Source organism: Excalfactoria chinensis, chromosome 23, assembly GCF_039878825.1.
Source record: "Excalfactoria chinensis isolate bCotChi1 chromosome 23, bCotChi1.hap2, whole genome shotgun sequence".
Lineage (NCBI taxonomy): Eukaryota > Metazoa > Chordata > Aves > Galliformes > Phasianidae > Excalfactoria > Excalfactoria chinensis.
The window spans coordinates 3636765-3693405 of record NC_092847.1 but is presented as its reverse complement, the minus strand read 5'-3'; the positions used below and the strand labels follow the sequence as shown (position 1 = coordinate 3693405).

General features: G+C 51.6%; 4 protein-coding genes and 1 long non-coding RNA gene across 6 annotated transcripts; 1 reads left to right on the top strand and 4 right to left on the bottom strand.

Moving 5' to 3' along the window:
* Window positions 1-673: 673 nt before the first annotated feature.
* Window positions 674-11095, bottom strand: IP6K3 (inositol hexakisphosphate kinase 3). The gene is made up of 6 exons (XM_072356147.1): window positions 10711-11095; window positions 8208-8489; window positions 4983-5187; window positions 3944-4116; window positions 3187-3362; window positions 674-2213 (listed from the first exon to the last, which is right to left on the bottom strand). Exons 2-6 carry the CDS (start codon window positions 8389-8391, stop codon window positions 1749-1751), a joined length of 1203 nt encoding a protein of 400 aa, XP_072212248.1. The 5' UTR covers window positions 8392-8489; window positions 10711-11095; the 3' UTR covers window positions 674-1748.
* A 3195-nt stretch (window positions 11096-14290) lies between these two features.
* On the bottom strand, window positions 14291-23932 carry LEMD2 (LEM domain nuclear envelope protein 2). The gene is made up of 9 exons (XM_072356283.1): window positions 22516-23932; window positions 22001-22041; window positions 21603-21678; window positions 20743-20819; window positions 20017-20096; window positions 18027-18172; window positions 16907-17008; window positions 16713-16815; window positions 14291-16162 (listed from the first exon to the last, which is right to left on the bottom strand). Exons 1-9 carry the CDS (start codon window positions 23879-23881, stop codon window positions 16012-16014), a joined length of 2142 nt encoding a protein of 713 aa, XP_072212384.1. The 5' UTR covers window positions 23882-23932; the 3' UTR covers window positions 14291-16011.
* A 3010-nt stretch (window positions 23933-26942) lies between these two features.
* Window positions 26943-36628, bottom strand: MLN (motilin). 2 transcript variants are annotated; one of them, XM_072356222.1, is made up of 7 exons: window positions 36397-36628; window positions 35274-35696; window positions 33669-33739; window positions 30584-30706; window positions 29233-29346; window positions 27720-27828; window positions 26943-26974 (listed from the first exon to the last, which is right to left on the bottom strand). In XM_072356222.1, exons 3-7 carry the CDS (start codon window positions 33699-33701, stop codon window positions 26967-26969), a joined length of 387 nt encoding a protein of 128 aa, XP_072212323.1. In that variant the 5' UTR covers window positions 33702-33739; window positions 35274-35696; window positions 36397-36628; the 3' UTR covers window positions 26943-26966. The 2 variants fall into 2 exon arrangements, with proteins under 2 accessions (XP_072212323.1, XP_072212324.1); XM_072356223.1 differs by lacking the exons at window positions 33669-33739; window positions 35274-35696; window positions 36397-36628 and adding an exon at window positions 32618-32817.
* A 516-nt stretch (window positions 36629-37144) lies between these two features.
* Window positions 37145-42765, bottom strand: LOC140262064 (uncharacterized). The gene is made up of 3 exons (XR_011905804.1): window positions 42642-42765; window positions 38642-40613; window positions 37145-37837 (listed from the first exon to the last, which is right to left on the bottom strand). It is a non-coding gene; the product is annotated as an uncharacterized lncRNA (long non-coding RNA).
* Window positions 42552-46533, top strand: LOC140262063 (green-sensitive opsin). The gene is made up of 5 exons (XM_072356163.1): window positions 42552-42912; window positions 44562-44730; window positions 45707-45872; window positions 45999-46238; window positions 46402-46533. Exons 1-5 carry the CDS (start codon window positions 42552-42554, stop codon window positions 46531-46533), a joined length of 1068 nt encoding a protein of 355 aa, XP_072212264.1.
* The last annotated feature ends 10108 nt before the right edge of the window (window positions 46534-56641 follow it).

Sequence of the window (56641 nt, the reverse complement as noted above, 5' to 3'; positions counted from 1 at the left end):
GCCTTGCTCCAATAGCAGAGCCTTGCTCCAATATCAGAGCTTTGCTCCAGTATCAGAGCCTTGCTCCAATAGCAGAGCCTTGCTTCAATAGCAGAGCTTTGCTCCAGTATCAGAGCCTTGCTCCAGTATCAGAGCCTTGCTCCAGTATCATCAGAGCCTTGCTCCAATAGCAGAGCCTTGCTCCAATACTAGAGCCTTCCTCACCAGCCCTTTTGCAGACCCCGTTTCCTGCTCAGCAGAGCCGAGGCAGGTCCCGGTGCTGGCTGTGAGCCGTGCGGTGTGAGCCACAACCAGCACTGACCACAGTGTGCGGCCCCGAGCCAAAGCTGTGTGTGATTCAGCCCTTTCACTGCTGAAGTTTGTGGCTTTTTTAATGGCCAGTGGTGCTTGCGGGACAGAAGCATGCAATACGGTGACCAATATTCAGTAAATAATGAGATATTCCCAGCTGCGCTTCAGGCTGAGTCAAATGGGCAGCTGGGCCAGATGACTTGAATTTTCCAGCTATAAATCGCAGCAGGTCTCCAGCTGTGTGCAGTAAAACACCAGTGAAGGGCTCTCCCTTCAGAGCTGCTGTTTCAACTAGTGGGAATAATGGCTAAAACGTGCAGCCCTCCAAGAAAAGAGCATGATGTGAGGATGCTCTGGGGCTGAAAGGAGATGGACGAGAGGTGAGAGTTGCTTGGACAACTTTATTTGTATCCCCGCTCCCCAGTAACTGGGTTCTGTACCCGATCCTTATGTAAGGACTCCCCTCCCGAGCTTCCCACACCATGCAGGAAGGAATTGTTTGTTCCATCATAAAGTCTGTCAACAAAAGCTGTAAACATTGAATCAGGTGGGTGGCTTTTTTTTTGGTTGCAGTTTCCTCCAAAGACACACATTCTATTCGTACCAAAGAACTCTTAGGTGACCTTTAATATCCAGTCCCTGACATGTTTATTTCTCTTTAATCCGAAGCGTAAATACCTTGATGTGAATGCATCTCTGAGTGCTGTCTGACACAATCATCATGCTTCAGCCCCCGAGGAGCTTAGAAAGTTCTGGAAACATGCTCCGTTACGTCCCACAGGGGGTATTAAACCTTTGCAAGGTCCATTTTTTGGTCTGAGATCTCTGTTTGTACACCTGCAGCAGTGCAGAACCAGGAGCTCTGCAGCATCTGCCCTATCTGTGCTTTAACAAAGCACCTGCGCCTGCACTGCGTGGGGAAGCGCTTGCAAGAGCAGCTCTGTGCAGGTGGAGCGTGAATGTCAGGCTGTGCATTTTGCTTCCACTTCTGTCTCTGTGTTCGGCCTGTAGCGCTGAGCATGAGTTGAAAGTAATGCTGCAATCTGTTAAGACCTGCCAGCTCATTTTAATAGTCTCACTTAAATGCACAATATCTCCTCGGCTCGCTCGGCTTTGTGAGCGTGGCGGAGGTGAGCAGGTCCTATTTTATCATTAAGACTCTTTCAAGTAATGCTTTCTTTTGGCTTACAAATAAATCAAGGACAGCAGTAAAACAAGAAAGGAAAATAAATCTTCTGATTGATTGCAGCCAGAACGGATTCTTTCAGCTCTTTGCTTTTTACGGTTGAGTTCAGTAATGGCACGGAGCGGTTCTTGCACTTTCCTAGCAAGCTGTCCGTGCTCTCATTCCAAACCATGCACGTGATGTTCTGCAGCTGGCAGGGTCCCACGGGCCCCATGTGGTACTTCTGGGGGGTATCGATCACGAGCAAAGCCAGGCCAACCCACAGGACGTGTCATTTTCCTTCTGAAATGTTCTGAAGGATTTTGATGAGGTTCTCTAAGCCGAAAATATAGCCGTGGTCCGGCCCGTCGTAAGTGGTGTGATTGCATTTGGAGCCTTTAAAAGTGGTGTGGGCAAAGTCTATCATGCGGACATCGACTCTGGAGTGCGCCGTGGTGCAGTTTGTTCTTTGGAAGTGCCCCTGCAGGTGGTTATCCAAAGCTGCCGTGCTCTCCTTGTGCTCCAGTCCATCGTAAATGATGAGAAGTGAGCTGGAGTAGAACCTGTAAGAGCTTTGCTTCTTAATGACGGAGAGCAGAGCTTTCAGCTTCAGGATGATGGGCTCCAGGACATCCGTTCTGAGATGGTTACCGTTGCACAGGAACTGCTGCAGGGTTTGCCTGAATCCCTCGGGTGAAAGTTTCCTCCCATAATATTTGTCCTTGCAGAGAAAATGGCCAGCGTCCGCTTGGTAAACCTTGGGGAGAGAGAGCAACAATGCGGGTTCAGTGGCTGCCTTGCTGTTCGGTTTTTTCCACATGCTAATCCTAATTCAAACATTTCGGACCCAGGCTGAGAACTGGGACGTGGATCCCCTGCGATGGAGCAGTGCTGGCAATGCACTGCAGGCTCACCCACCTCCTGTCTTTCCCAGAGATTTAAACTATTCAATTGAAGCCACTGGTGCAGATTCTTTTTGCGTTCCAATAAATTACCCCTCTGTGAAACCTGCGGAGCTGTAAGTCACTGCCGTGTCATTACTGATTTATGGTGTTTTCCCTCTGGCTACGTTAGGAGTCTGCAGTGGTACAGCAATGCCCCAGCTGTGTTCCTGCTCTCCGTGCAAGCAGCAATAATGCTGTTTTCTTAAACAGAGAGACAAGAAGATGTAGACAGAAATTTGTATGTATGTGAGGCGCTGGAAATCCTGAGTAAGAACTGGAAGAGTGAATGTGGAATTAGCTCACACACCAGTTGTATTTTAAAGGATTATCTGCTCAACAGAAGGATGGCAGAGGCCGGGAAGGGACACAGCATTTGGTGCTGTTTACATTGCTGTGTGTGTTCTGTATAGTCGTCGTCGTCATAATTATCCTTCGGGCGCAGCAGAACATTGTGAAACCCGTTTGAAAACTGTGAATGGAAGAAATGTGTGCTTTCAGTTTCTGGTTGCAGTTTCTGGGAGGGAGGGCAACGATTTTAATCAAGAGGAACCATAACGTTTAGCAGGAAAGGAAGCCTTCCTGCTCGCAGCAATGGGATGAGGCGGCTCAGTGAAGGCATGCGGGGGGCGAGGGATGCCTGCTGCTTTTCCTTGTGTGCAGCAGCCACGAGCTGAGCACACAATAGCAGATGCTGCTGCTTTGTACAGGCAGATCCTCAGCTGCTCCTATGGGCAGCCACCACTTGTGTAAGTAACCCCATCTCCAGAAGGGCAGGGCTGCCCTTACCTGCATCCCACAGACGCGGACGCCCAGCGATGCAGAGGTGCTCTGCTCACACTTCTTGATGTGCCGTGCTTTCTTCTCCTCCGAGGCATCGTCCCCATGCTGCCGGGTTCCCATCTTTAAGTCCAGGATGCAGGGGTAGTTGTATTTCGACACCACGTTTTCAAGCAATAGAAACTCTGAACATGAGTTAAGGGAAACCCAATACTTTTAAATTCTAATTGAAAGAGGTCTTAAATCAGAGCAACTGCTGACGCTCTCCATAATAGCTCACAACTGTAATGAGACTTTCTGAGCCAATTTCACCAACGTGTCATTGCTATGGGCCCCTTGCTGCCGATTGCAGTTAATTTACTGTAGTACAGTCCTACCAATTAAAGCAGCAATAGCTCCTTCCTCTGGTGACACCGTAGCCCTGGGCTGTGGATCCAGCACCTTTCCTCAGCACTGTGCTTACTCCAATGGGTGTGGGGGAAGTTGTTAAACTATTACTCACATGGCTGGTGGGTAATGAAGTGTAATAGGAAAATAAAAGGCCAGGCAGCTGCTAATTCCCACATAGCTGTGTCTTTTAAAGGTATGCCAAGGGGATCTTTGACTTAAGCCTGGGTGTCCTCATATGGGAAATGCTTCTCTTTTTTCCTTCTTATTCAGGCAGTGGGGAAAGAGGGCTGGGTGCTGCTGCAGTAAGCCATACCTCGATGACGAGCTGTTATCTGCAGCCAAGGCAATGCTGGAGGAGAGAGGGGCAAAAGGATACGGTGCAGTTTGTTCTCGTTGTACTTGGAGGACATGCGGTTCAGGTGCTGTCTGTGGCAGTGCAGTCCCCAGGGGTTGGAGCTGTTTTTTTCTGTCTGGTTTCTGTTTGCATCTTCCAGAAGTGAATCTGTGCAGTACTGAAGGTCTGTCCTCAGCCGCATCTTGCCTGGGCAGCTGGGCAGAACACACAAAGGAACACGTTTGGTTTATGAGCTCCAGAAGAGAATTTTCCCTCTCCCTCCTTCCCCCTTTTTGCAGAACCTCCAACTCGATAAGGCAGATTTTCTGGGGCTCTCAGAGGAAACGTATTCATCATGTCCAACCCGCAGAGATCTTTTGTTACTCCGTAAAAGTCATTTTCAGAAAGGCAGCTATTGCTGGATGCCAATATTTTCTTTCATTATAATTTCAAAGTGTGCTTGGCTCCTATCAAAAGCTCCATTCATAGCATCAATGCCCAGGGATCTCTATCTACTGAACAGGCACAACACAGGCAATTGTCCAACAATGGGAATGCTTCCCAGTTTAGAGGGGCTGGCTTTGGGGAAGGAAGGGGGGGAGCAAGGAGGATATTAGCTCTCCTTGTGGGGTCATCTGTCAGTCTTGCCCATCCACAGTCCCTACGTGCTCACACCGAGGGCTGTGCTTTCACAGGAGCAATATTGCACCCTTCAGTCACAGCTGACCTCAGCCTTCTCTGAACCAATTTGAGATGAAAGATGTCTGTCTTTGCAGGGCCTGAGGTCAGGCCATGCTTGCAAGTGCTGTGATGCCCATCAGAGCCAGCCAGGGACAGGGACAGGATGGAATCAGTTGCTGTGTGGCTGCAGCTCTGTCTGCTTAGCAGCACTCCACAGGGAGGAGGTGAGCCACGAGGCCAGCAAGATGGATGCACCTTTTGCTCTCTGAGGATGGACTTTGCTTTAAACCAGTCGTGCCACTAAACCCATCCTGCTCACACCCTACCAGGACTGGGATGGTTCCAGGCAAGGACCAGGAGAACACCAGCAGGGAGCATCCTGCCCTTGGTGCACCCTCACCTGTCCTTGAAGGTCTTGGTGAGCTGCGTGTGGCACCTCTTGACAAGCTCGGTGCTGCTGCTGGTGCTGGCAACCCACTTGTATTTGTGCCATATGTCACTGCTGGTGTTGTCCACGCGGCCGCAGCCCTCGTGCTGTAGGTTGGGACTGGCCAGCAGGGTCAGGTTGCCAAAGCTGTCCTTCTTGAGGTGCACCGAAATGACGCCTGCAGGAAAGGAGGCAAAGCAAACCAGAACGGGGTTAACCCCTGTGATACTGTGGGTGCTATGAGTCCTCCTGGGCTCAGCTTCCTGCCTCGTACTTTAGTGGCCTCATGCTGAGCCCAGGCTGATTTGAGACCCAATAAACACCATCAGTCTGAGACCCTGGAAAATGGCCATGGGCTTTTCTAATGTTCCCTCCCCTCCTTCTGAGAAACCTGCCTGCTCCGAACACCGTGTTCCTTCGTTCTCCATTCCTTCGGGCTCTGTTATGCAGCAGCTGACCCAGCACAGACCCCCTGCCTTGGACCAAGAGCTCCTGACTTATTTATGACGGGAGATTTAGGCTGCACTTTTGAGCACGGGGCAAGGCTGGAAATGCTTTGCATTGGTTGAAAGCAAAGGGAAGGTTGGGGAGCAGGAACTTTACAAAGACAACCAGCATACCGACTGCTTCATTTCATGGCAGAGCCCACAGGAACGAGGGCAGAGGGAAGCATGTGGGCTGGCAAAGCTGCAAGTGTAGGTGATGCCCATATATTGTCATGGACGTGTCCCAAAACCAGGATGACGGCAGGGACTGGATCTGCAGGTGGAGGATCACAACCCCAGAGCGGTGATTATTCATTTCCCCCCTCTGTGCTTGGAAACACCATTGTGTATTTCAGCCCCGCGATTTTCCCTGACTCTAACGAGGATCACAGGGCACAAATGCCACTCGGCCCATCACATATTTAGCCCATCTCAGCCCATCCCTGGCATCAGGAGCGCTGCCTCCGCGTGTCAAATGACAGCGCAGGAATGGCCGTGCGGACGGCTCTGACCTTTCTGGGAAGGGCTGATAACTGCAGTGCTTCGCTCGGGGCAGCTCAGCTCCCGCAGCCTCTGTCAGGGCTGTCTGAGCCTCTCAAGGCAGCGCAGGCATTTTTAGAGCATCGCCCTTTCGCTCTCAGAGGGGATGCCAGCCAAGTGAATCATCCTTGCCCCGATGCTTTCAGGTCTGGCTGCAGCAAGGCAGGTCCAAACGGGATGGTCAGGGCTGTTGGACCAACAGAACTCAGCACTTGAAGGAGGCCCCATTCGCAGCACATGGAGCTGGGTTGGGTCCAGCTGTCCCCAGGGTATCCTCGCATGTTCTGTTACTCACTGTGGGCAGATGCATCTCTGCAGCTTACAAACAAGGCAGCTCTCTTTGCCAGAGCCAATTTGCCAAAGCAAATAAACACGCAAACCGCCTTCTGTCCATTTGAGATTATGGTAAGCAAACACAGCTGGGAGGATTTGCAGGGCCATGGCTGCTGGGTTTTGCTGTCTGAGGGAAGATTCCCTTCCATGAGATTTGGAGCACACAAAAGATGCCCGTAGGTCGTTGGCTTGCAATGTGACCCACGGTGCAATCCCATTGGGTAGGTGGGGGTCGAGGGCACATTTTTAAGCAGCCCTCCGGGTGTGAGGTTTGGATGCTGATATTTGATCAACGCTGCGCGTCACATCAGCATCACACAATGACCCCTGAGCAATCCCCCAGCCTAAGAATAGAGGTGAGGAGTGTGGATGCCTATGGGTGGGGGGGGGAGACCTCGGGGTTGTTCCCACTGATGCTCATCATCCCTATAGGAAAACTTTGGCCCTTGACAAACCTTCCACCTCTTTAATATGCCCGGCATTCAGGGCTGGGACAGCTGGAAGCAGGGAACAAAATGTGTCTCCCTGATGCCAAACTGGAGGAGAGCTGCTATTTTATGACCCCTCGTTGCAAAACACACTGGGACTCGCAATAGAAAGGAAAGAGAGAACTAAAAGGTATTGATAACCCCTGTGCTGATAAGGTGGGAGTGCTTAATGACTTTATAATAGGAATGGAGCAGGGCTCAGCTCTGACACTGAACTCCAGCCCCTGCTGAAGCAAATTGCTCGGAGGAAGCCTGGTTTTCTTTCTTAAGCATCTTTTTAATATCGCCCCATAAATCTACAGAGGCCCCCGACTTTGTGGGGAAGGGAGAGATTGGATGGGAGACCTCAGCCAACACTCGGAGCTCCTTTCTGTGCTGCTGAAGGACCAAGAGATATTTTAAGCTTTTATGTGACAGCTGAGCTTCTCCTCCACCAAACCCAGGGTCAGGAGCAGCAATAGGGAGGGAGGGAGGAAAGGAGGGAGTCTTAAAAGAAAAGGAAATGGGAGGAGCGTGCTTCTTGCACACCAAGCACTGCATTTCCACAGCTAAAGCTGAGACACAGGGTTGAGTTTTGCCTCTGCTTTTCCAGGATCGGTGCCTCCAGGAGCATCTCAGGCAGCACCTGGCTCAGGTGGAGCAGCCGTCAGAGAGATGCTCCGTCCCTCCGTGCTGTTTTGCCTTGGTATGTCATGCTGGCCCTGAGCAGCATCTCTGCCCCTCACGCCGGTGCCAGCCCTGCCCCTTCCCTTGCTCTCCTCCATTCTGATGCAAACCTTCACCTCCTCTAACACCAAAGGCCACGGGGCAAAGGCACCCCTGAGCCCTGCTCCTCCTGCCAGCCCTTTCTCCTCACACACCACTAGTTCAGAGCAGTTGTACTGCGTGGCCCCAACTGCACGGGCAGCTCCTGAGCCAGAACTAACAGCATCACCTTAGCAAAAGGTCAGCACCGAGCTGGAGCAGGCTCCCCAGCTGGGGTTAATGAAATGTTAACGGCATGGAAAAAGAGGTCTATTTGAGGGCTAGCACCCACAAAGGAATGAGAGGTATCCTGCACATGCAGCCAGCTTTGACTCGCCATTACAGAAATAGGCAGCAGGTCTGCCTGGCCTCAGCCCTTGGAGTCAGCACAGCAGCGTGGGGCAGTTTGCATTGGCCATGCTCTGTGTCACTGCTTTTCAGCCTTCCCACACCCACACGCATCAGCCAGCAAGGTCCCCAAAGCAGTGAAGGAGCCAGCCTGGCAGACCAGCTCCTGTGCACCCAGCCAGCAGCACAACCTGCTCTGCACAACACGAGGGGCTCCCAGCTCAGACCCAGCCCAACCGAGCGGTTCCCCCTCACCTCACCTTTGTACTGAGGGGTGAACTGCCTCATGGCCAGGGGCAGCGACTCGTAGAAGCTCCGCTCCTGCAGCACCAGGGGTTTGCAGACCGTGTGCTCGTCGTACTTCATCATGCTCATGTGGCCGCCCACCTGGTGCACGAAGGGCTCCAGGAGCACTGGCCTCCTGCCCTCGCTCTGCCCCACCATGCTGCGTGCTGAAGGCTGCGGGTCAGCAGCGCGGGGCCGTCGCAGTGTGGGTCATTCCCTGCTGCACTCTCGCCCCGTGCAGCTCCTCGGTGTGCTGTCTGCAAGCAGAGGATATGGGAGAGCGTGAAGGCGGGGTGGGGGGGGATGGACCACTGCAAAGCCACCGCCTGCAGTGGGCTGGGAGCAGCCTGGCCTCGTGCACACCGCGGTGCTGGCAGGGAGCCCCGGTGTGACATGTCCCCAAAAGCCCCGATTTAGACCCGTTGGGGGCAAAGGAAACAGAAGGGGATGATGAGAACAGCTATCGAATTAACACGGCAGCCTTGTGAAACCAGCCGGATCAGGGCGTTCCTTGGGCCAGCAATGCTGGGGTATTAATATGCTGTATTAATAACACCCCTGCTGTGAAACAGCCTCAAGTTTGCCTGATGAGGTGGCGCTAATGATGGTCTTAGCCTTTCCCTAAGCCAGAACATTCCCTGTGAATGAGGTTTCTTAATAAAGCCTCCACAGAACCCCTGTCCTTGCACAGCTCCCCTTCTCCCAGCGCTGCCGGGGAGCACTACCACCTTCCATAGCCGTGTTAGTAGCTGACAGTGAAGGTCCTGCACCTGGAGGAGTCGGATGCAGCATGTTGGTGGCACAGGGGGGAAGGAACGCTCCTCCCCACACAGCTCACCCCTTCAGCATCCCCGAGCTGATCTTCCCCCCTCTCTTCCCCCCTCTCTTCCCTATTCTTTCATCACCGCACACCTCGGAGAGGAATCTCTGCTCTACAATTAGCAGCACCAGCTCAGGGAACAAAGCCGACCCGCTCAGATGAGTGCTTTGCAGCCCAGGAAGAAAGCAGCACTTCATAGCCTTTCTGGAAGTGAATAAAGGCATTTAGCCTCGCGTTCAGTTGAAGCAGCTCTCAAAGAGGATTTCTCCCTTCAAAGATGAAGGTTTGCTGTTGGTTTCTTTTTGTTGTTGAGAAAAGCAGGACGCAAAGCAGACCCTGAGCCCCTCTGAAATGGGACACCGGGAATCGCTCCCGTCTGACGGCTCGCGTGGCCGTGAATGCCAGCAGAAATCCACAGCACTAAAAATACACCAAAGTGCAGATTAATCCGCGTCCCTGGCAATAAAACATGAAACCACGGGTAATTTTGTCCTCCGGGAAAAGCGAGATGGCAGCGCAGGCTCTGTGGGTGGAGATGGGTCTGAATATCTGGGGGTCTGCTGTGCTCACTGGGCACAGCTCCGCTTTGGGGCCCAACAGCAGAAGGTGCCGCACAGAGCTCTATTTGCAGCACAGCTTTAATGCAGCCCAATGGAACCAAGCAGGTGATGTACCCCATGCACCCGGCCCTGGGAGCAGCTCTGCCCGTCGGTCCCATTGCATTGACCACAAGGAACATCCCAGTGCTCCCAGCTCTGTGTGCTCCCTAACAGGGCTCACAGCAACGGGCCCCTTAACCGCAGCCAAAGTCAACACCGTGCCGGCAGCGAAACATTCAGCTCTTGGCACAAAACCCTGCTCTAAGCACCCCATAAATCCCGATGTGCAGAGACCCTGAGCTCTTTTATCTTGCATTTCCTCCCTTGAAAGCAAATGACGTTCATAAACTTTACGGCCAGCCCCTGCGTCCCTCACGAATAAGATGCAAAGATACAGTTTGCTGCACTGAAGGATTTGTTTGGCGGCTCCTCCAAGCGTGGGTGGGAGGGATGGGAGCAGATCATCCTGGATGGAACAGCTGCAGAAGCACCCACTGCCATGCTGGGATCTGCACAGTGCCCCGTGGTCTGCAGCACCCACTGGACCCACAGATGGGCAGTGGGATGGGGATGTCACCTCCCCATATCCACACAGCTCTGGGATGTGAGCACCGAGCTGCTCCTGAGCCCTGAAAATAATCAGCTTTTCCACCACGTTCAGCTGCTTCAAAGAAACAATCCTGCACCGATCGATTGCTGGGGCACAAATCAGAGCAATGCAAGCACCCGAAATCTACCCCAGCTCCGGGCTCTGACCTGCCTGTGTCCCTCTGACCTTCCAGCCATTAACTCTGGGAGCTGTGCACACAGACCTGGCTCAGAACCTCCCCCACGCTCCTTATCCTTTGGAGAACTCAAAGCCAACCCTAAACCTCAACCCTGTAGCTAACCCAATGCAAAGCAATGCAACGCAGCCAAACCCAAAGCCACAACGACCACTTTGCACAAACCCCAACATGCTGTCGTCCCTTCCCACAAGCTGTGGCCATGCTTGGAGCACTTCTAACACCACCCCCAGTGCCTCCAAGTGCTCGGCCACCCCCGGTCCCCATCCCTCACCTGCTGGTCTGGCTGCTGGCTCTGGGGTCTCACTGCTGCTCGGTGTCGCTCGAGGATGGGAAATGAAGGAGCAGGGGGAGCCTGCGGACATTTGGGCCATCAGCTGACACTGCAGCATTGCTGGCAGCACTCCGGTATGTCCAGCTGACAGCTGAGGCTGGGAGGGGGAGAAAACAGCCCCTGGTGTTAAAGGAAAACAAAACCATGGGTTGAGGTTAGGGCTGAGGGAGCCCATGGGGCTGTTTGAATCATGGCCGTGCTCTGTCTCCCTTGTGCAATGGCTCCAGAGGGAAACACCTGCAGCTTTATTCTGGTGCATGCAAAGAACTGATGGTGATGGAGGGAGCAGGCTGGAGGCTGCTGTGCAGCTGGGACGGGGCTCGGTGCAAACCAACCCTGCAACTGCTTGCTATGGGAAATGGGCTGGGACGATGCAGGGGATGGTGGGGCACAAGAGCTGTGAGCGCAGGGAGGTGGCAGCAGAATGAACGGGGATGCTGGGGATCGGATGAGTCGATGAGCTCATGGGGCTGAGAAAAGAAGAGGTATTTTCAGGAAGGGGTGAGCCGTGCTGAGCCTGATATAATGCAGCAGCTGAGGGAATTGGGGCACAGAGCCCGGCCCTGCCAGCAGCCTCGTGCAGGAAACTGACACCAGGAGCAGAGTGGAAAAGTCCCAGAGCATTTCCTGCCAGCACCGCAGGGACAGCGCGTGCCCCACAGCGGGCACCTGCCGGGACCCAAACAGCCCGACGGGAACCTCGTGTGCCGCAGCCAACCCAGCACATCCCAACAGGACCGGCTGCTATTTTGGGGTACAGGCAGTCTGGACACCCTGTGCTCACCCCTACCCTGTTCCCTTCTCATCAGTCCCAGTGATAATGAGGGCAGCAACAAATCAGTGCCTGCAATAGGGATGGCACCGGGAGGGGTGGGAAGGAACTTCTGCTGCTGAGGTATCAGTCAGTGGATGCAGTAATCACCATTAACTGGAGGGGAGCAAACAGGACCGAGCCCCTCTTTGCCCTGAGAGCCCTGCATGGTGCTGGCACACACACCTCCCCAGCACAGAGCCTGCCCTGCTGGATGGCATGTATTTTTAATGCCTGTGTTAATTGCAGCATCTCATGTTGATGTCAGGAGCACTGCAGTGCTTGCTCCGCTCAAACCAGCTCAGCTCAAGGCCGCTGCATCCCAGGAGGTGCCTCCACTGCAGCTGCAGAGGCAATTACTCAGCCCCTTGTACAACACAGAGCGCTCTAAGGGGAGAGCAAGCCCACCTCGCATTAAAACTCTGCTAATTAGGAGCCACTTAGAGGCACACAAGGATATTATTACCTTTGGCCAGCTTGAAAGCTGCAGCCTCCATCAGATGCAGATGTGACCTCAAGAACGAACGCCCTCCAGGTCAGGCTGGGATGCTGCCATCAGCCCAAACCTCATGCATCCCAGGCTTAAGGGAGGAGCGGGTTCCTTGGTAACGTCCCCACTGCAGAAGGACCTCAGCCTGATGTGACCCGGCCACCTGCTGAGTGTTTTCCTGCGTTGCTTCAGCTTGGACACTTGGAGCTGTTGTGGAGCAGCGATGTAAACAGCACGAACCCAACCTTAAAGGAGTGCCATGAAGCAATGCAGGGCAGGTGCTCTCCTCCATCACAGGGACTGGGGGCCCTCCTGCAGGAGCCAGGGGACACAGGGGGCAGCGGAGGTTCAGAGCCCTCACCCAGCTGGATCCCAGCCCCAGCACAAGGGCCGTTCTTGCAAAGTTGAACGAAGTCACGATGGAGATTCCAGTGCAAACCCTGGGAGAGACGGCATCAGATGGGGGCAGTGCCAGAGGGAGGTACCTTGGGATGGAGCTCCCTGTCCGAGCTGCTGCTCCGGTTCATGCTGATCTTTCCAGGAGAACTGGCACGACTCCACATCCCATAAATAAGGCTCAGCATCAGCAGTCATGTCAGCAGGAGACAAAACATTTAACGTGAAAGGCTTTAAATGGAAGCAGGAAATGAAAAGATAAAGGGCAAATTTTATTTTAGATTCCTTGTTGGTACATATTTTGCTTCCTGACAGCGATGGGATGCGATGGCTTCATCAGCCCAGCGCTCCAGAGCCTATTTATAGAGACCCCATGCCTTGCAAGAAAGTGGGAGCGATCGCAGGGCTGTAAGCAGAGCAGGGGTGAACCCAGGTTCCCTTTTCTCTGAGTGCACTGGGATTCTGGTGCCATGGCAGCTATCAGCACAGCCTGCAGGAGCAGCACGAAACCACCTGCTGCCAATGGACACGAGGGAGGGGACCGCAGCAAACACCAGCACGTGCCAGTACACCAAACACAAGATTCTTTCCTAACCTCAAATACGTTTCTGTTGTAACTTAGCAACCCACGTTGGGTGAAAGCACCGAGGAGGGAGGCAGGTCCTGAGGAGAGATGGAGCCTCACGCTCCCTTCAGTTCCATGCCTTAGCAACAGCTCAGCTCCAGCAAGTTGGACAAGCGTGGCCACCGCGGGAGCCAGCACCTCTCACTGATGGGAAACGGCCCCTCTGTAATCCAGACCTATGGGGTGAGATTAATGAACAGCAGTGAGTCAGCCCTGCCCGCTGGCGTTACACAACCATGGATGATTCACAGCTCGGTCACCGTCTCACGAGAGGACTTTGAAGAAGGGAAGGAGCGCGGCTTGTGAGTCACTGACACTCAGGTGAGAGAGGAATCCAAAGCAGAGCACAAGGACAACTCCCAAGGACTTGCTGAGGTTTGTCTACATGTGGCTCAACTCAACAGGCAGCATCAGCCGCCTCCGGCTTCTGGTAAATCATCTGAAATGACTTGTAGCCTTGATACTGAAATCCTCCCTTCCATAGCACTGTGTGATGGCTTTGCTTGGAGAGCCTGAACCCTTGGGACACCAGGAGGGACGGTGCTGTGCCCATGGACAGAGAGCAGCACAGGGCTGAGGGCAGGAAGGGATGTCTGTCCACCCAAAGTACCCCAACCTCTCCTGCACTGACACCTGCTGCATCACATCACATCCCTTATTGGGGACCTCAGGACCTGCAGCAGTTCAGGGGAGAACTACGACTTCATGCAAAGGCTGCTGACGTCAAATGCACAAGAGATCTGCCTGGAAAACGCATGGGGAACCCACGATGTTCAAGGCTCCCCCAGTTACTACAGCCCTGCTGCTCTGTGCCATTCCCATCTTCAACAAGCACTCGACAAAGGACCACAGGAATACCCATCAACCTGCTGAGCTAATAATGACAGCACCCCAATCCTCAAAGCTGTCAGCCTCTTCAAAACGCAGCTCAATGAGACAAGTTCCTTCCGTGCGCTCCTTAACGCCGCCTATTCCCAGAGCACAGATTCAATTTGCAACCCAACCCTTGAGCCTGCTGGCTGCTGCACTGAGATCAGCGAGCATCACAAGGATCCACGCTGTCTCATTAGGCTGCCGTGCAGCCCCATGCCACCTTCAGGGCTATACTTGGAACCCACCACCTCCCTGCAGCGGGATCCATTCGAGCTGCATGAGCAAAAGCACTTGGAACAGCCTGCGAGTCCTCAACAGAAATCAAGGGTAACAAATCATTCGTAATAAATTTATTTTATATATTGGTTTACAGAACTAAACTGAACGGATAATAAACAGCACCAAGCCAGTGAGATTTGTTCTACAAAACGAGTTTAATACAAAAACATGACTGCGATGCTCAACTCCTCACTCTGTATTCGGATGGCTAAAAAAAAAAAGGAAAAGTAACTCAAAACCTGCAAACGGTTAAAAATAAAGGCTGGATTCCATAGGCACTGGTGTTTGTCACAGCTTCTGTAACACGGAGATCAAATCACAACGAGGAGAGTCAAGGCTGCCTTCAGCCGATTCCCTGCTTAGTGGTGAATGACTCCAAGGCGGCTCCTGAATCTCTCCTGTCCAAACACCTTGTATGTGTGCGACCAAAAGCAAAACAAGGGGTAGCAGCTGGATCCCTGCACAACACCTCCCTGTGCTGTGTGCCTGCAGAGGCTGCTCTCCCTGCAGCCTTGGTTAGCTTAGGCCAGACATGAATTCAGTCCCCACTGTCCCATTGGTGTCTTGGTCAGCGGTTTGATGACACTGGGAAGAACAGATTCACTGCATTTTCGCCCAGTTTCAGCTGCCACACTCAGGAGATATTTTCTTTGAGGAAACCAAACCAAAAACAAAACCCCCAAGAACAACAACAGTCCTATGCAGGACGTAAAAAACAATCTCAACTAACTAGATGACTGTAGATACAAAAAGCAATGCCTGCAGCACAAACAGAGGACGGGTTGCTGCTGCTTCTACCTGTTGTGAGGCTGCAGGAACGTGGATCTGGCACCCCAACACACCATGCATTGTACAGCCCTGCTCTGACCCACAGCACACACATTGCAGCTGCCCAGGATAAACAAGTACATTCAGCCCCAATAGACATTCCAAAGCTGCTATTTAATAGCCCACGAAGCAATCTTGGGGCTGTGGCCACAAGAAAGTGCTTTCCGAAGCTTCCTACATCCTTCACTTCCCACCCAAATTCCCCCCCCCCAGCCCCCCAAGAAAACATAAAGCACAGAGTTTGCAGACTTAAAAAGTGGAGCAGGATCACCAATGTTTCCCTCCACACCCCCAACCCAGCCCAAACCACCAAGGCACGTCACACTGCCCTCCCTCTACTACGACCTTCACCTGATTTCATCCCTCTCCTATTATTTCCTCCCCCATTCCCATAGGGTGCAGCAGACACAAACATCCTCCCTGTCGGGAAGCAGCAGGTGCTCTCATCGCTATCCTTGTACTGCTAAAAAACAAACGCTAACAAAATGCACCTCAACTGCCACCCCACCGTTTCCATGGGAGACGCTGATCTCCTCTGAACACGCTCCATGGCAGATGCTGCCTCCAGTTGGCTTTTGTGGAACTGTGGTCAAATGTGAAGGACCGTTGTCAGAGCGATCCCAGGTCCTTCAATCCTTAAGTACACATTTGTTTTTAAACAAGTTGCTTTAGGCCTGCTCGCTTACAGAAGCCAGATATCTGCTGGCAGGTTAACTTTGGTGTGATTCTGGCTTCCCACCAGCTCAAGCCCATCTTCTTTCTAAGCCAACATTATTGCCCTGATTATTTCTTTTTGTTTTGAAGATTTTCAGAAAGAAGAGCAAACAGAATCGTGCAATCCCCAACCCAAAGAGGTCAGGACCGTGACCTGCTCTTTCCCACCACCACAGAAGGGACCGTTCCCTTGTAGAGGTCCTTTTGCTCTGCTTCTGCTCCTCTTTAGTGTTCTGAATCTGAGACATAAGATGGCTGAGTCCATCTCCATACGAGCATATCCTCCCCTGCTACTCTGTGTGACTCTGTCTGAATCCGGGACTCGTTTGAGGCCAGAAACTCCACAGCTCTGTTCCAGACACGCTTCATTTTTTTCCTGCAAAAAAACCAGCAATGAAAATTACATTCTCAAAGTGCCTTCCCCTGCTTACAGCTACTGTAGCTGTTGGTCAGGCCAGTGCCAGTTTCCTGCACGAACAGTAAAGGAGATTAAACCACTTCAGAAGAGCCTCCCCAAAACCCCATTCAGCTGATGGGAAGGTTTGTTCTGAGAAGTGCAGCACCTTCCTGGAGAACAAGGCACGATGGCTGAGAAACAGGATGGCATCCCACATAGATTGGATGGAGGAGGGAAAAAAAAGATGCTCCAGGCCCAGGAAAAACAAAATCCAATTACTGTGTGATAGAACAATGACAATACACCAGTGGGACTGCAACAAATATCAGCCCCAGGACTGTCACATTAATCTCCAGCAGGTTAATATATAGCCTAGGTTTTATCAACATCCTTTATGAAGTGAAAGGCCAGACAGACTCTTCTTGCTTCCCATCAATTGTCTGCTCGTGGTCTGTCACCCAGTAACTATGGTTTTGAGTTGAGTTGAGTAACACCACGCTGACAACCCTCCCTAAGGAACAAAGCTCACCTGCTCTGAGGAGGGATCAGGCTGTCCCGAACATGGAGAATGCCCACATAGGGGTAACGCTCCAAGTTCCGCTCCCATTCCTTGTAGTGGTCCTGGACAACAGCTGGAGGGCAGAAGGGAAAAACAAGGAGAGACTTCAACACTGCAGGGAGGAGAAGAGTGCGACTTGGGTTTGCAGAGATATTGGATTCTACCTATGATCTTCTTCACCATATCGTACATGGCTTGCTCCTCTTCCTCCATCTTCCGCCAGCGATACCGAAGGAAGATTAGGATCCCCCACAGAGTTACCAGACCTGGAGGGACAGAAACAAACCGAATTCAGTGGTGACATACACGTACCTCCACAGTGCCAGCAGGTTTCTTTTTCACACCTCTCTGGAGGCAGCTTTCCTCCTTGCTGCAACATAGGCCTGCTTGTAACTGAATCCAAGCAGCACATTTTGTTCATCTGCACTGCACTAAACTGCGGGTACAACAACACCTGCAGCAGAAGAGTGTGTGTGCATGAGAGGAGAGGAGGGCACAAGGCCTCATCACAGCCTCCCCTCCAAAAAAAAACCTCAGCGTGACCACGGGGCTCTAATTCTCTAAATCCCAGAGCTATCTCTTTGCTAGAGGCCTCCCCTATAATAATCACTTAAGAAGACTGTCAAGCTCCACTGCTCTGCAGATAGCTGCTTGATAAGGAGATAAAGCCTGGGGCTCCAGTGCCAGCCTAAAATTCAGGAGATCTAAATTGAAGGTTTAGCACTGACAAATGTCCCTGTTACGACATGAGCTAACTTTAGCAGCTCGGTCTCTACAATAAACATAACTATCCCCTTTCACCCTCACCTCGTCTGGCTAGATTACAAACTCCTCCAGCCAGCACTCATCTCTCGTTATCACCTCGCTCAGTAAGACCTCTGTCTCAGCTGGGGTGTGACAGACTCTTCCCATAAAGCCTATAATACTTGAAACGCTACAAGTCATTACAGGAGAGTCCAGAAGACTTTGTAGTTTAATGCAAGAAAAGGAAGAATAAATGAATCTTTTAGATAGGTTAACATACTTATTTTGCAGACAGCAGTAATGGGTACTTGAGGAATACTCCGGGAGCTAATCAGCTTGCTGATTTAAGGTAAGTGTTAAGCACTCAGCACAAGAGCAGGTCTACAGGTCTCTTTCTGCTGCCACAAAAAGGTTAATTAGAAATTAACTCGTTGGCAGGTTTATTTCACCTCTGCTGGTTGGAAAAAATACGTGGGTGCATGCATGTTCATCTCTATAGCCAGCAAGGGGAGAAATCAATTCGAAATACCGACAACTTACACCAGAAAAACAGGAACAGGTTCATGACGGCAGTGATCACTGCCCGACGGAAACGGCAGCCGAGCCCCATCTGAGGATGGGCTGATTCCAGACAAACCACCTCTTCCACTCTGGTAACTGGTTCGGAAAGATCTTTGCCTTTCAACCTGATGGGAAGAGGCAGAAAACCTTCACTGAAGAATGCAGATGCTCCAACTGCGGTCTTTAATCAAGAGGGGAAACAGACTGCAGATGCAGTAACTCGTTCTGTATGCCACATAGAAAATACACCAACATCTTCGCACCTCCTCTTTCCAGAACGTTTTGGGACTGGCTGCTTAGCAAGGACTGGATATGGCTTTAGAAAAGGCAGCGGGGCTGGAACTCCCACCGGTAAACTGAAATCTCCCTCTGCAGACTCTCTGACAGCACCTCTCAGCGTGCAGAAGATTAAACTTTAAATTGGATTCCCACCTCCCAGCACAGAGAAATGGAAATGTTTACTGAGTCACTCATCAGCAATTGCAGAGAAAGCAGTTGAGGGAGACTGCAAACGTCCACGGAGGTTGTGCTGTTTCCCTCAGTACAGATGAGCATAAACAGTTTAGCTAGGAAAGTGACAACACATCAACTGTATCTGCAGTGAGAAATGGACACACCCTCAGAAAGCATTCACAGCAAAATCGATAGCACATCCTCCTGCAAAATCACTGCTACACACCTGCTGTGCCAGCCGAGATGCTTTTAACTCCCTTCTTTCTATACACATCCACACTGATGCGGTTTCCTGATTCGATCCTCTAAGCCAACAGGCATCAGGCAATCTTAGCGAGAGCCATCAGATTCAGCGCAACTAAACCAAGGGGGATTTCATTTTTTTTAAGCTAATTCAATTCCAGGTTTGCAATGAATGACTTATTACACAATGACATTTTCTCCATGTATTAGCGCAGATCTCACCAAGCACTGACAGCTCGTATTTGGTTCCTGGATTCTACAGCAGCAGCAAACATGGCTGTTTCCCACCCCTCGTCAAGCTCTAGCATTACTACCGTTGCAACTCATTTAATCAGAGATACATTTTATGTATGCGATATTATGCAATATTAAAATGCAAACAAATGTTAGGCTTCAGAGTTAACACAGAGTGGAGGCAGCTGACACTTCCCAGAGGCAGATAATTACGTCTGTGAAAACTGCATAACAGCCTCCCATTAGATTATGGCCCGAACGTGGTATTTTTCACCTGAAGAAACCAGCACTTGTACCATTCTACACGTACTGAAGCAACTGGCAGCCAATAAACCCAAGATAAAGAGCCCCACAGGTGACTGACCAAGCACCTGCGCAGTCACAGTCTGTTGCCTTTGACACATACTGTGCATTCTACTGGAAAGAGAACTGACACTAAAGGAAAGATACCATTCAACTGTCTGTTTCCTTCTCCTCCTCACAGACTTACTTGCTCCAAGGGATCCCAGGGCATGTGGCTGTTACCTATTGAAGAGAACACCCTGCTGACCTGCAAACCCCAATCCTTTTGCTGAGAGGGGGCAGCTCCACACAGCACCAAAGCTCTGCTTTCGCTAAGAGTACTGAATGAAAGAGTCATCTGGGGCACAGTGAGTACACAGGCAAGTTTAGCAAGTGTTCTCCCAAGGCCACGAGCAAGACACCAGAGCCACCACTTTAAGCCCTGCAGCAAGCACAACGTAGCAGTTAACAGGCACAGCATCAGACTTTGGCTTCACCTGCAAAGCAGTGTTTTCGTGAACACCATGTCCCCCATTGCAAGGGTTGGGAAACACACTGAGAAGGAATGTCTGCAGTTGCCAATCTGCTTTAGGACCATACGTTTTATTTGGGAACTTGCCTGGGAAGCACTGCCAAAGCGAGTCTCTGATTATCTTCTGAAATCTAATGAAGGTTTTTGTGCACACCTCAAGGATGACAAATTACACACCGGCCGACACAGAGAAGGATCATTGTGGAACAGCAGGCTTCCACTTACCATATTCCTAAATCTTTGTTACTGTTCAGTATCCAGTTCAGGGCAGCTTCAAACTTCTGTTGGGAGCCACCAGTTATATTCTGTAAGAAGAATCCATTAGAATGTCAGTCTCCCATTCATTTAAAATACTGAGTAGTGTTATTTCCTAACAGTTATGAGAGTTATTCTATGCAGTCTGTCCCTATGTTAATTCTAATCATAATTCTACAAACTGGAGGGATGAAAACTAAACCTGAAGGTCGGTCTGGACTGAAATCTTCTGACTATGGTAGATGATGCGTGAAGCGCTCTGTAAAATAACACTCTCTCAGACTGTTAAGACTAACCACTAAATACAACATAATCTTACTGACAGTTTACCATGAAGGAAATGGAATGCTGGATCGAAGCAGTCTGTCTTCTGACACTTTGGGGTATAGAAAGATTTTTCTTCTGCCCAGGCCTCAATCCAGGGAAATTTCTAGTCTCACAAGACTGATGACCGTGGCAAAACAACTAACCATTAAGTTAGATTTACAGAGCCTGAATCAGAGATGTAGGGGAAGATTATTTTCAATCGAACTGCTGAGAACAGGGCTGGCCAAAGGGGAAACCAGAGGTATAGGAAAGAACCAGAACAGGATGAAGAAGTAAAACAGATGGCAAATTGCTTTAGTATCTATTATTTACTGCCTTGTAAGAGACTAAGCACTACATTACAACAATAGCTGCTCACAGCCTACTCACCACCACGTGGTCCCTTGCTTCACTAACCCAAATGCATTTGCTTTTTAGATTCTCAGGGTTTCCACATTCAAAATTACCTGGTAAAATAAAAGAGTCAAATAAATAATGTTTAGGGAAAAAAAACCTTGACAGTTCAGAAATATACACAACTGCCTAGAAACGCTATCCTTTAAATCCAGCTACAGCTCTGGGCAAAACAGTGGCAAGGTGAGATTTACATGGTAGGCAGGTTATGATTATGACTAGTAATAAGTGCTCAGCCACTGGATATAGGTTGGGAGGCTGCAGTGGTGAAGTGTGATCGACACAAAATGCTTCTAAGAAGCCTATATCCCAGCTTTACCCTCTGCTCAGGCAGAGAAACACTGGCCAGGAACTCACAAAGCTGACCAAACAAATGTGCTGAGAGACCACACAAAACTGGTACCGAAGCTTTAGAAATCCTGTGAAACTTAAAAGAAATCCCATAATCTGCTGTCACGTTTCAGCTCAGAGCTGACAGTTTCTGAAGTCGCTCCGACTCCATTTGTAAGAGCACACTGATTTACACTTAACTGGCTCTGAGCATCTTGAAGATCATTTCAAGATGCTGTTAGAAAAGAACCACAAAGCTGAAGATTTACACCTCAAGTTCCCAATACACCAAGAAGGACCACTCCACAAGTGCATGGTGATACGAGCGCATTAGCCAAGCACTACTGAGATTAAAAATAAACACACCTTTCACTGTTTTTCTGTTACTCGACTTTCTCAGAGCTCTATGAGTGGAACTGACTGTTCCAGAAACCCCTCTCTTCAAATTAAGGTTAAACGTGTCCAGATAGCTGAGAGAGTGCTTTACAGTGACAAATGGAACTTACCAGCCTGTATGGACAAGTAGTTATACAACTCATGCAGCATGTTCATCACAACGTCCTTCTGTTTGGCTTTGCAGAACTGAAAGTCAGAAACAGGTAACACACATGAACAGGCTGGCAGCTATGGGACAGCAGTCAGACTAGGCAGAAATGTCACAACAAAATGCCAGAAGTGAGGCTTTGGCTCAGCTACACATCACTAGATAAAACTGAACACACCTGCAGCACAGCCACAGTTGCTGAGGCCAAGTGGAACTTAATGGAGCTTCCAACTCATCAAATCTCAAAGATAAAACGAATAATTTCACTCTGATACAACCCTGGTGGAAGCTTCCCTGAACTATTACACCTCTGTGAGAATCCCACCCGCAATATTTAAAGGTAAATAAATATATGCTTACATCATCTGTTCTTTTGTCACAATCCACAGGCAGGAGATGAACTATGGGAGAGAAAGAGAGTTAGCTGGCTGCAAAACACAAGCTTTGATCAAGAAAATAATAATAAATGTATTTTTGTTATAGACTTTCGAGTCTGACTCTGCTATTTTTAATCTTACTCTACACGGCACCTGGCTACACAAACAGCACATCCAAAGCACTGCCTTGGTAAGCAGCACTGAAAGCCAAAGAAACAAAACTGGTTTAGTACCAGACTGCCGCACAGGTATTTGTACCTGCTACATAGGTATCATAGAACACAACAACTAACTTTAAAACACCTCCTTGGAAGGCAAAAGCAAAAACAAAAGAACACACACTTATTTTCAGTGGTGAACAAGACTTCCCAAAGGCAAGGGGGGAGTGCAACGGAGATGTCAAGTGAGAGGATGATATATGTGATAGTGATGGAAGTAATAAAGTCAGAAAATAAAAGCTAATAAGGTAAAAAATCACAATGAAAGCAGCACACGTACAGTTCTCCTCTGTCTGGTCAAGCCAGCCCGACCCAATCATCTTCACCATGAGGATGCCCAGAAAAATCAGCAGCAGCACCAAGCTGGCGAGGCAAAGGAACTGGGAGAGGTAGTACTCGAGGCCTTTGCGCTTTCCTTCCACCTGCTGCCTGGGGGCTGAGCGCAGGAGCTGAGTGCGGGGTGTCACCACTGCAGCCGATGTCCCCCACCGGCTGCCCGAGCCCAGCCCCGTGTCACTCACAGTCCTCCATGGCAGCCGTCGGGTCAATCCCTCTCCCCAGCTGCTGGGTTTTGGCTCTCTGTCTGCCTCTCTTCTAATACTGGACGCCAGGCTCTCCTCTCCCCTCCCAAATGGGTAACTCAACCCGCTACGTCCTGCTGTGGTTCCCCAATGGGTGCTGGGTTCCACCTTGCTCTCCCGTCCCCACCAGCTGTTGGAGAAAAGACCCTTCCTTTCCGCCTTCCTTTCCCCAGCTGTTTCCCATTGTGCTGGGGAGTTCTGCCCTGCATTCCGCCCTACTGACGTGTCCCAATGGCTCCCGGCTGTCAGACCCCTGCTTTCATCGCTGGAAAAAGCTGTGGAGCTGAGCCTTCCACTTCTGCCTGCAGACCCACCCCAGGAGGGCCCGGAGCTCAGCCCCCCCACGCCATCCATGGACGTCCCCAACCCAGCCCTAGCGCTGAGCCCCTCGCTTCTACCCATAGACGTGTTCCACTGGGACGTGCTCGGCCCCCCGAACCCATCCAGGGAAGACCTGAGCCCACCGCTGAGCCCCTCGCTCCCCTCCGCGGATGTGCTCCACTGGAAGGAGCTGGAGGCCCGAAATCCATCATCCAGCGCCGGGCCCGGCCCAGCCCTGAGCCCCGCGCCGCTCTCCAGCGATGAGCTCCACGACGAGGGGCTGTTCAACGCCCGGAGCCCATCCCGGGACATCCCCCCCTCGCTCCTACCGCCGAGCCCCCCGCCGCGCCCAGGGGGCGACCCTCGCGGGTCTCCCCAGGACAGCCGGCCTCCCTCCGCGGCCTCCCAGCGGGACGCGGGCGCTCGTCCTCTTTCCTCCTCCTCGTCCTCCTCCATCCCGTCCTCCTCCATCTCCTCCTCATCCTCCTCCTCTCTGTCGCGGCCGGCCCTGCCGGGACTGAAGCTGAGGCGCGACCGCGATGCTGAGGCCTGCTGCGGCCTGCCGGAGCTGCGGCCCGGGCTGGGCGGAGCGCCGCGACCCCCGCGCTTCGCCGCCGCCACCTCGGCCCGCAGGCAGCTCAGCTTCTTGATGTAGACCTTGCGGGTGGTCTCGGTGATGGGCCCGGGCCGGTAGCCCAGCGCCAGCAGCTCCTTCCGGAGCTCCGCGTCTGTCAGCTCCGCCATGGCCGCGCCGCCGCCGCCAGGCCTAACCGGAAGCACTCCGTCAATAGGGAAGGGCGGCCGCCATCTTGAGGAGGGCCGGCAGCACTCTTCTGGCGGCCATCTTGGGAAGGGTGCACGTGGCCCGGCTGGCCGGCGCCATGTTTGTACAGGAAGTGCGAGTCGGACGCCATATTGGGAAGGCGGGTTGGGCTTCTCCGCCATATCGGGGAGGTCGCGAGTGAGCCCCTCTCGAAGCGAAGATGGGTCGGAGCAGGAGCCGCTGCCCACCTCGGGAGGGAGGGAAATGCAGACAGCGAAGTGCAAAAGCAGCCTCCCTTTTTCTCCCCCCCTTCTCCAGCCTGTAAAGAAAGTAATGAAAGGGCAGGGGAGCTGCACCAGGACAGAGTTTGTCCCAGCAGCCCCGTTCATTGCGTGACTCTCATAGCAGAGAACTTGGGAGTGGGGTTTGAGGGCTGGAGGATGGCAGAGGAGCTGAGGTTCCTTTGCAGGAGGGAGATCGGCAGCTGGAGCGGATGGTGGAGAGAAACCTGCTGCCTTTCCCACCTCCTCCCCAGCAAGACAAGCCTGGGGAGCATCACTGCCTTCCCTGAAGGTACCCGGTTATCGTGGAGAGGAAAGCAGCCTCTCAGAGCCCAACAGCCCCATGGAAAAGCACCTTTGTGTTCCCATCATCCTGCCCACAGTGCTGATGTTGAGGCTGATGGCAGAGCTTCTGCTTTGTGCAGGAGAAGGGGCATCATCCACGCAGCCCTGGGCAGCAGCAAAGGCTGCCAGGCAAGCGCAGCCCTGCTGATGCCACAGATGGGCTGTGATGCTCAGAGAGCCTTGGCTGTGGAAAGCCAGTTCCCAGCCCACGGCTGGAACATCTTGGCTGCAAATAGCCTGAGCTGGCTGTGGGAAGATGGGACAGTGAAGAGGGGACAGCCTCCACCTTTCCTGCTAGCCCGGAAGCTGCCTTAGGCCTGCTGGCAGTGACTCAGCTATCAGATGGGAAGAGCAGGCATAGCTTGCCGTCTGCTTCCCCTTCCTAAAGTACTGAGGCAGGGCTGGTGTAAGCGGAGGGGTAGAAATAGCTCTGCATGAAGAGGGGAGCGTGCTGCGTCCCCCAGAAAGCATGGCAGCAGATGCACCTTCCCATCCCTAACAGAGGGGATGATTCACCCCCACTGCTTCCCCCCCTGGCGTCTGGCCGACAGTCCTGCATATGGCACTGGGGGAAGTGTCAAATCCTTCCTGAGATGCCGACTGTGCTGATTTAACACCCTGTCACTCACAGCCGCTGCACAGGTGTGACCCAAGAACACCCATTCTTGTCCCCGGATCAGATGTCATCTCCTCAGCCTGCTGAGCCTCTTATTAGGTTGGAAAGTTGGTGCCACTTACGGTCTTTTCTATCTTCTTCCTCCTCCTCCTTTCCCGTCTCTCTCCCTCGGTAGCTCGTCCTACCATCAAACTATTTCTCAGTTTCTGGAGCAGTAAGATCTTCCTCATCTACTTGCAGGCCTGGACTCCAGCACCGCTGGCCAAATGATGCTCTCCTGTAGCATCATTCTTGTGGGAGATGGTCCAAGAAGCAAATCCCAAAGGCTTGTGTTTGCTTTCTTATTGTCGCTGGGTAATATTCCTTCCTCAGTGCCACAGGTCAGCCAAGAATCCCCTTCAGTGAAAGAGAAGGGCAGAATGGGATGGTCTGACCTGGAGTGAAGCTTCTGCAGGGTTTTAAGGAGCAGTTTGCACTGCAGGTGGAAGCTCTTGTTGTTTTGCTATGGCAGGGCAAATTTAAGCCTGGGGAAAGGATCTGGGTCTTGCAGAAATACTAAGTGCCTCTTCAAAGCAGACAGCTTTGATCTCGCTGGACACAGTAAGCACGGTGCAGCTCTTCCTGCCAGACCTCCCATGGGTATCAGCCCACTGCAGATTGATTTGCACTGGCTGAGCTCCTAGCCCAGCAAGACATGCAGGTGCTTTCATTTTTAGCCTAATGGAATGTATTATTTTCCACCAGCTCAGACTCTCTTACAGTGATTTCATAGCTCCACCTGCCTCAGCAATAATCCTTGCAAACTTCCAGTTACACGGAGCTGATCCGTCTGTGCAATAGGAGTATGCCTTCAAATCAAATATTAACACTGGAACCCATTCTGTGCTGGATGTTGCATTATACATGGAGGCATTTCATTTCTCCAAGGGATGGCTTGCAGCAGGGAGCACACCGAGGAAGTAGAAGTGTGTCTGTGTTGTTCTAGCACAAACACAGCTACGTGGATGAGCCGCAGTAAGAACAGAATTTGTGTTAGATCAGGAGGATAAAATTGGATTGAAATTGGATATGTTCGAGTACATGCCATTGATCTCATCGGTCCTTACTTTACATATGGTAGATTTTCTGCTGCCAGGATAGAGAAGCAGCTCTAAAATAAGCCAAAGGTATGTTAAATGGAGAGCAATATGTTCGAGCGGAATTACCATGTCACATCTCGATTTGTTTGAGAGCCAGCAATCATGTCGGAGCTGTGTTGCTTCGCACCGTCTCTTGTTCACACCGTCGCTATGGGTGTTCCTTGCGGTGTAGTTCAGATTCATGTAGCCCGGGTGAGCAAGAGGGGGTTCAGTCTGCAGGTAGGGAGAGCAAAGCTGCTTTCTGCTGGCTGTGTGGGGCTGACCTGCTGTGGGCAGAGCTGGCTGGAGGCTCCTGCTGGGCTCCCAGCTCACCCAGTCTGATGCTTCTTGCCCTGGCCTGGCTTGGTAGCCCTGTAACTGTGCCTCTGTTTCTCTCCTTGCCAAGAGGGAGGCCTAAAACCTATTAGTTTGCAAAGATTAATTACTCGGGCTCCTCAGCATGCTTTGCACTTGTCAGAAGGACGATGATTCCTCTAGAACTGGAAACCCTCCTTCTTATCTTTCCCACACTCGCTGCTTGCCATCTGGCTGAAAAAAGGCACAAATCCTTCGTTTAATTATACTGCGCTTTTTATTATCTCACCTCAGATTTTGTTGTTAATCTCTTGTACAGATTTCGTGTACATAAAGTGGAGCCTTTTAGCTTCACCAAGCTGTAGCACTTTCTCTTCTGATGCTGCTGATATCAGTCAGCTGAAAGAGAAGAAGGAACAAGTGTCCTTAAAATTTGTCATTACGCTTTATGTATCATTTCCTCCTCCTCAGCTCCTCACCGAAAGAGCAAGGAGGCAAACTGAAATCAGCACAGGAGAAGTAGAACAGCAGCTCCCGCTGAGATAAAAGGACCCTTTTGTTGGGGAGTTTAAACCCAAATCAGACAAAGGTCTGGAGACAACACTGGTAAGAACGCCTCCATCGCCCTCCAGATCTGGAATAGCTGCAGCCATCGCACCCCTGGACTTCTCCTCCTGCAGCTCCCAAGTGCTGGGAGCAGATCCCAGGGCTGGATTTTTTAGCACCTTTAGTTGCAGCGAAGCAGATAAGCCCCTGTGCAGAGAGCAAAGTGTTCCTGTATGGCTGCAGGTACGGCTGAGGTGCCTCACCTGTCCAGGTTTCATTATAAGCTCTGCTGGAAATTGCACCCTAAAGACTGAGGACTTCTGAGGAGGGGGGAGTAGGGAGGTAGGAAGCAGCGCTGCTGAAGATTATTGCAATGCTTAACAGTCAACATCAGCTCTAGGACACAGCACTCTAAGAGAGCATATAACCTTCCCAGAAGAAAAGTGTATACATGAGGGAGAGTGGGGTATCTGAGGACTCTGTGAGCAAACGTGACACAAAAGCCCTTCCGAGGAATATAAATATCTCCATGATGATGAGCTGGTGAGAGGAGAGAAAGGCAGAATTCCCAAGGCAGAAATCAACCCCCTGCCAGTACCGTTTGGGGTGTCCTGTAACACCTCCGTGAGCAGTTTCTCCAGGACACCTTGGTATTTTTCCAGCTGCCTCAGGATGAGCCGCATCCCAGCTCTGGCAGGAGCTGCTGGCTGCAGAGGAAAGAAGAACATCAGAAGGAGGAGCAGAGCACGGGCAGGCAGGTCAGGGTGCTTCAACCCCACTTTGCTCACGTCAGTAGAGGGTCTGGGGTTGGTGTGAGGGGAAGAGGATGATCGTTATATCAGGGGGGGAAAAAAAGCAGTGTTTTGGAGTCAGCTCCTTCTAGTGCCGATGCAGTGCTGTGCTGTTCAAAGTGCCAGTTTTCGTGTATTGGATCATCTCTGGTCTGACTCAGAAATACAGATAAAGGCACCTACTGGCAACAGAGACTGTAAAGAAGAAAAATCATTTCTACACCTTATAATCCTCCACTATCTCACACCTTGACCCTTCAAAACATCAGCTTTACTGATGCTGGTGAAGCATCCTGCATAAAAAAAGGTTGAGGATGAGACATCACCCTGCCTGCAGCCTGAGCAGCTGTGAGCCGTGGCTCAGATGTACCCAAAGTAAATAGAGTTGTTCCAGTCATGGCTGGAGGCACAGGAGGGCTGGTGGCTGCATGGGCTTTGGGTACTGGGAAATGCCAGTTATTTAATGCTTTGAGCTGCGAATCCTTGCTGTTTAAATCCTATTATTGATGGCTGCTGCACCACGTTTGGGAGAGCAGTTGCACATTGAGCTGCACGTTGGCCAAACTCCATGGCCTCTCTGCCTGTCCTGTGGTTTGGGCTGGACCTTCACACTCCTTGTGTTGGCAGAAGATGGTTGTGTTGAGCACAGGAGGGGCTGCTCCGACCGGACAAAGAGCTCCCTGCATTCGAGTGGAAAAGCACAATTTTCAGACCTAGCTAACCACGTAAGCATGCCTTGGAGGGCTCACACTGGCACTTAAATCCCTAAAATTGGCAATTTTCTGCTCTGTATACAGCCTTTGGGGGGGTGCAGCTGTATGGGCCCCAGTTTATAAGTCAGATCCTGCCAGCGCAGAGGGCTGTGAGATAGGAGGTGAGCGACACCAGACAGCTGATGCAGAGCTGCCTGAAAGAATGACAAGTTAAAATCAGACCCGCTGAGCTACAAATTACTGCCTTGCAGTCGGCTGGCGTTCCCTGAATGGCAGAGAAAAGACCTCATGTTGTTTCCATCTTCCTGTGTGAAGGTGGAGGCTAGGTGGGTCTGAGGGGCGTCCAGCCTGCTCAGTGTCTAAGGTAATTTGTGGCATGGAGGTAAAACTGCTCTCTGATGAAATCTTGCTGGGTTGCCTGGCAGAACTGCTATGAAATGGGGGGTATTGCTTTACGTGACTGTGAGCTCCATAATACCACCCACTGTCTTCTCATGTGGCACCTCCAAGTATTCGTCTGCAGCCTGGACCCACGGGACATCCCTTGGGCTGTTTGTCCCCTCTGCATGTCCTCATCGGATCCTTAGAGCCACATGGTTCAACGTACCTGGATAGTCTTCATCCTGTCGATACCTGCATCAGACTGCTCAGAGAAGCCTTCCTCTTCCAGCTGCTGCAGAGGGGTCAGGGATTTCTTCTGCCCTTTGTTCCTCTCCTTTTCCTGCAACCCCACAGCAGAGAGCAAACAAGGCAGTGATACACAGCATCATGTGAGCACCAAACGTGCACTGTGACGGGATGCCCTGTGGCCATGTGCCTTGGAACAGGGCACAAAACCCAGGGAAATGGAAGTCTAACTGCTGCCTGGAGCCAATGCAGCGTGGTTCCCTGGGTGGGTGTTTGGGAACAAACCCATTTGGTGACTGTAATATGCAGGAAGGGCTGCAGTGCTCAGTGTAAGACTGGGTTACGGGATTGCAGGCAATGATCTGTAGCAAATATGACACTCCTGGATGACTGCTTTGATCTGTGCAGGACAACGCTGTCAGCAGGAAGGGATTTACTGATCTTGCAGAGCTATTCCACTGGCCCAGTCCTAGTTCCCTCCTGTCACAGTGGCAATGAAGTTGAATGAAACCTGCACACCCTCATTGCAAATGGAGAGCTCTGTGCATTCATTACATGTTGCCAGCCTTTCTTGGAAGTCTGCAAGATCAGTCCTATCACATCAATAGGGCTAAACTTTGCTTCAGGACCCTCCCTTCCTTCAGAACCTGAATAGAACAAAACAGATTTGCTTTGGGATAAGACCAACACGACAGGACATGAAAGATGCATCCTTGTCTGTGCTCAGTGCCGTGCTGACTGCTCGCTATGGGCTTGCTTTGGTTTGAAGGTGTGCTCAGGAAGCTAAGACTGATTTCACCCACGTACCTCTGGAAGCCCCTCAATCACCAGCAGACACATAGCTAAAAGGGTAACGATGTGTGAACCATCTGGGGACCGTGCGTGGGTCCGTGTCCTCTCCTTCAAGGAGGCTGAAGGATGTCTGTGCTTCCCACAAGGAGAAATCACAAGCCAGAGAGCAAATGGGTATTGGAAAAAAGATTTCACCCCTGTATCAGAGGATTGCAGCGTGCGGGGGAAGCTCCCTTTGGCTGTGTTTAAGGAGAAGATGCAGTCTCTGAGGCTGCCTGCCTGACACCTTTCAACAGTATTAGTTTCACATCAAAAGGAAAAACATTCTCTCTGCGCATCCCAGAGGTGACAACCATCTGGAGGATGGTTAATTATTTGTTACAACAAAAAGACCCATCAATGCGGTGATGGGAGGCTGCAGCTCCTTCACAGAAATTACAGCCACTAGCAGGGAAGAAAGAGAAAGGAGACCCGCTACCAGCAGATGAGATCCTACACGGGTTATCTGTGTTACCCCCTGTGTGTGTCTCCTGGATTACCTGCATTTTCTGCAAGTCGCTCTGGGTGAAGAAGGGCACAAAACCTTCAGCCTGTTCTGCCAGCACCGACATCACGTACAGCAGGAGCAAAGCAGCCGCCTTCCTTGAAACCATTGCAAGAGCCTGAACAAGACGGGAAGGAGGATGCCAGGGTAATAACAGAGAGGGCCATTTAATGAGAAATCCCTCTGGCCTTTCATCAGTTGCAATCTAATTTAGCCACCAGCTAACTAAAGATATATTTACTCTTCCAGATGCTCCTAAGCTGAGAATAGAAGCGTCTTGACTGACAATTCTCTCTCAAACCGTTTCTTGTAAACAGATTTGTTCTTGAGCAATATCTCCAGAGACTGAAAGCCCGGCCCTTCAGTACTGTTAAAGACTCCTCTGTTCTGCAAGCTTTAGCCCTCCAGCTGTAGTGGTTTAAGACCTGCATACATCCAGAGCAAAACACTCCCGTCGATCCCTCTGACAGCAAGGGAGAGTGCGATGCTGCAGGAGAGAAAGGACGCGCTACGGCTGCTTTCGTACAGTTTGTTTTCACATCTCTCGCCCCCGAAAACCAGCACTGATGGGCTCCATCTTTTAATAAGCCTCGTTGGGTCCAAGAGAGCTGCGAAGGGCGTTTGCCAGCCTTGCTCCATAAAAGACGAGCATAAAGGGCTTTAAAAGCTGCCTTCCGAAGTGATTTAACAGTGACTTCAGATGGGAAGAGAACTTATATAAACATTAAATGCTCTCTTTAAATATTAAAATATTCTCTCTGGATGCATTTAATGAAGTCTGGTCCCACAGCTTAACCACTCTACCTGATTGGAACTTGATCCTTAATTAGTTTCAACAACCTCTCTGTTTGGACACCATTAAAAAGACGTCATTAGGTCAAATTTGACCCCTGAATTAGATTCCACATAAATATCAGCTAGTATTGAACCGAAGGCGGTGCAAGTTAATAAGTATTTCCCTCTGCAGCACTTCCCAGTCCCATATATCGCTGTGTGCCAGGCCAGGGAGGGTGATGGGAGTGGGTTTGGATGTGGCACCCAGGCAGCTCCTCCCTGCCTGCATACACTGCAACATCCAAGCTGTCAAAGCAGGAGCTGCTGCAGTGATCCAAAGGGGATTTTCTCAGGTTCTTCCCCTTGTAATACAACGTGTTGATATGCATATGTGCTGATAACACGGCGTTATCTCAGTGTCATCAATCTCTTGTGCGGCTTCATTTATTCTAAGATTGCAATAAAATACTGCCATATACAGAGATAAACTCAGTCACCTCCTTCATCTCTTATTGACTAGCCCTCTGCGAATTGATTCCCTCTCTTCCCCCAGAGAAACACCCCCGCACATTACTCTAGTCAAAAAGAATATCTTTTATGCATGTCCCTGCCTTAGTTTGTAAGCAGGATGTGTCTTCCAGACCTGAGATCACCAGCTCAGTGCCTCTCCAGGCGGATACGTACCTCCTTGTTTGTGAATTTGCTTCATAGCTACAAAGAAGAAGCACAGAGCAGAAGGATCCCAAGTTCAGAATCAGCACAACAAAGCGCTGCGGTCACACAAGGCTGGGTGAAGCGATGCCCAGCTCTCCTTATGGCTGCATAACTTGGGGTGAAATGCCAGTTTGGGGGCAGGAGGGTGAACATCCACCTGGTTCTGGTGGCAAGACAGAGCTCAGCTGATGCACTGTCTTCCAAAGAATCAAACTGCTGCTGTCAATAGGAACTGTGTGACTTAAGTTCAAGCTGTTCAAAGCAGCTTCCCAAGTGCAGAGGGCCACCCAGGGCTCACCGTGCCTGACTGGTTCTCACGGTGAGCAGGAGCTGATGGAATCAATGCTCCCACCTTGGGATGAGAGCAGAAAGCACCTTTCACCTTGCTTAAACATTGATTTGCTTTCCTCTTCCTCATCAGAGCTCTCTCATGTTCAGCAGCAGCCGCTGAAGCCAACCCACATCACCAGCCCCTATCTGAGCACACACAGCTCACCCCACTGAGCAGGCAAATAGAAGCTCAATCTATGCATGCACCCACCTGGAGAGCACTGCCGGGATGCTGCAGGTCAGACCTCTTGTTCCTTGTCACACCCAGCTGGGATCCTCCCTTATATACCCACTCACAGCCACATTCCTGCACAGCACCCACACTCCCGAGCACCACGAAGCAGCTACCTGGTATGCATGGAAATGGGTGCACCAGATGGGCAGCACCTTTATCTGCATCGGGTTTTTAAGAGTTTCCAGGGTGATCCCCATCCCCGCCTCCCCAGACTGGTGGCAGCTGTTCTGTGCATGATCCACAGCTGCAAACAGCCCTGAGATGATCTGCCTCAATTTCCCCATCTGCTCACAAACCAGCGGCTCTGCACGAGGAATCCCAAGAGCCAGCAGCCTCAAGTGGGGGGGATGCAAGAGGAAAAAATAAGCTGGGGAAGCAATGAAAGCCTCCTACATCAACCAGCTCCATGGGGTGTTGTGGCAGGGGAGCACGGCTGTGTTCTGCCCGGATGGCTGAGCACTGAGCAACATTTGCTGGAGACAAGAGGAAAAGAGCTATGGCCCAGGCCTGCAAAATGTCTTTTCCCACCTATCTCCATCACAGCTGGTCGATACGATGTGTACACAGCGCACCGAGTGCTGGGCCTCACCATGGGCTCAATGCTGCCACTGCAATCAATACTGCTCAGTTTGGGCCAAATTCTTCCCTAAAAGCCGTGGCAGTCGCTAAGATCTCCGTGCATTTATTGCTGCTTATCGCTGGGCAGCACAGCAAGCTTGGAGATAAAACTTACAGAGTGGTCAGCATAGTTTTTATCCCTGGGACCATGGAATGCGTGCTGATGAAATGGGGACGAGCCATCACTGTTGGCTTGGTTTGTTTCCTACCCACCTTTGCTGCGGATTATTGTGCAAAGCCCATCTGACACCAATCCCTGCTTTAATTGACTTCTCTTTTTTCAGTGTCTTTTTCCTAGTTATGATGGATGCAGCTGACGAGTCAGCAGATGGTGTTGGGAAGTGACAAATTACCAGGAAAGGTCACTCCTGCGTAGCACTAAACTTTGCCGTGTCTTTTCCCCTTTTACCTCCAAAATGTGGCTGCCTGGCAGCTTTCCCATCCATCTGCGATGAAACTCTCAGCGTCGGAGAGAGCAACCTTTAAAATAAAAAGGGAAAAATGGGAATTAATCATATCTGAATGAGCCGGGTGCTGGCGGCCAGGTTTGCCTCTTCGTTATGCAAGTGAGCTCAAAAGGGAAAGGAAACAGAACTGAAAATAAGAGGCCTGACTCCCACCCTCCCCATTTTCCCTTTACATTTCCCCTTAAGGGCAGGCTTGGCGTGCCCCATTGCCGACACAGAACAAGGATACATGAAAATAAAGGTCACAGCTGGAACTCTGACCCCCAGCATCGTAATGGGAGAAGTCTGCCCTGCTGCGGCCCCATTAACGACTTGCAGTCTGTAGGCTTCCCAGAACCTCTCCTGGTTTTATGAAGCAAAATTGCAGCGGAGGTGAGAAGCTTCACAAAGAAACGGATGTGCAAAATGGAGCTGCTCGCAGTTCTGCAAAGTTAAACGTTTGCCATAATTGGGAGTAATTTAACAGGAACCTGGCAGTGGGAGCGAAGGCTGTTAAGCCACGTATCAGTGGCAATGTCAAGGAATCAAGGGAAAGCGAGTTCCCTGTGCCAGCAGCACCGAGCATTTGTCTCCATGGCCTGTACTTTTCCCTCCAAGTCGCAGTGTGTGCTTGGGGCTTTTTGGCAGGGAGGCTGCATGAAAAGCAGTTCTAGAAGCCAGCACTGAGCTCCAGCCCCAGACAGCTGCACAGAGCAGGCAGAGTGAGAGCAGCTGAAATCCCATATTCTGCTCTGGCCTGAGCCTGGGCAGGGATTTTGGTGCCCCCCCGCCAATGAAGGCTGTAATGTTGGAGTATCAGAGCCATAGCAATAGCCCTGATAACTGCTATGGGGTGAATCAACCCCCATTTTCCCTTATAAAACCTCTGTGCATTAGGCTGGCATATGTGAGAAGGAACAACTTGCCTTCCTGCTTGGCAGAGCGCAGTTTGCTCTCAGTTCCACCAGACCCACAGCAGCCTTTAGGGTTGCACAGGTTTGCCTCCCCCAGTCCCTAACACCCCTTTCCCGGTGCCTATGGCAGTGCTGGTCTCACCCCACTCCCATCAGATTAGTTTTGCTTGGGTCAAAAACCCGGCGTATGTGCTGCTCAATGTGACATCTGCAGTCATGACTGAAGTCAATATGGGTAAGGAACTCATTCCAGGCTCCCTGCTTTGGAAGTAGGAGCAGAAAGCTCTTTCTCACAGCCCAGGCAACATCCTCCAGCTGCTGTCTCTGCATGGATGCATTACAGATTTAGCAGGGGCTGCTGTCTGTGGCTGCCGAACACTCCTAATGAATAAAGCACCAGTGGCAAATTTTAATGCAGCTCTCAAAATATTAATGCTGGATAAATATTTGAAGAATCACAGGCTTAAAACACATGTTAATTTGGGGCATAAATATTTGAAGCAGGCAAACACTCCCCTCCCGTCCCCACTTTTGCTTCACGTCCACTTCCATTTCTCCTCGCTGGTGTTAATTCATGGTAATGCATGGCCGTGCAGGGAGAGAATCAATAGCAAGGATTTAACTCCTGCTGACGCCCCAAAACAGTTCACCCACCTGGTTCTAGCAGCTAATAATGATCTCTTGAGTTAATGGGGGGTTTGTCTCGTATTGTTCTTCTCTCTTCTTCCTCTGTTGCTTGGTTCCTATTCCTGACCAGGAATGGACGTCCCAGAAGTGGGGGCACCTGGAAGCTCTGCCTGCTGCCTCCCCTTCTGCAGACCTGCAATGTAACATGAAATGCTTCTGGACACAGCAGGATGGATTTCACTTCCCCACCAGGGGCAGAGGAGGATCGAGGGCCAAAGTGCCCCATTTCCTGATCATTCCATTTAAGAAAAGGAAATAAAGCACACCCAGATTTCTGTGCTTATAAAAACATCACAGTGTCTCAAACGGGGAAAAAGAAATAAGGGAAAAAATGATTCCTTGTTTTGTTGTCTTCATTTCTGATCACTCCTTTGCCATTCTCTCCCCAATCTGGAACGAGAGAAGAGAGAAAAGAGAGGAGGTGAGAAAACAAGATGGGATGCGGCTCATCTGTTTCCATTTTGGTTTCCAAATCCAAAGCACCAGTTTTGCACTTGAAGGCTCAGGAATATTTTTAGGAGCAGTGGAAAATGCAGCTTCATGCGCAGTGGGGGCTGAGCCTGGCTCTTCCCTTGGCTGTCACTGCAGTCCCCTTGCATGGAACAACCCCATCCTGGGATCATCCAGCAGCCCTGGGCTGAAGCTCTGGAGGAAGGGACATCATTCAGCATTTCAGGAATGGAGTTTCCCACCCCGCTCACAAGGAGTGTTTATTAGGTTTGATGGAAGACCAATTTAGCCTTTACACACACCAGGCACCTGCTGACCTTTTATTTTCATGTTACCTCTTTGTACCTGCCCCTACTGTTCTGCATCAGATAACAATATATCAGGTTAAGCATAGCAAGACGAAAAGCTCAGGCACTGAGAAGTGCATTAAATCGCTGCTTTGCAGGGCTGCCTGCACTGCCGGATCAGCAGGAGGATGATGTATGATATTCTTGCTCACGTAGGATACAGAATGCAGCCCTGTGATCCCCTTTGCAGGCAAAGTTTGCAGGTACACCCTGTCTTCCTGCAGAAGGCAGCAGCGGTTTTGCTGAGGAGGGAAGGGGAGTAAAAGCCGAGGTAATAACATTCGGGATCCGACCTCCAGCATTTGCAGTTGTTGGCCATGGAGATTATCCGTCCACGGGAGAACTGTAGCATGAAAAGACCTTGCTGCTCTCAGTGCTGCCAGCTCCCATGAGATTTCCCGATACGGTGCACTGGATTATGCTGGATGGCCAGGATTTATCGCTGCTTTCAATGGAGAGTCACCCTTTTCATTCCAGAAACCCTCAGCCGTTAATAGTGGTTTATCTGCAACAGGGGAGAAGAGTTTGCTGCTGCTTTATCTCCTTTCAGACGTTCACGACAGCAATTCATTCTGCAAGGCAGCAAGGAAACAGGGTCAGATGTCTTCAGGGTGAAAAAGGCTGCACATGGAAAGATAATGTGTGCACTGAGCAGCACTGGGAGAAACCCGGAGCCCGACAAAACACTGCAGGACGTGGGAACACCCACTGCAAAAGTCAGACAGAAGCAGAACGACCCGCAGGGCCAGGTGGGTCCGTACAGGCAGCTGATGGTCCCAGCACAGGACTCAGATTTGACAAACAGCCTGCTTAATCTGTGCATGTTTTGCTTTGGTGATGAATAGCAACCTCAGTGAAAGCCTCTCAACCACAAAAGCTTTAGAGAGCTGAACAGTAAAGATTGAGAATTAAGGAGAATAAATATTAATGAAAGGAGTGGGAAATTAATCATTTTTTCCAGGTGATCTTGCCATTACTTTGCTCAGCTGTGCGGGGCTGCTGCATTTACCTCCTCTCTTGAGCACGTGCCCTGGATCCTGGTGGGAGCGCAGGGATGTGCCACAGCACGAGACCACAGATTGCATGTGGGAAGGAAAATGAGGCAGTAAATGGGAAGGGAGCAGGAACTGTAAAAGAAAAGAGTTGGTTTCCTAGCACAGGAGTCAGCCTGCAACAGGAATTGGTGCAAACCCTCCTCTGGTTTTGGTGGCCAGAGGCCAAGCACAGCACCAGGTTTAGCTCAGCCAGGCACAGCCTGGAGCCAGCTCTGTTATGTAAAGGGATGGGGAGAGCCGGGCTGGGCTGGATGGAAGCGATGAATCCAATTATGGGATGAAGGGCAAAGGGAGGGAAGGGACACATTTGGACTGGAGCAAATCTCTAGAAGGCTTTAAAGCAGGGACAGCGAGAAGATGAAATGACAAAAATGAATTCCAGTGCAGGATGCCCGGCCTCAACCACAGCCAAGTGAAATAAGAGCCCCAGAGTGGGGTATGAGGCAGGGAATAGGGCTCTGCTGGTGGCCAAGGCAGTGATATGAGGGCTTCTTAGAAGACCCAAAGTGCTTGGAGCGCCCACGGGCTCATAGAGCCAATGGAACACAGAGGTGGCCCCACCAAGCCAAAAGTAAGCCATCCACCCACATTTCCTCCATGCTTTTCCCCAGCAGATCACCCCCATCTGATCTCTCACAGCAGTCTCCAGGTTTCTGCGGATAGAACCCAGGGCTGTGCACTGGAAATGGAGAAGAAAAAAATGACCCAGTTATGACAAAAGGAAACAGCACGTATAAAGCATCGCTGCGGAGGGCTGCAAACATCCCCAATAAGGCCCCGAGGAATAACAGAGTCCAGCTTTGAATGGGATTTACAAATGAAAAAACAAAAGCTGAGCCCCGTCTGCCTAAACCCCATTTTCCCACCGCTCAGCCCTTCTCAGAGCTGTGCCAAAGTGCTACAGAACGAAGGTGGTAGAGCTGCACTCCTGTCCATGTTGTTAAATGGGAAACCTTCCTTCTGCCTCAGACTTCACAGTGCAGAGTCTGTCCCTGGTAGAGCCCAAGGAGCAGAGCCCTCGCTTTCCCTGCAGCCCCTCTCCACATCCTGCTTGTGTTGAAGAGCCCATAAAACAGAACAAAACCAAGCAAGGATTCAATTCTTATTCTCCAGTTTGCAAGGCAAGGATCTCACAGCAGCAGGCAGCATCTGCTCACTTGCACTGCCCATCACCCCCATGGATGTGTGGCTTGCTCCCTGGCACAGCTGCTGACACACAGAACCATGGTGCTGCTGCTTTGGTTTGCTGGGCAGTGCTGGCTGCCCATCCTGGTGCTGCAGGGCCTGTAAGGCTGTCTTGCAAACCTGCCCACTCTGCTACAGCCCTCGTTTAGCACTTAGCTAAAGGTGTTGACAGCACCATGCTGAGCAGCACAGGTTTGCAATTGAACCAGGATTGCTCAGCTCCTTGGCAAAGAAATGAAAGGTCCCAAGGAATTCCCACCTCTCCAAGGAAATCCTGCTGTTCTTGCAGGGATGTTACCTGGATCAGTAGCAGGAGGAAAAGCAGGGGAGGTTATGAGGCCCTGCTCGCTTGCCAGCACTGCACACATGAGCTGTGGGTGGCTGTGGTGAAGCTCTCCCTGCTTCCCAGCTGTCTTCTGGCCCTGGTGCATCCACCCCCTGCATAGCTGTGCTGGTGAGAGCCTGGAGATGGGGTATGAAGGGAACCTGCATGGAACCCTGGATATGGGGTCCTTCTGACAAGGCTCCTCATGCAGAAAGCAGTGCAGGAGACAAGCTTCTGTGCATTCTTATTTTTGAGGAAGGAAGCGAGGTCATGGCACGGAGCCTCTCACAACCAGTAGGTCCTTATCTTGGGTGGATGCAGCTGTGCCAGCCCAGAGGAGCAGCAAAGAGCCACAGTTGAGTTAACTCATGCTGGGCAAGGAGTAGCCAACCAAACCAAACTGCAAACGCATTTCTGTCCCCTCTTCTCTCTGCCACACATTTAAATCTATCCCAGCTCCTGGAACGGACTGATCTCCATGTTTGTGTGCACACATCCTGCTTTGGACGGGGCAGCTGGCAGCGCCTCCCCCATCACATCCTGTCAGCTCCACTCAGCCTCACCTCCACCAGGAGCTGCCGGGAACGAATCCAATTACAGGATAAAGGGTTTTCTTCCCCTCCATATGGTCTCCATAACGCTCTGGCTTTATCTCGCTTTAACCCCTTTCCTGGTAAGGGAGCTCACAGCCTGGCGTAAGCAGCTCAGCGCAGCGGCCGCACGTGGCTGCTATCTGATATGGGGAGGTGAGGTCTTCCAGGGGCAACTGCCCACGAGGAGGAAGGAGCCCCTCCAGAGGAGCGATGCAGAGCAGTGCACTGCAGAACCAAACGCAACATCATTCTCCATTCAGTGTTTGTATCTGGTGCTCATGGCTAACGTTTAAGATCCTGTGCATTAGTCCGTCAGTGGGATTTAAGCCCAGCTGCTTGCCTCAGGACTGACTTCTGTTGCTTCCACGTTCCCCTTGCTCTGTAGTTCATTCTATGTTTCCCTGGGCATGTTGCTCCTTTGCTTCTGCCCAAGCAGCAGTGAGCAGCGTGCTGCCTTGCACAAGGACAGGGACAGCAGAGGGCTCCCAGCCACCCCTTCCCACGGCTGTTTTGCTGAAGCCCGATGAACCAACCGTATCAGCTCGGTTATTTGATTATAATTATGGTTTCTTGCTTTACACAGGACATGAAAGCCCAGCGAAGCTCAGGGCTCCTTCACGCAATGTGCTGACAAACAATGAATAAGAGAATCTCATCTCAAAGAGCTTAGCAAAGCAGAAAAGCCTGCAAGAGGGAAGAAAACCCTTCCTTTTCTTAAGGACAAACACAAAGGAACAAGCCTCTCCTCCTGCATTAAACAGGGTCTGAATTTTGCTGTTGCTCAGTCATAGCATCGGCACAGAATGCAATCCAGAGCTCTCTGGGAGACAGCCCGTAAAGTTTCCCCACTAAGAGACACCAAATTAAAGCCATCACTTTCCATTTCTGTGACACGGAAGGAAGCGAGGTTGCATTCAGGACACGTCCTGGAGGAACCAGCTAACCTCCCTGGTGTCATTTTCTTCTGCAGAGTTGATTCAAGGCCTTCGGCATCGCTCCGGCGGCTGCTGACCTGCAGAGAGCTCTAAATCCACATCGACACCAGCCTCAGGGGATCGGCCAAAACACCAACCTCAGCTTGCGAGGGAGAAAGCTGGGTCCTCGAGGGCAGCTGAGAAGAGACAGAGCCACGCTCAGACCCTCCAGCAGGACACATTTGGCTCAGGCTTATCTGCTCCATGTTCAGCTCCCCAGAGTGGGAGAAGTCCAGCTCTAGTCCAAGCAAAAGTCCCCTTGGTTCCGCTGTTGGCAATCCTGTATGTGAAAGGTATCTGGGTGCTAAGCATGAAGCCAAAGTCGTACCATGTATTAGCTGGAATGCAGAGGGGAGGTTTGTTCTCTTCAAAGGAAAGCTTAAAACAAAAAGAGTAGTGAAATCAATAACTGATGGTGATGATACCAATAATAATCCTACTGATCCCATCCCACAGCATCAGAGCACAATCCAAAATAGACTTTCATTTCACCTCCTCCTCCCTCAAACCCGCTTCCTTTGTACAACTCTATTACCCTTTAGAAGAATATGAGACGCTATAAAATGTGGCAGAAATTCTCACAAAGAAACATTGGGAGGTGAAAACAAAATCTCCCATGAGATCACCGTGTTTTTATATAAAGCTCTGGAGGAAAAAAACAGATCTGTCATATGCTGCTGGCACAGACAGCAAAGTCCACATCTTTTGAAGACGGACAATCAGTGATGCTTCTTGTCTGAAGAGCTGCCTTCTACCAAAGAAGGTGGGAATGGCACACTGGAATTGAGATTCACATCTGCGTGTGCTTTTTTATATGCAAAAAACACATTCAGCTGAGTCAGAATCCTGACCGTAGTCAGGAAAGGCATGAAATAGGTGAAAGCTTTGAGAAGTAGAGCCATAGGACTGCTCCACACAAACCTCTTTCTCTCATGGAAGATCTCATGGAAAGTCTAAAGGAGACCCAGACTGGGAATTCCATGACTGCCAGTTCTGTGGGATGTGCAGGGAAATACAGGCACAGACATCCCATGGGGATCGCTTATATCAGGGCACCTGAGGCTGCTGTGACCCACTTACTCTTGCCACGTCCTAGTTCTGCTCCTCTGACCTGTGCAGATGGATCAGTGGGACAGCAATTAGGGCATCAGCCATCCTACCCACACCCCTCAGCCTTCCGCTCCTGCCCTCTAGCTCCAAGCCATTCCCGTCATGCAGACCTCATTCCTCCAGCAAGACACCGTTGACTTTTTCCATCTACGTTGCCTTGGTGGAGGGCAGCAGTGGAAGGAAGCTAGCAGCTTACCGCATTAACAGATCAGGGCCATTAACGCCACCAGATGTCAGAGATTAATGGCAGAGCTTCACTAAGGCGCCTTAGGCAGGTCTCATGGAGAAGGAGCACCCATGACCCAGAAGGAAGAAATGGGAAAGAGCTTGGGCAGGATGGAGCATTGGTGCTCCGAGCTACAGCTGACCCTGCTGAGAAGGTTTCATGATCTTGTGTGCTCTGGAGTGGGAATCCAGTTGTGATGGAGACACATACCCAAACCACATGGTGCTCACACTGAACCAGGCACCACAAGCACAGTGGCCAAACTCTCTCTGCTCTTCCCCCAACAACTTTCCCAAGGGCAGTGAAGCAGAGCTGGGTACCCCACACCTCAAACACTTCTATAGGCGGCTAATGGACTCCAGGGATGCCCCAAAGGCTGTGCTCCAACATGGACTCAAACAAAGACCCATTTCTCCCATCAGTCATCCAAAGGACCTGCTCTCCAACTCACCACCTCTCCTGCCATTGCCCCTCTTCCAAAGGGCTCCCCAAGCCCATCCCTTCCTCCCCGCAACTCCTTAAACAACGTTAAACACTTATTGCCAATTAATACGCTTTAATGCAGGTTTTGGGGCCAACTGGCTACTTAGAGGGTGCTTAAACCATCAGCCCCTCTCAATCCCGTTGCCCTTGTCATACAAACTTAGCCTGGCCCCTAATCCTGCCTCCCCCCGCACTCCTTCAAGGAGGCCCAAAGGTATAAAACCTCCCTCGGCACGCGGCTCCGCCGGCCCTCGGCACGGCGCGGGGCCAACGCACCACCTCTCCTTCCCCCAGGACTTACTGGAGTTCTTAGTCATTCATTCAATTTCGGAGCTGGGGGAGGGACCTCCTGGTAGGGTGTTTATTTGTTTCTTACCATTGGGTCCTATTTTTCTTTTTCTTTTTTGGTAATTGGGGTCGAAACAAAATTCATTACCATAGAGTGCTTGATTAAAAAATACCCTTAAACGCAAAGCAGCTGCCATAGTACTGGCAGGATGAATGGGACAGAAGGTATCAATTTTTATGTGCCTATGTCCAACAAGACAGGGGTGGTGCGAAGCCCCTTCGAATACCCCCAGTATTACCTAGCCGAGCCCTGGAAATACCGCCTTGTGTGTTGCTACATCTTCTTCCTCATCTCCACTGGTCTGCCCATCAACCTCCTCACCCTCCTGGTCACTTTCAAACACAAGAAGCTCCGGCAGCCGCTCAACTACATCCTGGTCAACCTGGCGGTGGCTGACCTCTTCATGGCCTGCTTCGGCTTCACTGTCACCTTCTACACAGCCTGGAATGGATATTTCGTCTTCGGTCCCGTTGGCTGCGCCGTCGAGGGCTTCTTCGCCACTCTGGGAGGTAACGGCTGCAGGGTGGGACGTGGGGGGTGAGGGCCAGGCTGGGCAGAGGGTGGTCTTGCTTCTTTATAGGGCTTTAGAAACTCAATCCCGTATCCTTATGGGGCTGATGAGATGGCCTTGTCTGCACGGGGCAGAGCTCCTCGTGCAAGGTTCTTCTTCCCTATGGTTAGAAAGTGGACAGGAAAAAAAGATTTATTCAAGCTTGATTTTGAGGGCAAGAAACACCCATCTCAGTGCTAGGAAATGGGAGGGCGTCCAGGTTTGCAGCATGAAACCTGGGGTTGCTTGGCTAAGCAGACCAGCATGCATCCATGGGTCTTGGGTCTTAGTTGCACAGCTAACAAAGACCTGCTAGGGATGGCCACCCAGTGTCCTGGGGTCAGCATCGTGCATCTTTACCACCTCGTTCCAAGGTGAAGCATTTGGGAGGATTCCAAAGGGAAAGAGACCACACAGAAAGGGTTTGGGTGAAACAATTGCGGAGAGGACTGAAAGACAAGGAGGGCAGTGACAGCTCATCTCAGGGCAAAAAGAAGCTGAGGCAGCCCCTACCAGAAGAGGAGAGCAGCAGCATGGAGGGGAAGAAGGATTCCAGGGTTTGCAACAACTGCTCAGCTCAGCTCCCCACTTGCCTTTGATTTGGTTGCTCTTGTGAGCTTCCTATTTCATCTTTCAGGGACACCGTTGTAGCCAACGCTTCACCCTTCAAAAGCCCCTTTGCAAAACAACAAAGACTCACTTTGCACCCCCAGCCCACACAGCCATCCGGGCCCACACAACACCTTCTAATTTATCTGACAGCTGAAAATCCTTGTGCAGAGACTCACAGCCGCTGCACAAACTTTACTTTTTTTCCCCCTCTAAATGGGATATTTCCTGCAGTGATGCTGGTCTGAACAAAAGATGGATATTCTGGTAGGCAAAACAAAGCAAGGCATCCTGATCAAAGCCGAGGACATGGGAGCGGTTGGTCTTGGGCTCAGAAGACCACATGGGTCTGCACCATCTCCAGTCGTGAAAGCCTTCATTACTTACACTTCCAGTTTTCCTAGCCAGTAAAGAGAAGGAGGCTCCTGAGCACAGGGAGGAAAGCTTGATGGGAAGCAGCCACTGAGCAGCAGGTCTCCAGCGAATCCTAGCACAGGGTGTAGTTATCAGCAGATTATCACAGCTGGGGGCATTAGCAGGCTTACAGCACCGACTAAACACTCCCAATCCCCTGAAGTTTAATTATCCCTTATAAATACATGTGCACGTATGCCTACCCACACAGCCACCTCCTGATCCAGCGCTGGTGGAAGACTCATGAAATACACATCGAAAGGCACCAACAGGTTTGGACACATCTGGTGTCTTTACCAGAAATTACACTTCTTTGCACCCAGATGGAATCCTCTCTGTTGATTTCTTAAACGATTACAACACCACAACGATCCCTTCCTCCATCACCAGCATCCCACTGAGGAGCAGATACTCCCCTCAGCTCTCAACCTGCTGCACATTCGCAATAGATTCGCAGTTATCGAATAGGATGCTGGTTATCTGATCCCCATCTCCTCTGCTCTTTGCTGTGACCGTGGAGGGAAAACCAAGTCTGAAGGAGCTCTCACCATCACCAGACCCTCTCTCTTTCCCTCCCTCCTGCAGGCCAGGTTGCCCTCTGGTCCCTGGTTGTCTTGGCCATAGAGCGTTACATCGTTGTCTGCAAGCCCATGGGAAACTTCCGCTTCTCTGCCACCCACGCCATGATGGGCATCGCTTTCACCTGGGTCATGGCCTTCTCCTGTGCTGCTCCACCCCTCTTTGGCTGGTCCAGGTGAGTCGGGCTGTAGAACCACCTGTGCTCCCAGGGCTGACGCAGTGCTCACCTCAGGTGGGCAATCAGAGGCTCAGGCTGTGACCAGCAGTTCCCATACACCAGCCCAGTGTAGACCTGACTGTGCCACTGCCCCAGCTGGGAACCCCACAGGACTTTTCTCATTACTTCTGCCATGCTTTCCCTGCATCCCATCTGTCCTTCTCCCAGCACTGCAGTGAATTTCACTCACACTTGCACACATCTGGCTCCTTCAGGCACCCACATCCCCTGCCAGGAGACAATGCCTCACTGAGAGCACAGGGGAGGAACAAGTTGGAGGTGATTTCCCTAATGCTGCAGCTCCAGCCCCAACTAATACCCTGCTGCAGGGCTGCCCTGCTGGACATAGTGAGTCCCTTCCACTTCCCTGGGCATGGGCAGGAGGTGACTTTGGGGCAGCAAAGTCCAGCCATCACAACCCTATGACGGTACAGGGGCAGACGGCCCTTCTCCAGCCTTGGGTCAGCATCCCTGGCCAGGCAGGTCCTTGGATGAATTGCCCTTAAGCCACGGCTACAATGACATGAGCCCGACACAACTGCAGGGATTGAGCTCCCGAGAGCTCTGCCCACTGAGCCAGCAGCTCCCATCCCTGCTCAGCATCCCTCCATCTGCAGAGGGAGAGAGCAGGTGGTTCCCGGCAGGCAAGTGCTCAGCCACGTAGGAAGGAAATAAATAGCCCTCTGCCCGTGGGAGGAAGCGGTGTCACAACAAAATGATGCTGCGCACCCAAGCGCAGTGTGTCAGCATGGTGCAAGCCATGGGAGCTGTGCTGCAAAGCCAGCGAGGGCAAGAGCATGAGGCAATGAGCAGGGGGCAGAAGAGAAGCCAGGGAGCAGCTCCCACACGTGCCATATTGGGAGCAACCTCATCCCTGGGGGAGGTGGTGCCAAGGTGGAAACCTGATGATGGTTCAAACCTTTCTTGCTGGCAGGTACATGCCGGAGGGGATGCAGTGTTCCTGTGGCCCTGACTATTACACCCACAACCCCGACTACCACAACGAGTCCTACGTGCTCTACATGTTCGTCATCCACTTCATCATCCCAGTCGTGGTCATCTTCTTTTCCTACGGGCGCCTCATTTGCAAAGTCCGAGAGGTAACACCTGGCACTGGGGGGCAGAGAGGAGAATGGGGACAGGATGGGCAGTGCGGGCAGGGATGGGTGTGTGGTGTCATGGGGAAGTAAACCTGGGGGCTGCCCCTCACCACCCTGCACCCACAGGCAGCCGCACAGCAGCAGGAGTCAGCCACCACCCAGAAGGCAGAGAAGGAGGTGACGCGGATGGTGATCCTGATGGTGCTGGGCTTCATGCTGGCCTGGACGCCCTATGCTGTAGTGGCATTCTGGATCTTCACCAACAAGGGAGCAGACTTCACCGCCACGCTGATGGCAGTGCCTGCCTTCTTCTCCAAGAGCTCCTCTCTCTACAACCCCATCATCTACGTCCTCATGAACAAGCAGGTGAGATGCCTCGGGGTAAAGACCCTCCCCTGCACCACGGGCACCTCCCACCAGCTGCATCTCAGCCTGGGGAGCAGCATAGCTCAGGGCTGCTGGCAGTTCTCAGACCCACAGCACACCCTCACCATCCTCGAGTGCTCACATTCCCCTTCTCTCTTCCCAGTTCCGTAATTGCATGATCACCACTATCTGCTGTGGCAAGAATCCTTTTGGTGATGAAGACGTCTCCTCCACCGTATCCCAGAGCAAGACTGAGGTCTCCTCCATCTCCTCCAGCCAAGTTTCACCTGCATAGACCATGGACAGTTTGAACTGGGTGACGGCCGAGCTTGGGGACCAAGACATCCCCAGACCCACAACCACGTTCCACTCAGTCACTCCCCTGTGCACTGAAGCCCTCCCCTGCTGTCCTGCATGCTCCTGCCTGGCAAAGCAGCTGTGTGTGTGCTGCTGCTGCTTCCCTTGTCCCCACCTGTGTTGTCTCCCTGGTGCCAACATGGCCATCTGAGCTCTCCCACAGCCCTGAGCACTACACACCCTGCACATCATCATTGTGATAAGCTGATCTTGGCACAAGAGCATGGGAAGGGGGAAAGAGCAACCTGAGGTTGTTATGGGGAGTGGGGGGAGTCCCTTTGTAGCACTGAGTCTCTGACCCAGGGTGTGTGTGTGCAAACACCTTTCTCAAGGTTCCACGTGCACATGCAGAGCTGCAGGGTGGGCAGCAAGCAGAGTAGATACTTCTCCCACTGGGGCACCACATCCATCCCATGTTCTTCACCCTCTATAGCACCTCTGCAACACCCAAACCCAGCCAGATCCCTTATCCAGCTCCTGGGAGCTGCTCAGCGTTTGGGGATGTTCCCTACCCACCCCAAGTGCCAGCAGAGATCCCTGCTTGGTTCACATCACACCGTAACATCAATGGGAAAGCCCAAACTTGAATCTTCTCCTCCCTGCTTCCCTCTTAGCATCCCCTTCCCCCGGTTGCCCAAGGGAGTGTTTCATTTCCAAAAGTAAGCATACAAAGACAGCATCACAGCAGACCCCAGCAGCACGAATCCGTACCCACAGTGCTCCCAGCTGCCCCATCCCAGCACCAGAGGATCCATCCCTGCGGGGCTGCACATCCCACTGACGGCACCGCTGGCAGCGATCGATACCCGCAGTCTTTATAAATCAATATAACAAATGGAGCTGTGAGAGGGCTCTGCTTCAAAGCCCGACGCCCCGTATCCCCAAGACAACACTGTAGATATATATATTTTTGTCTTGGAACCTGTAAATATTTGCTCGCATCCTTTGAAGTCTCTATCTTTCTCAGCCCTTTCCTTCCCCCAACTCCGAGGCACAGAAACCACCTCTCTATGTCAGGAAACAGCCCGTGGAGCAGGGATGCTGCTGTGGTGCTCTGAGGGTGTGCAGAAGAGGAAGGAATGGATCTCCTTGCAGTGGCTGTGCTCGTGGTGCTGCAGCTGGCTGGGCAGCAGCAGATGCTTGCAGCAATGCCTCCCTGCCAGCTGCTTTGCCAGATGGGCAAAAGCTTTGCAAAAAGTTGGGTTTTTGTTTCCTACTTCTGTTTTCTCTTCGAACACTGCAAAGCCAGAAGAGGTCACGAGCACATGGCCCATCCCTGCAGCCCCAGGGACACTTTGCAGTGGGAGATCTGAGGAACAGCTGTACCTCCTTGGTGCACCCAGCACACCACTCACCTCTCCTTCAGCAAATCCCTGCAAACCCTCCAAGCATCCAACCTGCAGCTCTGCTTCCCCCATGGCAATTTGGCTCTCAGAGTGCAGTGACCACACGGCCTGCCCCAAGAAAGCAAGGCCTCCCCTATAGCCCTCATGGATCCAATCTCTCAGTGGCTGAAAGCATCCCAGTGAGGACACTCCACTCTTCCTTCCCCACACTTTGTTTTAAACACCATTGGAGGTGGGAACTCATCATTTTCCCTCGGGCAGACTCCTCTCATTCATCAGATCCAAGGGCTCTTAAAGATGTTCTTTATCGATCCGGCACTTATTTATATGCGAGCAATAGGAGAAGATGGTTAGTTCAGTTATTAAATTTACAGAGCTGACAAAAGCAATCAGAAGATGTAACACTTAAGAGGGGAATATAAGGAGAAGCAGCTGGAGCCCACATTCCTGACCCAGTGTTTCAGATGGGTTCGGATGTGTATCTGTGTACTTTTGCTGCTCAGATGGCAGCATGACACAACGGTACACTTGCATGCATTGCCCTGAGGGGGTTAGCACTAACTGATGGTCCAGCAAAGGCCCCACAGAACTGGGAGCAGCTCCAAGTCTGGGACAGAACAGCAGTGGGAGCATCCAATGGGAGGGGGCCTTTCTCATGCTGGGACTGTGGTTTGCTGATATAAGTGTGTGAGTATTGCTGAGGTTTTGGGAAGGCAGACCAATGGGAAGCTGATTTCAAGATTCCTTATTTTCACGCAGTTCAGCTGAATTCATCTTCGTTAGGTTTCCTTTTCACTAAAGTGCTTCCCATTACAAGGACAAGGCATCCGGGGGCAGATTTGTTGTCCTTTGATGAAGCTCATGTGCAGATCATATCTGAAACCAGCACACTGGGCTGCCATAGCCATGAAATCAGCACTTGGTTAAACAGCTGGGGCAGGAGCTCCCCCCACACGTGTCCCAGGGAGCTGACAGCCCCAACCCCATCCAGAATCACTCAAGAGTTCTTTCTTTCTCCTTTTCCGTAGATGCATCGACACTTTCAGGCCCTGCTTGTTTGCAAACAGCAAGGATCGTTGCAGTCTCTCTCACTGATAGCAAATAATTGCTTGCAGAGCAGACACCTCCTGCAGCCCCTGGCTGCTGCTGCCTGAATCCACACACAGTTGAGAGAAGCAGCCAGACATAGACCAGGAAACTGTGACAGCTGGAAATTTGGGCCCAAAGGGCATTTCTGCATCTTAACTCTTATCCGTGCTGCAGCTGGGATTGCTCCTCCTTACCGGAGTATTGCAGTCATCTGTTTTAGGAAAACTGCAGTAATTGGCTCAATTCATTTGAAATCAGTTATCATTTCTGCAAGCAGCAGCCAGGGGAAAAGCAGCTCGTAGTTAATAACATCCCTAATTTGGAGGCATCCTCGTGGCTGAGGGAGGTTCCAGCAGCGGTGAGGACAGACATGAGGCTGTGGGGTGTGAGAGCAGGACCCATCCCAGTCCCATCCTGCCCAAGGGCTGACTCGGGTTCCTCCCAGGATGGATTTATCACATCGCAGTGCAGAGGCAGCAGCTGGGATGTCAGAGGGTACAGCCTCGTCCATTTGTCCCTGCCAGAGGAAAGCAGCTCCTTGTCCAGACGAGCCGGCAGCTCTGGGGGCAGTAAGAATAAAAATCCCCCCTTCCTTTTGGAATAGCTGCAGATAGTGGAGCTTGGTAAGGTCCAGATTCCCTCCTGCTTGTGTATGGCCCTGCAGCCTCTCCTTCCCAAGGCTGAGCCTGAAGGAGGTGTACGAGCACCCACACTGCTGCTGCATGGACATCCCCGCCTGCATGAAGCTTCTCCTGATCTATCGCTGCTGCATGTGTCACGTTAGCAGCAATAAAAGGATTCAAGCAGCAATTCCTTACTTTCATGAACAAATGGCCCTGGATGGATGATTCAGGCAGCATTCAATTGCCAGCAAGAAAGTGTCAGCAAAAAATCCAGCCTCTTTCATGTAGGTGGATAACTGCAAATAAAAGCAGGGAATTATTAGCACTTAATACTTGGTGGGTTTTTTACTCCCTAGTGCTTTTCTCTGGTAGATGCCAGGCACTTCAGATAAGCTAACAGGCAGGGGGGCTGGCTCAGCTCTGCCAAGAGGCGATGTCAGCTTCACAGTGACAGCTCCAGGCACCAACACAACCCCCATCTCCATCCCCATCCTCACTGTCATCCCCAGTCTCAGCCCCATCCTTATCCCCTTCTTCATTTCCATCCCCTTCCTCATCTCCATCCTCATCATCATTCCCAACCCCATCCCCACCCTGGGCTCTATTTCTGCCTGACCCCATGGGATGGCACCAGTCCCTCTGCAGAATGCCTTCCCCATGGATCCAGGCTGCTCACAGCTTTGAGCAGCCCTGCAGACACACGCCAGCCTCCTTCAGACTCTTTATTTCCCCTTTATCAAGGCCGCCTATATTTTTCTTGTTCATCAGACTGACAAATGGGCAGAAAACAGACTCCTGGCTATTTCCTGCACAGGCTGCCCACTCCTCCTCTCCCCTCGGCAATGACTGAGAGCTGAAGAAGCAGAAATGGCATATAAATTTCCTCCCTCCTTTAATAAATACCTCTATTACTTCGTGCTTTCCCCAGCTCTCCTCTGGCTGCTGTGGGCTCGCTGCCTGCTGGGCAGACGTGATGCACTGAAACTCACATTTCTATGGGGAAGGAGAGGTGGGAAGCAGGCAGGATGCAAAGTGCTCAGGGTGGGAGGAAACCCCTCCCTTGGGTGTCTGCAGCGTGGGGAGCCCAGTGGTCCAATTCATTGGGAAAAGTGGGGCTGGGGTTGGTCCTCTCTCCAGAAATCCACCTTGGTCTGAGGGCGTCCTGATGCTGCAGGGCTTGTCCCATGCACACAATGCACCTCGTGGTGGGTTTGAGAGCTAAGGGAGGAAATCAAACCATGCAAAGCCTCACCAAGATGTTGCAGTAGGAGCATAAAGGTTGGGCTGCAGTCAGCCCAAATCACTGTGGTTTGGGAACTGCAGGAGCAAGCATCGACCTCCAGATCCACTCAGACCCAAATACGTTGCAGCCAGGAATGCTGCTGTCCCCTTGTCCCGCAGCGCAGCCACCCACCAGCTTCTCTCAGCTGCTGTCACCCTCAGACTGACTGCATGTCAGTGCTTTGCAGAGCCTGAAAACCCGCACTGTGAGCAGCAGCGTTAGAGGGTGGCAGCCACCCAATTCCAGCCGTTGGCGTATCGCATCCATTTCCTGGAGTGTATTTAACTTCTAAACCTAACAAGCTCCTAAACAAGTAATAGCAGCAAGTGGCAGCGCCCGGCTCCCAACCTGTGAGTGGCATTTCAGGAGCCAGGCCGCCATCAGCACGAGCAATGGGAAATTTCTCAAACGTCTCTTTGATTTATGGCTCTCGTTAATTCTCCAGGAGCCCTTCGAGCCGCCCCGGGTGCACGGAACCTGGGAGGGATAAATAATTGAACAGGTGGTTAAATATTCCTTAAGGTGCGGAGAACATCAGCACGGATTTCAGGGGATAACACGGAACTACAAATTGATGTAGGATGAGGTGGGGGGGGAGGCGGCCTGAACTCGGTGCTGCTGGTGGCTGCAAAACAGCAGTAGGGTAGGGGCAGCGAGATGGAAGCCCAAGTGCTGCCATTACGGGACTCCATCCAGACTTCAGTCCCCAGTCAGGAGGAGTTGGGGCTCCCAGGAGCTGTGGGGCAGCCCCCAGAGCAGAGCGTCCCCACGGAGCTGAGCCAGCTGCGGGGGAGCCCAGCAGAGGTAGATGGCAGCAAAGCCTATTTCTTGCAGCAGCCGGGATGTGACAGCCCCATCGCTGCTCCATCACCATCCAGCCACGCACTGCAGCGGTATTTAAAGGCAGTCCGGTCCTTCCTTCTGCCCACGGTCTGGTGAGTTTTCCATCTCGTGGCTCCTTTCCCCCAGGGTTCACTCCATCAGCATGACTCAGAGATTGGGATGGATCTCAGCCAGGGAGAAACTTGGTGTCTGTGTCTGCTGAGAGCCAGGAAGGAGAGCCCATGTACAGCCCCTGGCCCCGGAGGGTTTATGATAGCCACCCCTGATAAATGCATAATGAATAATTCACTGTTGGCTTTGGCTTTATGAAGTATTCATTGCATTCTAGCTTCCCAAGGTAATTAACTATCCTACAAGTCCCATGTAACACAACCCAGCCATAATCCATCTTCGAGACTTCATTAGCAGGTTCCCGTGCCACTTCGATAAATTAATGAGGGATAAATACACAAACAAAGCTTTCCCCTCCCTGGGTGCTCAGCCACCGTGGCAATTCCACCGTGGGGATGGGAAGGCCACAGGGGTGGGCTGGGGACAAGCCCCATCTCTGCAGGCAAATGGGTACCTCCAGGCACTGGGCAGCCCTGAAACAAGTCGTGCAGGATGCTCCATCAGAGCTCCCTGTGCAAACAGATACATCCTTGTTTAGATAACACAGTGACTCCAGCTCACCATCCCATCACTGCTGGTGGCCCATGGCACAGACAGGGATCGTCACCTGCCCAGATCCATCACACCCGGCGTCCTACAGAGCACACTGGGATCTGGCACCTGCTGCCTGCCCTGTTGCCATGCTCACGCTCTGTTCTGAGCAGGTGGGACAGGCACAAGGCGTGTGTGTCACCACCAGTGCCGCAAGGTGACACGGCTCACGCCGAGCGCAGACGGGAGTGAGACTCGTCACTTTGATGGATGGGCAGAAATTTCCTCCAGCCTCCGTTGCTGAGTCAGCCTTTCTGACTTCAGTAATTTACAGCCATAAACAGGGAGATAAGAGCCGGAGCGAGAGGGGGACGCAGCGAACCTGGGCGAGATGAGCGATGGCTCTGCCGACAGCGCTGCGGGCTGGGACGGCACCGAGCAGGGTGTGTAATTAAAGCTGAGTGCTGGAGCACAGCTCAGCTCTAAAATGCCACCCCAAAACCTTGTGCCAGAACACCCAACCTGACGGCCTGTCCCAGTGCAGCGTGTCCCTGGCGCAGCCTCAGTAGTTAATTTAACTACTATATGGGAGAGAAAAGGCAGCAGTGCCGGCCATAGCCACAGCCAGATCCTGCACTGAGTGGGGTAGCGTGAGCACGGGTTGGGGTTTGCAGGCATGCCGTGCCATGGCCACGCACCATGCAGGCTGCAGGGTGACCTGAAGGTGCTGGGCAGGGTGCAGGCTGCAAGGGTGCTTCCTTCAGTGCATCACACTGGCGAAGCAGAGCCAACACGTGCCATTTCCATTATGCAGTACCAGCACTGAGCTCCAGCTTTGGCAGCGTCAACGCTTATTGTTTTCAAGAAGTCTTGAGGGCTGTGGGGATAAATCAATACAAACAACATGTTCTCAAGCTGAATCACATCCCTAGCAACATTACGACTTCATTTGAATATGCAAAAGAAGGGGGTTGGGTTTGGTGCCCCCCCTCCCATTTTCTCCTGCTCAGCAGTGTTTGCTCTCTGCTTGTTCTCACCACCAGGTGCTGCAGGGCTGGGAGCTGGGGCAGCTCCATGCTCCAGTCATCACCTCCAGACTCTGCTCCATCACCTGCCCCGCCGGCACCACAGATGGCCCTACAGATGGGCAGCCGCCCTTTGGATCCTGTCAGATTTAAAGCGGAAAAGCTTAATTAAGCAGTTGCCCGTGTACAATTACATCCTTAATTATCCCTGCGTTTCGCTTCTTTGTTGTTTTGTGTTTGCAAAAAGTTCTGTAACCATTAGAGGTGACCCTCGCCTCAAGCAGGGTCTTTTTCTCTCCCCCCCTCCTGCTTCATGTTAGGGATTTCTTATGGAGAGAACTGAGCGCTTTGAGCCCGAGCCTTGAACCAAACCCTGGCACCACGTTTGGAGGACTCAGCTCCCACTGTGGTACCAAAAACTGAGACAGGTTTTTGGTACCAACTCCATCACCTTCAAGAGCCAACATTCCCAAAGCCAAAGGTTAAAAGACCCAACGGGACCAGCCACCAGCCCTGAGGACATCACTCCTTGTCACCACCCCATAGACATGGGTCCCAGCCACCCACAGTGGGGGTAATGCTGCACTTTGTGGCTGTGCTTTTGAGGCAGGCGAGGAGCTCACAGCAGCCGTGAAGCTCCGGAGGCAGCGCTGGAGAAGGGGGTGGTTTTATTGTTTGTAAGGCATTGAAATTTTGCCATGTTTATGAAGGTTTTAATAATAAAAAAGAAAAGCACCAAACATCTCTCACTTCTCTAATTGAGCGTATTTCAAAGCCGCGTTCCCGTTTCTAATATGCAGGTATATTTATACCAACATCAGCTAATTTTTATTTACCTCGTTGTGAAACTCATCTTCATCCTTAATTCCCAGGGCCATATTTGCCTTGGAATCAGAATTGGACCTAACAATCAGCCGTATATTTAACGTGCCATTAAATCCTCCGTTCTGCTTTCACAGCTTTCAAACCAGGCGGCTTAAAATACAGCAGCAGCCCCATTCTTCCCAATGTACCTGCAGGCCAGGCAGCGAAATGAATCTTCATGAGGCTGAAAGATGTCAAGTGCTTGGAAAGAGCCCAGAGAGAGCAAGAGAAGCGGATGGGGGGCTGCAAAGCAAAAGAAATAGCAAAGCTATGGAGGTTGAGGATGGGCAGAGGGAATGAGCAGGGTGAGATGGATGTTCCCTCCTAACCCTGAGGTTGGGTTGAGGAGGATGAAAGAGGAAGGGTAAAAGGGTAAAAGAGGAAGAGGAAGGGGAAGGGGGTGAGGAAGGGGAAGGAAAAGGGGAAGAGGAAGGGAGAGGGCAAGGAAAAAGAAATATAGGGAAGGGAAAGGAGAAGGGAAAAGAAAAAGGGAAAGGAAAAGGGGAAGGGGAAGGGGAAGGGAGGAGACTTCATTCCAAAGTGATATCTCTCGATGGAAATAGCCCTATCCATGGGGACCAGTGGTGCCTTGATGTGAGCGAAGAGAAGATTAGGAGACAAGTGGATTACAGCCTGTAATTAAACACCCAGGGAGGAGGTCTGTGATGCCACAGAAGCCTTTAATCTCGCAGTCAAAGCTTCCCGAGGGACACATGCAAGGCAGCGTTGCTGAAGCCTCACCTGATCACGCTTCTGGTTATGGGGCACAAACATGAGCTCAGTGCAGGGATCCACCAGCACCAACTGCTCCCTCCTGCCTTCAGCACAACAGCAGTGCAGGGTGATGCTCCCATTCTGAGCTTGTGGTGGAGAAATGCACCTTGAAATGCTGCCCCCATGGATGCTGGTGCAGCCAGGCTTTGTGCAACCCTGTAGCCTGACTCCTTGTTGTGCCCTTTGGCTGAGAGCCCTGCAGGAGTGAAACCGAGCAGCATCAACAGCAAAAAGCAAATGTAATATTTCAAGGCACTTGCAAGTGTAACAATCTTGGGTACTATTAATAACACTTGTGAGGAGTTTTCCTTGAATAGATATGATTTTTATCTTGACAGGGCTGCTTTAAATCATTTTTATCCCCACAAAGTTTGCAAGGAGCATATTTTCTGGGTGCCGTTTGTCTTGCCAAATACACACCACCTCTGTTTGCTATTCACTCCCCTTTAACCATCACTGAGAGGACCTGTTCCCATCCTCCCTCCATCCCTTAGACACCAGTTCTATTGGTGGCAGCACAATGAAATCATGTGCTCACATCCCCGCGGCCGCGAAGCCATCAGGAGGTGGGAAGGGGTGGGCGCTCAGCTGCCAAGCATCCCCACTGCCTGCCCTCCTCTCATTCCTAAAGTTAACATTCAATTCCGTGTAACTGTAGAATTTTCCCCTATAATCTCTGTGAGGTTTTTTTAGTGTTGGTTTTCAGATAGCAGCTGCACCCCTTTTATTGCTGCCCAGGTTGCAGAGATGCAATCTCTCCCCCAGACCAATGAGTGCAGCACAAAATCCCCCACCTCCTCCCTCCCTCTGCTGCTGTAAACATGGAGTTCAGCTGCTCTCCGTGCACCTGAGATCCTCCACAGCCCCTGGAAGGGAGCACTCAGAGCTGGGTCAGGCCCTGGCTGATGCGCTGCAGGAGATGGGTGGGTTTGGGTGACTCCTTAATAACTTCCATAGCTTCCAGCCCCGTGGTTTTTAAATGGCTGCACCCATGGGCAGTGATGGGAGGAAGGAGATGCTGCAGAGGTGCTCACAAGGGCTTCTCCAGCATCAGCTGCATGGGAACACTGCGCTCCATGCAGCCGGAGCGAGCGGGGCTGTGAGCGATGCGCGGCCGTCAATAAATCGATGGGAACATCGACGTGCACGTAAACAAAGAGAGAAGCCAAGTGGAAACAAAGCTGAGCTGAGAGAAACAGGGCTGGCAGGGGCGGGAGGGGGCAGCTCCCATGGGTCCAGCACAGCCTCAAATGGCTCAGGGCACAGCTCGGTTCCACCAGCTCCTTGCAGAGGGATGAATCCCTCAATTCTTCTCGAGAATCCCCTCTCCACCTGCTCTTCCTAACCCTGTCCTCACAGCAGCGGTTTCTCAGGCATTGCTGCAACGTGCATTCAGTGCCAGCACCACTCAGCCCATGGTGCTGTGTGCCACAGCCCTGAGCACCCGATGGATGGCTGAGCCCCAGCACTGCAGCATCACGGGCTGCCCCCAGCAGTGCCCGCAGGAGAACAGATGGACAAAGGCACACGAAAACCTTGGGGCAGGGAAGGCAGAGCT

What these genes read in the sequence shown, in the direction of transcription:
- MLN (XM_072356222.1), bottom strand. Translation starts at nt 33,701, where the DNA reads ATGGGAAAGCTGCCAGGCAGCCACATTTTGGAG. An exon ending in CAGGCAGCCACATTTTGGAG is followed by an intron (nt 30,707 to 33,668) that starts GTAAAAGGGGAA and finishes CGTCTTGTTCAG; the next exon opens with GCTCTTGCAATGGTTTCAAG. An exon ending in ACAGGATGAAGACTATCCAG is followed by an intron (nt 27,829 to 29,232) that starts GTACGTTGAACC and finishes TTTCCTCTGCAG; the next exon opens with CCAGCAGCTCCTGCCAGAGC.
- LOC140262063 (XM_072356163.1), top strand. Translation starts at nt 42,552, where the DNA reads ATGAATGGGACAGAAGGTATCAATTTTTATGTGCCTATGTCCAACAAG. An exon ending in TCATTTGCAAAGTCCGAGAG is followed by an intron (nt 45,873 to 45,998) that starts GTAACACCTGGC and finishes CTGCACCCACAG; the next exon opens with GCAGCCGCACAGCAGCAGGA. An exon ending in ACGTCCTCATGAACAAGCAG is followed by an intron (nt 46,239 to 46,401) that starts GTGAGATGCCTC and finishes CTCTCTTCCCAG; the next exon opens with TTCCGTAATTGCATGATCAC.
- IP6K3 (XM_072356147.1), bottom strand. Translation starts at nt 8,391, where the DNA reads ATGGTGGGGCAGAGCGAGGGCAGGAGGCCAGTGCTCCTGGAGCCCTTC. An exon ending in ACCAAGACCTTCAAGGACAG is followed by an intron (nt 4,117 to 4,982) that starts GTGAGGGTGCAC and finishes TGTTCTGCCCAG; the next exon opens with CTGCCCAGGCAAGATGCGGC. An exon ending in CAACGAGAACAAACTGCACC is followed by an intron (nt 3,363 to 3,943) that starts GTATCCTTTTGC and finishes ACTCATGTTCAG; the next exon opens with AGTTTCTATTGCTTGAAAAC.
- LEMD2 (XM_072356283.1), bottom strand. Translation starts at nt 23,881, where the DNA reads ATGGCGGAGCTGACAGACGCGGAGCTCCGGAAGGAGCTGCTGGCGCTG. An exon ending in GTGACAAAAGAACAGATGAT is followed by an intron (nt 21,679 to 22,000) that starts GTAAGCATATAT and finishes TCTGACTTTCAG; the next exon opens with TTCTGCAAAGCCAAACAGAA. An exon ending in CTGATCCCTCCTCAGAGCAG is followed by an intron (nt 16,163 to 16,712) that starts GTGAGCTTTGTT and finishes GTTTTTTTGCAG; the next exon opens with GAAAAAAATGAAGCGTGTCT.